The sequence below is a fragment of the Meles meles genome, chromosome 9 (assembly GCF_922984935.1).
Source record: "Meles meles chromosome 9, mMelMel3.1 paternal haplotype, whole genome shotgun sequence".
In the NCBI taxonomy this organism is placed as follows: Eukaryota; Metazoa; Chordata; class Mammalia; order Carnivora; family Mustelidae; genus Meles; species Meles meles.
The window spans coordinates 80,873,895-80,945,983 of NC_060074.1; positions in this window are offsets into that span (position 1 = coordinate 80,873,895).

The following is a 72,089-nucleotide window of genomic DNA, read 5'->3' on the forward strand; positions in this document are numbered from 1 at the left end:
CAAAGATTCTACTTGAGTTCTTCAATATTTCTTGCTCTCTACCTGGCAGCCTGCTCTCTGTTCACTTGCCTCACAAGTTAAACTCATTTTAGCACCTGTTATCTCTTTCCCTCCACCCAGCAAGACCACTTTATATTTGGGTTCAATTCCTCTATGCTGTAGTTTGGAGAATGATTTTACAAAGAAAAGTGTGGGTGAATATGGAACCTACTTCGTGTGCATGCCTTTCTTCAGGGATCACAACTCTTTATAAATTTAAGATAAAAGATTTCCTTGAAGAACTACAATTTTAAAATATCTCAAAGCTAAAGCAAAATTTCTCATTTACAAATTTTTTGTAAATATGTCTGTAAGAATACATTTAGTCTTATAAAATGAGTATATTTTTAGATCCTTTGTTTTTAACTGCAAAGAAGATTTGTAATTATGAGTTATTAAAAGTGTGGTGGCTAAATCTCTTGCTAGTCTTAATATATCTTATATTTTATTCATTAATTAAAACCTACATTAACCATTTCAATTATTCAACAAGCATTTATTAAATATACTGTGTGCATAAATTGTATAGTGTACCAGGAATTCAATAAAAAACCAGATCAATACATTTTTTCCTTGTGTAGCTTACATTTCATTTAAAAAAAAGACAGGAATTAAACAGATACTTATGATGAAAATTATGAAACTACATGATACTAGTTTGTAATTTTAAATGCTATTTTTAGGTTAAAGTATTGTCAATCTTTTATTTTCCCTCATGCTTAGCACAGTATTAGGTGATATAGTAGTCTTTTTACAATTATTTGACTGGACTGGATTGAATTCACACCTGCCCATTTGCTTTTCTTTTTCTTTTTTTTTTTTTTTTTAGATTTTATTTATTTATTAGAGAGAGAGAGAGAGCACAGGCAGAGGCAGAGGGCGAAGCAGGTTCCCTGATGAACAAGGAGCCTGATGTGGGACTCGATCCCAGGACGCTGGGATCATGACCTGAGCCGAAGGCAGCCGCTTAACCAACTGAGCCACCCAGGCATCCCCCATTTGCTTTTCTGACGCAAAGGGCTTGGGTGTATTTATAGACACCTGCCTTCAAGGTATATATGAGAATTTTGATTTTTTGAAGGTTTCATTTTTGAGTCAAAGTAATTCTCTTAACATATATTAAAAATTATTTTTACCTGTATTACCAATTGAAATTTCTGTAAAGCCAGATGAAATTATGAGGGAATATATGGTACTAAGCTTCAATTTTTTTCCATCCCAATAATCATAGAAAAAAAGATAAAATGGCATTTCATTGATCCCGCTAACATTTCACCTACCTTCCTTTCGCTACCCTGCTCCATATGAGATTAATATTCCCCAATCTCAGTCCCCTTTCATAGAGAGTAGGCTATGAATGATAAATAAATAGAATATGAAATTAAGAACTTTCCATTTATCATCATAGTCACATCATCATCATTTTATGTCATCTAGTGTACATTCAGATTTTACCTGTTTTTCCTTTTCCTTTTAAACTTTAACATGACAAGGACCATAAAGTCTATTAATTGTACATTATACATTAGCTTACATTTATTGATGGATTACTATGTTCTAAGAGAACTAGTCTAAGAACTTTCTTTATATGTATTCTATAATTTCATCTTCTGAGCATTCATATGTGCATGAAGGAACTGATATAGAAAGATATTAATTAACCTGCCAAGGACACAGAGGTAATGAGAAGTGAAACTAGGATGTGAATCCAGGCGGTATGATGAAGGAAAAGCTTGTATCTACTTTCTTTTCCTGCACTTATCTTTGAACACATGCTACTCCTTGAACACATAAAAGTGCTTTGATGTTGGGTTACTCTTGTCATGCCATATTATATAGACCTACTCTTGAGGACGTAAGTAGTTAGCTATAGAATTATAGCTGTGATATTGTGTTTAACACCAGGTTATGAAATATTTTTCATTAAGTAGAAGATCAGAAAATGAATCTGAGGGACACTTTTTTTTTTAACCACTGTATGCCTCAAAAATAATTAATTTTTGTAAAAAAAAAGTTCACTATCCCAGTGTCTCATTCTTTACTGGGGAAAAATGATTCATAAGGGTAGAAAATACAATGAAATTACACATATCTATGAAATAAAAGACCTTATGATAAAAGTTGTCACCAAATAAAGCTGAATAAACAAGCACAGCTGGGTATGTTTCTCTTCCACCTCCAATTTTATGAAAAACAACCACAAAAAGAATCCATTAGTGACTTTAGTTTCAGTTGTATCAGTTACACACTCTCTTCTAGTTTCTCAAAATACTTAAATTTTACCTTAATAGAAAGTACTTCCTTTTCCCCTATTCATTCTACACTATACTCTATTTCAGTAGGAACCTGAAATATGCTCTTTCCCAATAGCTATCTAAATAATTACTACATGTATGATTTTTTTCCCAAAATTGTTCTCAAATCATTAGCTAGAACCCTCCTTACAATTTTTAAACTTCCAAAAAACAATTAGTAACATTGCATATGTTTATGTGCCAACATCATGCTTATATGCTAAAATATATTGATATAATTTTCAAAATTCCATCCATATTAAAGGCATGAATATCTAAGTTAAACATTTGATAGTAAAATAAAGACATTTACCTTATTTATACTATAACATTATATTATAGCATTCAAGAGAAAAGACCGAACAATCAATCTTCACTTGTACTATTACCTGGATTTCCCTTACCTATAAGCCAAAATGTTGAAGTTATAAGAATGCTACAAAATTCAGCAATTTCTTTTCAAAACTTTCAGTTAAAAGGTATGTTTTCCTTCTGTGATGCCAAGCCATTATTTTGACTATTTTTAATGAAAAATGATTATATAATTCTATATAGTTATTTACGCCATAGTTGTTTCTTCTAGTAGAACATCGTTCTCATGAATGCATTTTATGTACATTGGTATCTAAAATCATACATCTTAGAAATTCTTAATGAATGACATTGAATATCATTAAGCATTGAGTAAGATAGATATTACAGCTCTGAATTACAAAGAGGTACGATTTCCTTGGAAACTAGGTCAGAAAGAGTGCAAGTACCTTATAACGACAAAATAGTCCTAATTTTTCCTTCCCATCACTTAGATCATTGCTATCAATCATTTTACTTCTTTTTAAGCATATATAAGTGTACCTATATATTCAAATACATGGTTATTATTATATCTTGACCAAATTATTATGTTAGATCAATTAAGAAAAAGAAAGAACAACTTTCACCTTCACTTAATCCTTTTCTGATACTCTTCCTTTCTTTACATAGATTCAAGTTTCTGACCTGTAGCATCTGTCATCTCTCTAAAGAATTTCTTTTAACATTTCTTGCAAGGCAGATTTACTGGTAACAAATTCCTTCAATTTCTATTTTCTGAGAAAGTATTCATTTTTTCTTCATTTATGAAGGATAAATTTACAGGGATTCAGAATTCTAGGTGGTAGGGTTTTTTTGTTCTTGTTTTTGTTTCCCTCTCTCAGTATTTTAAAATGTTCATTCTATTCTCTTGTTTGCATGGTTTCTAAAGAGAGTCAAATATAATTCCTACCTTTGCTCATCAGTGCAAAAGATTTTTTCCTTTTCTTTAATTGTATGAAGTGCAAAGATGACATGTCTAGGTACAATTGTGTGTGTGTGTGTGTGTGTGTGTGTGTGATTGTGCATGTGTATGTGTTTGTGTGTAGGTCCACATGTGAGTATTTAATCTGGCTTAGTATTCTCTGAGTTTTCTGGATCTATGGTTTGGTGTCTAACATTAATTTGGAGGAATTCTTTGTCATGACTGTTTTAAATATTGCTCCTGTTCCTTTCTCTTTCCTCCTTTTGATATCCCCACTACATATATGCTACACTTTTCTTTCTGTAGCCGTTGTCTATTTTTATGTTTTTATTTACATTAAGACATTATACAATTTTCAAAGCTAACAACAGACACTTTTGTTGTTGTCTCATAGTTCTTGAATATTCTATTCTGTATTTGCAGGGGGGTTTTTTTTTCTGTCCAATTTTGAAAATTTCTATTGTTTTCTCAAGTTCAAGTTTTCTTTCCTCAATCACATTCAGGTTACTGATGAGGCATCAAAGACATTCTTCAGGGGCACCTGGGTGGCTCAGCCGGTTAAGTGTCTGCCTTTGACTCAGGTCATAATTTCAGGGTCCTGAGATTGAGCCCTGCATCGTGGTCATACTCATGATGGCAGTGGTCCTGCTCCCTTTTTAGTGGGGAGCCTGCATCTTCCTCTTTCCTCTGCTGGTGCTCTGTCTCCTGCTCTCTCCCTCTCAAATAAATAAATAAAATCTTAGAAAAAAAAAAGAAGGACATTCTTTAATTCTATTTCAGTGTTTTTGATATCTAGCATTTTAAAAATATTTTCTTAGGATTTCTCTCTCTCTGCTTGCATTATCTATCTATTCTTGCATGTTGTATACTTTTTTCAATTGAAACCCTTAACACATTATTCATAGTTTTGTTTTGTTTTTTATTTCTTGACCTGATAATTCCAACATATGATATTCAATTCCGGTGGTTTTGCTACTTCTTCAGTCTCTTCAAACTGTGTTTCTTGCTTTTTAGTATGCCCTGATATATTCTTGATGAAAAGTAGACATGATGTACTGAGTAAGAGGAACTGTGGTAAATGGGCCTTTAGTAATATAGAGACGAAGTGTGGAGAGAGGGACACACAGTTGTAAGATTAGGTTTCGGTCCTTTGGTGAGCCTGTGCCCCAAGATCTAATTTCTGGTGAAGAGTCTCACCAGCCTGTGGATGACCACCTTTTTTATGTTTCCTCACATGGTCCTTGCATGCTTGCAGAGACAGCCTTCTTTGAAATATTTTTTTTTTTTTTAATAAGGACACTAATCCTGTTGGATCAGGATCCCACTGATATGACCTCTTTTAACCTTAATTACCACCTTGAAGGTCTCTTTTCCAATTACAGTCACACTGGGGATTAGGGCTTCAACTATGAACTTCAGGAGTACACAAACATTTAGTCCATAATATAAGGACTCCACAAATCTAATGGGATACCCATAATGCTGAACACTTAACAAATATCATAGCCTCCTCCTCTTCCAGACATGTTAGTCCCTGTTGCTCTCACAAAATTAGTGAACTGTGTACTTCTATTTCTACATCTCACCAAGAAATAGCAAGTTTCATAAAAAGTCTTCTGTCCAAAGTTAACAGCATATTTTTACCTTAACTTAAAGTCACTTAGGAAAATCCTGGAAATTTCAGGCAAAATATTGTCCTGGAAAAAAAAATAACTTTTGGCAAGATTTGTCTTTAAGCCACACCAGGTAAAGGATAGATTATTTCTCCTCTGTATGGTCTAGAAGAAAAAGATACATATGATTTACTCCAACTCTTATTTTGGCTCTGTCTTGTTTTTTTGTATAGCACAACATTTAAGTCCTACCAAAAGATAGGTAAAATCCTAATATTATAGTAATGCAATAGCAAAAGAGAAAAAAATGACCAGAATAAAATTGAAAAGGTTATAATCCCAATGAAATTTTAAATAAACTTTTGAGACCAGTTTTACTTTGTTTTTATTTGACTTAAATTTTAAATATGTAGGATTAGTTAATGCACAACACCAAATTTTATAGATTTGCAAAACTTCACTATAATTACCAGTACAAGAGTAAGGATGATAAAAGTGTAAAAAAAAAGAAGGAATTCATAAGGTAAATTACTTCTAAGACTGCAAATTAATCATGATTTTTCATGTACCGTTTATTTTTCACTATTTTGTGTGTGCAATGCTGATGAAGTATTTTAGGTCTGTAAATAAATGTGTTTTTTGTGTCCCTCTAGGTTTATATTGACCCATGCCAGTGACAAATTACAAATGCTACTAAGACCCAGCTGAAATTCATTGTATTTGTATGTGCTTTGCATAGCTCATATAAGTTCAGCACTGAGTAGACTCAAGATTACTTGGATATAATATTGCATAGTATATATTTTCTTACCCAAAATTCACCTAAAAAAGAATTCTTTCTAGGCAAGCAAAGTGAGTAGTAACCTATTTAAAGCTTATGAATCATGTCTACTATATTCTTGGCAAATTTATAACCCTATATATTCAGGATTTAGCAAAATCCTTATTTGATTCCAATGCACCCAATTTTTGGAACTATTGGCAATGTGCTCTCAATTATCTTTATTCCAAAAATTTGTAGCTTTTTTAAGAAAATAAATCCTGGTAACAGAGCATAACAAATTTAGATTTTTTAAAAAATTAAAGTTTAATGCTTAGAATCTTGATGTAAAACTACTTATTTGATGGTTTTTCTGTTTCTTTCCTTTTTAAAAAAAATTTGTTTATGCCAGAGCAAAACTAATACATTATTGTGAACTGTATTATCAAAGAACAATTTAGCCATCTGATTTTCTAGCAGATGGTAAATATTTAATAAGGGAATGCCCCATACAGTCTCTAGTTATTAAATATAGGTCATTAAATTTTTTCAATATTCTTCCTGCTTATTCTCAGTGTTAGTGTCTAGGCAGTGTGCTGTGACACAGAAAAAAATTTTAATACTATTATTTGCATGTAAAAATCAAGAAGATATATTCCAGAGTCAGATAATTTCATTAGCTAAACAAGATGTAAAATGCACAGTGACTTGACTTGGAAATTAGATTATTTTTCTTTGTATGTCAAAAACTTGTTCAAATATGACCCATTAGTTAAAATGAACATGGCTAAATTCCAAATTATTTTTTCTTTCTCTACTGTCAGCTAATCTGGAACATGCTGACAATGGAATGACCCATTTAGAATGTTCCATCCTGCGTAATAATAAATCATGGTGAGATCTTTCTTAAGGAAGAAAAGATGTATTTCAACATTTAAATCCCCAGCTAAGACATCATGGTTTATCGTAGTTTTAAGTCCCATTCTAATAAAGAATTGATAAGTGCTGATGAAGCAAGACTAGATTATACTCCTGACTGCAAGATCACCAGAAATAAGATTTTTCCCAAGCATAAACATCCATAGAAGAGAGATAGATTTCTGACTGTCTACTCTCAAAAGATTTAGTATATATGCAAATTGGATATTTTTACAATGTATTCAATGTTATTAAAATATTTTTAGCTACCAGGGCCACTATAGGTGTGATAAACAATGGCCAATAAAAATTATGATAGGGTAACACATCTGTTATTTCAAGTACAATGGGCAAAAATATGAGAGGAACATGAAGGGTGAAGGGATTAAATTAGGACTTGGCCTCACCAATGACCAGCCTTGGCTGCTTTGTGAAACATGGCACAAGAATGCTTCCTTAGGTAGAAAATGATAAATAAAACAAGACGACATTTTTGTGGTTTATTTCATTTATTCCACAGGTACTTTTTATTACCTTTATATTTTTGTTGAAATATATTTGACATATAACATTGCATAAATTTAAGTTGTACAACCTGCTGATTTGCTGCATTTATATATTGTGTGATTGCCATTATAGCAATAGTTAGTAGCCTATCATGTCACATAATTATCATTTCTTTGTTTAACAGTATTTTTTTTTTCCATTGGTTGTGACTGTCAGGAAGAACTTTAGTGTCTCTAGTTCAAATTTCTCTAGGAAAATGCTATAAAATTGCTTCATCATGTCCAAAAATAAGATTATTTTTTGCTTGAGAAATAATAATTTGTTTTATTCTACTGTACCTTGGTGCTTCTTATCTAGGAAAAACGTGTATCTTTAAAATTCTTTTAATGCCTCTACTTCAGAGTTATATTCCATGGGAGCTGGAGTTTTTTTCAGCATAACATGGGCAAAATCTAATTTTCTTGACTAGGATAGACCTGGAAACTGTCTTATCCTATCTTTTCCATTCTCATCTTGTAACCTGGCACTTCTGGGCATGTGTACACTATTCTCATTTCACTGTTAATCTAATAACCAATACTCAAGAAAACATGTATTCACTGAGAGTGATTACTTTTTAGATAATTATAATTTATTCTAAATAATTATATCTAATAATATAGAAATAATATTTTATGATTTTCATTAGTATTTCAGAAGTGCCATTTCAAGTGAATTAAATTGTCCTTTGAAAGTACAGACCTCCTTGACTTATGATGGGGTTGTGTCCCATTATAAGTTGAAAACATCCTAAATTGAAAATACTTTTAATATACCTAAACTACCAAACATCATAGCTTAGTCTCACCTATCTTAAAAATACTCAGAGCACTTACATGAAACTACACTTGGACAAAATCCTCTAACAGAAAGCGCTTTTTGTATTAAAGTGTTGAATATATTATGTAATGTGTTAAATATTCTACTGAGAGTGGACAGCAGGAGGGTTGTAGGGAGCAAAATGGGTTGTCAGTGTATTGTTTACTCTGGTGATCATATGGTTAACTGCCCAGGAACGCTAGAGGGTAGCATATCAAATCAGTGGCCTGGAAAAAGATAAAAATTCAAACTCAAAAGACAGTTTCTCCTGAATGCATATTGTTTCTGCACCTTGTAAAGTCAAAAAATTGTATGTTGAACCCTCGTAAGTCAGGGACCATCTGTAATGGTGTACTCATTTTAAACTCTTATAATGTTGCGTTATTTGAATATCACAGACTGATAATGAAACTATTTTTTTAGAACTTAGGAGTTGACATTGAAACTTACATTTTTCATGTTCTCATAAGTTTTATTTATGCTGAGTAGCAAATGAAGTTCAGAGTTAAAATGCTTTTGAATTGGTGGGAATTTTATAAGAATAACTCTCTAGAGAAGATCAATCTGAGTTTTGCATCTTTCGCCATTAAAAATGAAGTCCCCAATATCTTAACTTTTCCACATCACAACAGGTTAATTTGCAATTTTCTTTTTTCGTCTTCCCTTTTTTATGTTATGTAATATATAATGCAAATGTAGTATGTGAATAATAAATAAAATTTAACCTGCAGGTAACCCGTTTGAACAATTCAGCATCAACTCTCAAATCCTAGATCCTCATTGCATCAAGAAATTGAACTTTAGAACTTTCTTGTTCTGTTGAATTTTATTTAAAAAATGAATAATTGATTGGTAATTTCAATATTTATAATAAATTGAAAAGAGATGATATTACAAATAAAAGTGGGGTTAAACTGTCTAACAATTATGGTAGCATCCCAATGTCATTGGGATTGAATATGATTTGGGGACTGCTTGTGGAAAAAATGAAAGGAATATCTTTGAATGCCTGGTATTTGAATTTGTTTCCTAGGATCACCTACATTCTACCTTTTGTACATAAAAGCAATTGAAGGGGTGCCTCGGTGGCTCAGTTGGTTAAGTGTCCGCCTTCAGCTCAGGTCATGATCTCAGGGTCCTGGGATTAAGCCCCTCTTCAGCCGGGAGCCTGCTTCTCCCTCTCCCTCTACCCTTCCTCTCCCTTGTTCATGTTCGTGCTCTCTCTCCCTCTCAAATAAATAAATAAAATCTTTAAAAATAAAAAAAAATGAACACACCAGTCTATCATATGATTGGTTACTTAGATATGCAATATCCATAGTTCATCTTCCATATCCATTTTCTTTGTATCCTGAAGAAAAACCTCATCAATTTTAACTTATTTAAGGGACTCCATGTTTGCATTGCTCTCTGACATTTATATATTTAAATTAGATAAAAATAATCTTTTGTCAATTTTCTTAAAAATATTATATTTATCCAAATGATACTTGTAATAAGAAAAGGCGTTTAAAAAATTGAAAAAAAAGAAAAGGCATTTAAGTTTAAAATATGTCCAAATATGAAACATTTTGAATTTATGCCAAAGTTGGTGACATTGACCTCAAAGAGTTTTTATTTGGACCTGATAGATTTAGCAACTTCAAAAGGATAACATTTATATGTTCAAACTCAAGGCACAGTTTTTATTTTTCTAAGATCTATAAATAAAAATGAACAAGGCAACTTGCCAGAATATCATGTAAAGTAACAGTAAGTTTCAAATTGTTGAAACCCTGTTTTCTTGAAGCCGCAGTGGGCTTTATTTCAGTACATTCGAAGATGAGCGCTGGAAATGACAAAAAAGCAGAAATGCTGTAAGAAATATAAAGCAAAGTGTGGGGGAATTTATCATTTTTCTGTTTGAAAACTATATAAAAAGGTAATATTCACAGATTCAATGTATTTTGTTAATTATATTGAGGTAACAGAAAATGGAATGTAAATATTGTCTCGATCTCTATTTGGCTTATTAAGCTTTTGCATAGAAAAGTCCCGTTGTCATCTAAACAAATGTCAGAAAAATAAAGCACATATTTCTCACAAATATGTATTGGAAGACCAGAGAATTCATCTGTTTTCACATAATTTTAGTGTTCATCTATATGTATAATTTTTACACTGGAGTGTGTAAGATATTATATAGAATGATCGGAAGTGGTGAAGTGAACACAGGAAATAAGGAAAACCTATTAAAAAGGAATGTCTTAAGTTGTAAGTAAAGGGGAAAGAAGGGAAAAAATAAGAAAAGGAAAAACTTTTAATAAAGCTGTGTAAAAAAATTCATTTTGCAAAAAATTTACAAACAGAGAGAAAATATTGGAAATTAGGACTAGAAAGAAGCTTTAGAGAAAAAAAAAAGATCTCTAGCAAAATAATGCTGTTTAATGGTAAGGATTTCAAGCTTAAGGAGGTATATGACATAGAACTAATGAATTAGACCACTCATGTTAGTACAGACTTCAGTAAATGCGTTCTGTATAGAATTGTGTTTGATAAATGAGGAAATTAGAATTGACACAAAGAGCTAATGCTACATACATAAAGGAGAGAAGGTGGGCCTGGGTAGCTCAGTTGGTTAAGTATCCAACTCTTGATTTCAGCCTAGGTCATGATCTCAGGGTTGTAAGATTGAACCCTGCACGGGGCTCCAGTTCACACATGGAGCCTGACTAAGATGATCTCTTCCTTCCCACTCACCCCTTCCACTACCTCTCTAAAACAAACAAACAAACGAACAAACAAACAACAACAAAAAACCCAAACAAAACAAAACAAAAAAAAAACATAGAAAAATGCATTTGTAATTTTCTTACAGATTATTTAAAAATGAATTATAGTTTCTTGGGAAAATGTGCTTTTGTGGTTTAGCCCCTAAAAGATCCCAACAAGATTCCATAAGTAATTCAGGTATTAATATAATGATTTGAAACACTGTTGTAGTGGCTGCAGACTGATTTTCAAAGAAACTATCTGCTTTCCACTGTATAGGTGTGTTGGTGATTTCTTTAACTTATTCATCATGGTAGATATATGGGAAGTTTTTGTAAATAGTCTTGGATCTGACCAACTATCAGATCATGAGCTTAATTTGAAACAACTCAAAATCAATGGTTTTGTTAAATCAGTAAATGTGCTCAAACAAGAAAGAGCAATTCCTAAGGCAACTGATCAAAAACCAGGAAGATGGGATATCCATATACTTCATTTAAAGTGGTTATTGGATGCTATCTAGAATGTCAGCTAGCACTCAGTTATGACCTGGAATATATGGTTATAGTGAAGCTGGTAATCATGTGACCAATATATGCAAAAATTAATGAGTAAGTATTTTCATTGAAGGGTGAAGAAGAAATGCTTTTAAATTGGGGGAGAAATTAATATATTTACTATTCATTATAATCTGAGCATGAGAAAGATTCTTTGGCCCTTTGCGATGGTCAGATTCACTCACTGACAAGTAAATGTTAAACCTAAAAATACCAGATATATTATTATTTTTCACACATAAAATAGATTTGTTTAATTTCCAAGCACAAGCACTATAGTCCCTAATTATAAATAAAGATGTCAAGCTTAATACATATTCTGGCACAATTTAATTCTATAATGGATACCAAATTAAGGACAGTATCAAAAAGACACAGCTCTGACTAATCATCTGTTGAAACTTCGAGTTCAGTTCCCGCTTTCAAGTACAGGCACACCTCATTTAAAAAAAAAAAAAAAAATATTTATTTTTTTAGTTTCTTTTCAGTGTTCCAGAATTCATTGTTTATGCACCATACCCAGTGCTCCATGCAATACGTGCCCTCCGTAATACCCACCATCAGGTTCACCCAACCTCTCACGCCCCTCCCCTCCAAAACCCTCAGTAAGTTCCTCAAAGTCCAAAAACTCTCATGGTTCATCTCCCCCTCCAGGCACACCTCATTTTATTGCCCCCTTTGCTTAACTGCATTCTGCAGATGTTTTTAGAAATTGCAGGTTTGTGTCTACCCTGCATTAAAGAAAGTCTATTGGTACTGTTTTTCCAACAGCATTTGCTCACTCATGTCTTTGTGTCACATTTTGGTAATTCTCACAGTATTTCAAACCTTGTCATTATTATTATATTTGTTATGGTGATCTGCGCTCAGTGATCATGACTTGCTGAAACCTCAAGCGATGGTTAACATTTTCTAGCAATATAGAATTTTTAAAAGAATTTTTAAAGTATGTACATTTTTTAGACATAATGCTATAGCACACTTAATAGACTGTATTATGGTGTAAACATATTTTTATATGTGTGAGAAAACCAAAAAATTCATTGGGCTCTCTTTATTGCAACATTTACTTTTAATGTGGTGATCTGGAACTGAACAAGCAATATCTCTGAAGTGTGCCTGTTCTGCATCATTTATCATTTAGAAATTTTACTTGTTGCTTTTACAAGTATGTTTTTAAAAAAAAATTTTTTAAAGATTTTTATTTATTTATTTATTTGACAGAGAGAGATCACAAGAAGACAGAGAGGCAGGCAGAGAGAGAGAGAGGGAAGCAGGCTCCCTGCCGAGCAGAGAGCCCGATGCGGGACTCGATCCCAGGACCCCGAGATCATGACCTGAGCCGAAGGTAGCGGCTTAACCCACTGAGCCACCCAGGCGCCCCTGTTTTTAAAATTTTTTTAAGAGATTTTATTTATTTATTTATTTGACAGAGAGAGCGAGTGAGCAGACAAGCACAATGAGGGGGAGCTTCAGGCAGAGGGAGAGGGAGAAGCAGGCTCCCTACTGAGCAAGGAGCCAGATGTGGGGCTCTAACCCAGGACCCCGAGATAGTGACCTGAGCTGAAGGCAGATGTTTAACCAAATGAACCACCACCAAGCGCCCTCAAGTGTGTTTTGTTTTCAAGTGTGTTTTTTTTTACATTTCATTGTTTTTGGTACTTGAAAACATCATAAAATTTATCTTTATTTTTTAATAATTAAAATTGTTTCATAATATATGTCTTGTAGTTTCAAATCTGGAATCTTTGTGGGCTTATATTTCACTTTATTTTATTATTTCTCTCATTGTGGACTTTTGATCCTGCTTGTTCTCACATATGGTACACTTTTTTTTTTTTCTTTTTTGCACCTTCTTTTTTATGGGGCTTATCATCCACATACCATTCATCATTGTTGAAAATCTTGGCCTAGGATGAAAGTTTTCTTTCTTTCTTTCCTTCTTTTTTCTTTCTTCCTTCCTTTCTTCCTTCCTTTCTCCCTTCCTCCCTTCCTTCATTTTTTCTTTTTTAAATTTCCCAATTAGAGGATATTTCCCTTAGCCTTTACGATTGCCTGGGACTCTATGGTGTTACATATCATTAAATTCATACCGTTAGGTTTTTGCAGCCCCAGATGATCTGAGGCTCAAATATGCTTTATCCCTGTTCTTTGCACTCATGATATGCTCAGGATCAAGAGACTCTTCTTTAAAATCCCGTGGAAGATGTTGTTTTACAATAATGGCAGGGTTGTGGCACTTTGGTGCCCCAGATGAATGTGGGAGCATTGCCTCTTAACTTCCCCACCTTATTCAGACACTGTTGGACCTGATTTCTCTTCTAGCACTGTGTAAATCCAACAAAGCCTAAACCAATTTATTTGGATCATCACACTTTCAGAACATGTGTGGGTTCAGTCATATGGTACCCAAGGTAGCAATCAGAGTTCACTCTTTTGTCTTTAGTAGCTCATCAGCTTTATACTGTAATGTCAGGCCTTTGATATTTTTAAGGAAAATTTACAAATGCACTTTGCCCAGAATTTTTAGTAATTTCTGAAAATGGAAGTATAATGTATAGATAGACCTTTCTTAAATGTTATATATCTAATAAGGTAATTTCCTTTCTCAGTGTAGGAGCCTTCAACATTTTATACAGCATAGTGAAAACTGAACACTCTGCCTGACATAGGTAAAATTAAATAAGCTTAAATATCCACTACTTGAGTCACATTAGACAATAAAATATTTTTAATCTTTACTTCACATCTTAAACATGAAGTCTTAACTAGAATAAATTCCCCCACCCAATTTTTTTCTGCCTTACATTAGAATGTCCACTTAGCTCTATATTTGATTCTCTCATTTGTGCAGGTGTGGGTCTTTCTTCAATGGTCCTAATCACTCTTTAGTGAAGTCATCCTCTTTATCCATAGCTGCTAATTGGTTACTGGAAGATGTACAGATTTTTTTTTTACTCAAAGCCACAATTTAGAACATTAACTTTCTGATTCTATTTTCTATAACTCTACTATTCAAACAGTAGAGCTAAGACTTGTTAAATTCCTACTTCTATTTATTTTTTGATATTGATTATATATTTCTGTTGATATAGTCATCTACTGTTAGAGCCCAAATTAAATGTCACTTTCTACATGCACCTTGCACTAATGATTCAACTCTGAGTGATCTGATATTCCTCTGATGTGATACTTTCACTTATATATTTTAGTATCTAATATCTTTGTTTCCAAATATTTTTTTTCATTCCCAGTGTTGTGTAAACTCATGAAGTAGGAACGTGACCTATCTACCTTTATTCCTCACAGTAACTCACAGTAACTAAAACAATTTTCACATATATTAGCATGAACGTATATACAAATACACATATACAAATGTATTGATGGAAACAAGATATTTTTGTTTTGGGAATTTTTATTTTTTTAATTATTAATATCTACTTTTTTTTAGGAGAGAACAACCTTGTATGTTTGTGTAATAATTTTGTTTGATCCACATGGTACATAAGGGATTGCACATTCAGAAATCTTTCCCTAGGCTATGTAAGACCTGAGTATATCATTTTGGTAATTAATTTAATTATTTGTATTAGTATTAATATAATTATTTATATTGGGGAGTTATCTAAATTATAGAAAAAACCATAATCTGCAATTTTAAAAAATAGTTATCTAAAACAAATGGATAAAAATTTAAGAAATAAGTCTATAACACATCACCATAATTATAAAGGATTCTTTCTTTTTTTTTTTTTTTTTAATTTATTTGACAGACAGAGATCACAAGCAGGCAGAGAGGCAGGCAGAGAGAGTGAGGTGGATGCAGGCACCCTGCTGAGCAGAGAACACCATGCAGGGCTCCATCCCAGAACTCTGGGATCGTGACCTGAGCCAAAGGCAGAGGCTTTAACCCACTGAGCCACCCAGGCGCCCCGGAAATTCTATTTTCAATTGCAAATAATTTTTATTATAGACTAACCGCTATATTGGAGAAACAAGACTGATGAAATACAATCAGATATCAACCTAATGTCTATAGACTTGGTCAAAACCATCCTAGCTCAGGTCCCATTCTATTTACCTATTTATTTATTTACTCTTAAATGTTTTTTAAGAATTCCACTTAGTTGATACAATGTAATATTAGTTTCAGGTGTATAATATAGAGATTCAACACTTCCGTACAACACCTGGCGCTCATCACAAGTGCCCTCCGTAATCCGTATCATGTGTTTTACCCATCCCCCACTCCCTCGCCTCTGGTAACCATGAGTTTATTCTCTATAGTTAGGAGTCTATTTCTTGGTTTGTCTCTCTTTGTTTTTTCCCTTTCCTCATTTGTTTTATTTCTCATATTCCACATATGAGTGAAATAATATGGTATTTGTCTTTCTCTGACCAATTTAGTTCATGTAGCATAATATTCTCCAGCTCCATTCATTTCTTTGCAAATGGCAAGATTTTATTTAATATTCCATTATATTTATATTTTTCCTTGTGTGTATATACATATATGTGTATATACACACACCTATATATGGTGCATATACAATGTATATACACACATATAAATATATATACCTATATATGGTGTATACCATATATTTGTGTGTATGTATATATATACATATATACATATATATTAACCTTCTATCAGATATGTCATTTGCAAATATCTTCTTTCAGTAGGTTGCCTGTTTTGTTGATTATTTCCTTCATTGTGCAGTAACTTTATTTTGATGAATAGCAAATGCAAAAGAATGAAACTAGACCACTTTCTTACATCAAACACAAAAATAAATTCAAAATAGATGAATTAAAGACATAAGTGTGACATTTGAAACCATAAAAATCCTAAAGGAGAACATAGGCAGTAACCTCTTTGACACTGGCTGTAGGAACTTCTTTCTAGATATATCTCCTGAGGCAAGGGGGAAAAAAGAAAGGAAATTTTGAAAGGAATGACCAACTGATACTATATGGTTTGATCATAATCATATTTTGGGGAGCATCTGGGTGGCTCAGTCAGTTAAGCATCTGCCTTCCCCTAAGGTCATGATCCCAGGGTTCTGGGATGGAACCCAACATTGGGCTCCCTGCTCAGTGGAGAACCTGCTTCTCCCTCTCCCTCTGCTGTTTCCCCTGCTTGTGTATGCTCACTGTCCCTCTCTCTCTGTCAAATAAATAAGTAAAATCTTTAAAAGAAAATAAAGCTATTGTTGGTTTTGGCTAGAGTGCTTCTTTGTAAGCCTGACATCTGTCTCATCATTTCACCTTGCAGTTTGTTCAACATTTGGTTTAGGAAGAGCCATTTATTTTGAATTGCCAGCTTGGCTCATTAGACTGCTCTGTCAAATGTTTCCTAATCTATAGCTTTTCCAGGTTCCTCAAACATGTGTATGTATATGTGTTTTATTTCCTTATACTTTATGAACCTGGACATTTTATGGTATCTATTTCATGAAAACACTCAAAGATGAAATTAATTTGTGTTTTTTCTTTTTTGGAAGTATGAAGATGAATTCAGATAAGTCTTGAATCCCCTTCACTTCTACTCATATATGGACCCATTTATTAATATTATTCATATTCAATCTTCAAAAACCCAATAATCCATAAAATTGTAAAATGTATTACATAACTGTTTTTATTCTATAGAATTCTCACATCAAATAAAGATTTAGTAGAGTCCATTCTGCTCTATCAAGTAAAACTTTAAAGGGGGCAGAAATGTGGCATTTTTTATAAAGTTATCACTGATAATTTTCCTTGTTATTAAACCCACTTATTAAATTATTTATTTCTAATGTTATATTTTTTATTTCTAGACTTTCCATTCTTCTTTTTTTGTAGTTTTCCTTTGTCTACTAAAATATCTCATTTGCCAAAACATGCTGTCCGCCTTTTGCTCTAGTCATTTTATCACAGTTAAGATCTTTCTCCAAAAATCTTAACCACTTCAGAGAATTCTTATACTGACATTTTTCATCTTTTGACCGCATTTCTCATTTTCTTGCTCTTTCACATGTCCGTTAATCTATAATTCCATGCTAGGTATTTTATATAAAAGAATGATGAAAGATGAAGTGATGCTATATTTTTATACAAGAGTGGCATGTCCCTTTTGCTGTTAGGTCATTAGAGTGGAAACCATGGCCATCTGATCTTTGGTTCATTTGGGTCAGGTCTTCATTACAATTCTATTTTGATTCTGTTTATCACTGCCCATAAATGTTTTCAGGGCAAACTTGGGATTTTTTCATGAGTTCTATGGGTAGGAGAGGGTTTTTTTGTTTTTGTTTTTGTTTTTGTTTTTGTTTTTTCCCCCTGTAACATAGCTCATCTATTCTTTTGATTGTTTGAATCTTTGGGAAAGTCTCTTATTTTGCAGTCCTAGTTAGTTCTCTGTGTAGTAATATACTTTATAATTTCCAGATCATCTTGAAAGGTTTTCTCTTAGCTTTCTTGCCTACCAAGGCATTTTGTTGGTGAGGTATCAAGTTTCCTGCCTCAATCTTCAGTAAGTGGAAGTTTAGAGTAACTTTTATTGCTCCCCTGCTCCCAGTATTTGAATGGGCTTTGCCTTCCCACACTTTCTCAGTCTCTCTTCCTCTCTCTCATTAGTTTATTTAAAGAACATTGTGTCCTAAACTCTGTGATGAGTTTATAAAAATGACTATTATTTGAAGTTTACTTAGCCTTTAGATGGATTTTTGCCTTTATGGAATGTGTCTTTTATTGTCTGGCAGCTTTGGCATTTACTATTTATTTTCCTTTTCAGCAATTTGACTATGTTATGTGTAAGAAGTTTTTTTCTTTTATTTACCCATGCTCTGAGCTTAGTGACTTTTCTGCATCATTGAATTTATGTCTTTTGAAAAAAATCTTGGACTGTGCCTTTCAAATATTTTCTCTGTCTCATTCTTTCTCTCCTTTTCTTCTTAGAATAAAATTATATCCATGTTAGAATTGTTGGCATTGTTTCTCAAGCTATAAGTATTTTTCTAAGATTATTTTTCTCTTTGTGTTATGACTTAGATTGTTTATATTGACCTCTCTTCCAATACACTGTTTTATTGTGTTCAATTTTGGTTAAGCCCATAGATGAATTCATTTTGGTTATTGTGGTTTTTTTTTTTTTTCAGTTCTCCTGTTTAAACTGAGTAATTTCAGAAGCTTTTATTTCTTTGCTGAAATTCCCTTATGTTTTTAAATCTTGTCTCTATTTCCCTCCAGAATTCTTAGCACTTATCAAAGCTATTTTAGAGAACTCATATGCTATTTCCAAGCCCACTGTAAGGGCTGATCCCTTTGTAGATTTATGTCTATTGACTGGCGTGTTATTTTGATTCTAGGCCACATGTTTTTGTTATTTATTTGTTTTTCTATTTTGTGTGCCTACTAATTTTTTAAAATTATATTTCTACAATTGTGTGGGGGTGAGGAAAAGAAGGTACTAAAGATAGCAATATTTGCTGCCAGAAGAATGCATACCCACTCCTTCATCTACCTGTATGCTGGAAGAGAATACTGAGCTGAGAATTATAGTTGAGCTTAAGAGAATTATAGTTGAGCTGGATGGAGCCTTGTAGAATTGGGTATAGAAAAGTTCCTTAGAATTATTTCACCACTAACTCCAAATATATTGAGGAATATTAAGACTTTCTGTTCAACTGGTAAGTCTCTCAAGAACTCTTTAAGCATTTATAGCCCATCTTTTAGAATTTTTAATCATTCTACACTTAAGAGCTCAGTAGCCAGTCTTTTGTCCCACTTGGAAGTTTTCTTTGCTCTATAGCTCACCATCACTCCCAAGTTTTCCCTACTACACTGCTGACCTGACCTAGACTTTGGTCACTCCTTTGGATTCAGTGTTAGCCCCATGCAGTTTGGGGACATAAAAATTAGAACTATAAAATTTCTAGAATGAAACATACAAGACAAATATAGCAGAACATTTTGAGACATTGAATAGGCAAAATTTCTTAGAACATAAACATTGAAAAATGTGTAGTAGAATTTAACTTTATCAAAATAAAATGCATCTGTTCTTTGAACAACGTATTTAAGAAAATGAAAATTAAATCTCAAAATGTTAGAAAATATTGTGTGTTTGATTTGATGCATACTTGTCAATGTGAAATATTATATTGGTTATATCAATATATAATCATTTTGACATATATGTATATTAAAGATCTTGTATCAAAAACATAAAGTGAGCTAGGGGCACCTGGATGGCTCAGTGGGTTAAGGCCTCTGCCTTCAGCTCAGGTCATGGTCCCAGGGTCCTGGGATCGAGCCCCGCATCGGACTCTCTGCTCAGCAGGGAGCCTGCTTCCCTTCCTCTCTCTCTCTGTCTGCCTCTCTGCCTACTTGTGATCTCTGTCAAATAAATAAAATCTTTAAAAAAAAAAAAAAAACGTAAAGTGAGCTAAAGCAGTCAATGATAAGAAAAAATTTCAATCAAAAATTGGGAAATTTTTGAAATGACATTTCACAAGAGAAAATATGTGAATGACCAATTACTATGTAAAAAGATACTCAACATAATAAGGCTTCAGAAAGTGCAAATTAAAATCCATGAAATATCACTTGACACTCACTTGAAAGACCAAAAAAAAAAAAAAAAAAAAAGACAATGCTAAATTTTGGCTAGGGTGTGGCATAACTACAACAATCAGACATTGCTGATTGAAATGTAACATCGTACTACTATACTGGAAAACAATTTGAATTTCTTACGCAGGTAAATACCAACATGTGGATAGGACTGAACTATTCAAGTCATAGGGATTTGCTCAAGGTAATTATGTCTATACACAGAAAAAAATCCATGTGTTCTAAATATATCTTGAACTTTTTTACTCTTGTATGCATTGCATTCTACTTTGAAAATATTGCCCCAGTAAACTCTTTCTGAAATGTTAATTCTTTGCGGGTATAGCAAATATCTCTTCTTCTTAAGCAATCCCAGGTTTAATGTTAAATGTCATCTACTTCCTGTACTCCCATAGTCCCTGAGATATATCCAACAATATTGCTGTTATTTTACTAATAAGAAGCTCTGAAATCATGGATGGGACATATCAAATGGAAGAATGCATGGTTTTGTGGCCAGATAGAGATTTATCCATTTGAGGAGAGCTCTTCAAATGCCAGTATCTCAGGGCCTTCTTAGGTATGCAAAGAATATTCCTTCAAAATATTACCTTTTTGCTATTAGTTTGAGTTCATTTCTCAGAACAAGAAGTATAAAATCTACTATGTATACTTTCATCCCTACTTTCTATTGTTACTGGCAACTATAAATGTAAAAAGCCCCAGTTACAAATTCTGCATAAAATTAAACTCCATTTATATAATAGAGTGGAAAAGGGGGTTCATTTGAAAAATTGAACCCATTCATGTTTTATTTTCAGATTCATACATGCTCTTACTTCTCACTATTAAGTATGAAACTATAGAATAGCTAGCTAGATAGATAGCATTAGCTATAACCCCAATCATAAAATACATAGAAACATACAAACAAATACAAATAAACCAACAAAGTAAAAAGTGGGATAAGAAGACTTTTTTAAAAATCAGAAACAGTTTAAACAGTAAAAGAAAACTTCAACAATCAAATATGTATAGCTTTTTGTATGTCAGTCATACTTTAATAGTTTTGAAAATAAAAATGAAGAAATTGAAAAATAAAGTAATGCCCATATTTCCAAAATAAAAAAAAATTAACAAAATACTTAGAATGAAAATAGGCTGTATCGCATTCATGAAACAATAGAGGTGGATGTTGTTTTAAAAGAATTAATTTAAAAACTGTAAAAAAGTAATAAGAAACCCTCAAGAAACACTCATTAATATGACCAGTAGAAATTATGGCAATAAAAAATAATTTTAGATAAATTTTAAGAAAATTACAGGACCAGCTCTGGAGATACTGGAAAAGAAAACTAAAAAAAGGAAAATATCTGGGGCACTGAGGTGGTTCAGTCAGCTAAGCATCTGCCTTCAACTCAGGTCATGATCCCTGGGTCCTGGGATCAAGTCCCATGTCGGGTTCCTGTTCAGTGGAGAACCTACTTCTCCCTCTCTTCCCCTCTCTTGCTCTCTCTCACTATTTCTGTCACTATCTCTGTCTCTCTCTCTCAAGTAAATAAAAAAAAATTTTTTAGAAAAGGAAAATATTAAAGAAATAATAAAATAAAGCTTTGTAGAACTGAGAGACATTAAACTTTAAAAGGCCCACTGAGTTCTCAGAATTATGGCTGGATGAAATATCTCACCAAGATACAACATGGAATTTCAAATCATAAGCAGAAAAAGTCCAATGATTTTTTTGTGTGTGGTGATGGGTGGGATGTTCTCATACAAGAGATAAAAATCAGAGTGGCATCAGATTTCTAAAAATAAATATGAATGCTGGAAGACAATGTTCTTTTTAAATTTCTAAGAAAAATTAGTTCTATAACATAACTCAATACTCAATTGGATTATCAATTATTTTTGAGAAGAGAATAAAAATATTTTCAGACATAAAAAGGCAATAGAAAATATATTTCCCATGTTTTCTTTGGGAAGACCATATAAATATATTGTTGCGTGGAGAACATCAATATTCCCATAACCGCCACCACCAATAACAACAACCAAAATACAGGGGAAGAAAAAAGAAACCAGGAAATTCTGGAACCATCCTAAGTAAAAACTAAATTATCATCTGAGTAGCATTCTCAAAAAGCTACTAGACTTGGAGGAACAAAAATGACTTAAAAGAAAAATAGTTATAAAGAAGGAAGAGGGTTGGGGCGCCTGGGTGGCTCAGTGGGTTAAGGCCTCTGCCTTCGGCTCCGGTCATGGTCCCGGGGTCCTGGGATCGAGCCCCACATCGGGCTCTCTGCTTGGCAGGGAGCCTGCTTCCTCCTCTCTCTCTATGCCTGCCTCTCTCCCTACTTGTGATCCATCTGTCAAATAAATAAATAAAATCTTTAAAAAAAAAAAAAAAGAAGGAAGAGGGTTAAAAAAAAAAAAAGCTAAAGTTATGTGGTTACCAGCACATGGAAACAAGAAAAATTAATAATGAGAAATCTGCTGTACAATATTGTACTTACAGATAATACTGCATTGTACACTTAAAAATCTTTTAAGAGATGACTTCATGCTAAGTGTTCTTACCAAAAACAAAATAAAATTTAAAGAAAGGAAAAGAATGAATGGGAAACAATAGCAATGTGGAATTTTTACCACTGGACAATGTTTAGCATGATACTGACTAATAAATTTGAAGTCAAAGTGGTGTAAGTTCTCATTATTAATTGCAAATTTGTGGTAAAACTATTGATACAGGATATTGTGATGGATTTTACTTCTTGTCCTAGTCTTGGTGATTGAGACTCAAACTGAGACTAAAACTAGGAACAGAGTGGTCACAAGTAACAAATGTTTTAGGTGCAGGTACCATCTCCAGGATTTGGTTGGAATAAATTAATCCAATACCAAGAAACATCAGTACGGCTGTTCATCTATGAAAACATAAGGCTCAAGGAAAAGTGGATTCTATAGTCTGGAATTATTCATCAAGGAAGGGGTGCAGCTTTGTTTTGTATCCAAGAAGAGGGAGTGGGTTTTTTCTCCCCCAAACTAAGTAATATAGTGCTGGTGTAAAGATGCTCAATCCTAATTGTCACAAAGGAAAATGAATAGATAATATCTAAAGTTGAGAAAATATTGTGAAGCATGAAATTTAAAACTGGTGAGAGAACTAATTGCAGAAAGCATAAAAAGATGTGTTTGCCTGGTATTGGGAGTACAGGATTGAAGGTTAGGACTGGTGGGAAGCAGCAGGTCAGTATTCTTGTTTTTCATTTACATCATTCAATAATACTTACCTACATGTATGCATTAATTCAACAAAATATGTGTGTGCATGTGTGTGTTTAAAGGAGATATATTTATGAAAGGTATATATATTTATGAATATATAATGTATTTATGAAAGAAAATGATCCACTGACTAATGAAGCAGGGTCTTAAAGGAAAGCTCATCGAGAAAAATTTTCTAAAGTAAGGTGACATAGATGGGCTTTAAAAGCTACAACTTCTAATCCCAAGCTTTGTAATTACAGAAAATAGGCTTTCTTAATACACCCACATTTGATCTGACTGTAGAGGAATATTTCTGGATATTAGAGCCATAAAACAAAATAATATGTAAAATATCACATTTTCTTATTAAAAAATAAGAATATAATCATTTACTGTACTTGCTCAAGTAAAAATACATATCTAAATGCAATATTTAGTTTTGAAATAATTTTATACCCACAAAATTTAAAAATGCAGTCAAATGGCATATTTGAGGAAAAGTCCACAGGGAGCAACCTGTGGATATATGAGACCTAAACATTCAATTGTCAACATTAGTCAAACAAGAAAGAAAAAGATGAACATAACACTCTTAAACTGTTGTCCCCACTTCCATTAATCCAGTAACACATGGATGCAGCTTTTCCACTACATTAAAATTTAGTTTCTGATTCGTAATTTTCCCACTTTTTCATCATTCTAAACAATGCCAATTTAAATTATATGATAGTGGCAATGTAAGTACCTGATTGCCTAAATGATGAAACACCATTCCTTGCCAAAAATGATAAAGCAGCACAGACTCAATATCAGTTATGAAAGGTCCTTTAGTTCCTAGGTTATGATTTTTTTCTTAGCTAAAAAATAACACCAATTAAGTTCAGGATAGATTGAAATCTTTTTGGAATAATTTTGAAAATTATGTACAGCCTGAAAATATAAAAGATGCAATTCTCGTTGTCATTTTAAAATATTAATTTTTTTATCTTAAGATTTTTATATTCTTACATAATGGCATTTATGAATACTTAGAATCTCTAAAAAAAACTGACAATTGCACTATCTGCAAAAATGTTATAGATTATATTCATAGAAAAACAAACGTGTTTTATCACTGAATATTTGATGTATATCAAATAGCAAACCATCATCTGATGAAGTTCAGATATATCAAGATGGAATATTTTGGTTCACATTGAGCACCAATAGAGACTAGTTATATGCTTTGTGACAACAGTGAATAGAATCTAGTTTCGATTGTTACATTTTGAAGTCATACTTTTAGCTCAATTTCAATATTTTAAGGTAAGTAATATTGAATTACTTATGTTATGGTAAGATTACAAATTAATATTTTGAAAAAGGAAGAGAAGAAATTAGTTACTATTTACCTCATGTGATAATGGGCAAATTGACATGTCCTGAAAATACAACAAAGTTTATTTATATAAATATGTGGTTCCGTTCTTTTAGATATTTATTATTTAGAGAAATTTGTAGTTTAGGAAGCTATTTTCTGTAGGTATAAACCTTTAAAATCCTTATCTTAAAGATTGGAATAAAAGTGTATCTCGCTATCTATTTATATTTCACAAATGTCAGTGAAAATACAATAAAAATGTTTTAATGTAGTAACATATGGAAAAAATCAATGCTGCATTTTCTGCCAAGATTTAATGTAAAAAAACAAATCCTTTAAAGTTACCTAAAACACTTGCCAATTTTGCATATATCAGAGCCTCCAGCAATACACTATAATATATAGATTTATCTGGTTTTTAAAAAACTTAAGCTTTTTGTACCCAGGTTTCCAGTTATAAAAATGATACATTTGTTATTTGAAAAGCAATATATGAAAAATATATTACTGAGGAGTTTCCAGTTTCGGGTAAGATGATGTAAGTGTACCCCTTTCTTCCCCACAGGACAACACAACAATGAAATCTTGACAGAATGCATGGCCCAGCTGTTTGAGAACTCTGAAACGTACACAGCAATAGGCTTACTGAAATACACCACCATAAATCAAAGTGCCTCTACACCAGTGATGAGTTTACCATTTTTGTATCATTTGATGTCTCCTGGCCTGAGTTTAACCTAGCTGAGAACCTCAGAGTGGGCACTGTGGGACAGAAATGGCAACAACAAGTGAAACAGTCCAGGAAAAACTGTTTCAGTTCTAGCTGGAGAAGTGAAAAGTGAATTATAAAGAGGAAATATAGAGAGAGGAAATAACATTTTTTTTCTCTTTTCTATCTTTCTCTCACACTCTAGACTCTAAGTAACCCTGCAGAAGTGGTGGTAGTTGTTGTCACCACAGGTGCAAGGCTGGTAGCCTGCAGGAGCCAACAGTCTAAGAATGGGAAATTTTCTCTCTCATCTGTCTGAGCTATGGAAGCAGAGGGTGGGGCCAAAGCCCAACTATCTACTCTCTCTACTTCTATATCCTCTCACCTGTTGGTCCTGGATGGTTCAACAGCAAAAGTGGTCGCTTTCTCTCTTTAATAAGGCAATGGGGAAGGGGGACACAAAGGAACAGACAAATGTTGAGAGATTTTAGAAAGATTGGAAAATCAACCCTATAAAGTAGTGGATTATTTATGGGCTCACCTGTGGCTTCTGCATGTAAGAATATAATCCTAATTAGCATGTAAAAGGCTTTAAGAACCGAAATACAGACATTTGCCCAAGTCCTTCAATAATGCCTATGTGACGTAGTTGACACAGGACTGTATAGCACTACAAAAAAATTTGAAAAATGGACGGATTTTGGAACCACAGTATAGAGAATGCAAGTTAGTCCTTACAGCTTGAATGTAATCAGGTTAATTTCATACTAAAACATAAATTTCACATTTTTCCTAGAATTTAAACAAGACCCAATGTCTCCAGCTATTAAATTCAAAATCTCCAAGGTTGTCCAAATTTACTCAACATTATTCCAAAAATTGCTCAGAAATCAAAATTCTTCAAAATTAATCCAAAATTGTACCGTGTACAAGGAACCATAATAATGTCAACTAGCTTAGAAAACTAATTCAAAAGATGACAGAGATGTTGGAAGTAATGGTAATAAAAACTATAATCAAACACTTTTGAAACAAATGTTAAAATGTAAAATATAGAGAATCTATATGGTATAAAGAACAAACAAATGGTAACTTTGGAAATGAAAAACTCACTGACCAAACTCAGTATCAGCATGGAGATGAGGGAAGTTAGTGAACTTCAATATAGATCAATAGCATTTATTCCATCTGAACATTCTGGGTGAGAGAGGGGAAAAAATTAAAGAAAATGATGAATAAAGCTTCAGGAACCTGTGGGACAACATAAAAAAGGTTATAAATTTAGAGTTCCATAAGAAAAGGATAAAAACTATGATGCTAGGGGTACCTGGGTGATTCGGTCAGTTAAGCGTCTGCCTTTGGCTCACGTCATGGTCCCAGGGTCCTGGGATTGAGCCCTGCATCATCACATCATTGTGCTCCTTGCTCAACAAGGAACCTGATTCTCCTTCCCTCTGCCTGCCACTCCCCCTGCTTGTGCCCTCTCTCTTGCTATCTCTCTCTATTTCTCTTTCTGTGTCACATACATAAATAAAATCTTTTTTAAAAAAAAAGATATGATGCTAAAATGTATTTGAAGAAATGACGGATTGAAAATCTTATATTTGATGAAAGATGTAAACCTACAGATTGAAGTAAATCTACACAAAGCTGAATGAACCCCAAACAGAACAAATACAAAGAAATGTGTGTCCAGAAATATAATGATCAATACTATTGAAAATTAAAAACAAAATTCTAGAAAGCAGCCAGAGAAAAATGGCTCATTATCTATAGGGGATCAATAACTTGAATGACTGCAGATTTCTCATATCAAACCATGGGGGCCAGAAGAAAGAGACACAGAAATTTATTTTATTTGTATTTATTTATTTTTTTAGTTGGGAAAGAAAAGAGCTGTCAAGCCAGAATTCTGTATTGAGTAAAAATATTCTTCAGGATAATGGCAAAATATTCTCAGATAAAGGAAGGCTAAAAATAGTATGTAAAGTGCTCTAAAATAATTGTTAAATGAATTTCTATGTGCTTTGGTGAATTGTGTAAGACTGATGATTCACAGACCTGCACCTCTGAAACAAATAATACATCATATGTCAATAAGAATAAATAAATAAATAAAAATAAAGTGAGAAGCACTGGGTTAGGGGAAAAAAGAATAAGGTTGCTGATTGCGTGAAATTATGTATTAAAATTCATAGAATTAGATAACAAAAGAAAAACAGAGTCCATTTTACTACATCATAATTTCAAAAATTAACCAAATCTTTTTATTTTTAAGATTTTATTTTTTTATTTGACAAAGAAAGAACATGAACAGGGCATAGGGGCAGAGGGAGAAGCAGACTCCCACAGAGCAGGGAGCCCAACACAGGGCTAGATCCTTGACCCTGAGATTATGACCTAAACTGAAGGCAGATGATCCCAGGACCTTGAGATCATGACCCAAGCTGAAGGCAGATCCTTAACTAAGTGAGCCACCTAGCTGTCCCAAAACAAAATCTTTTTAAAAGCATATTTAGGATGTGGATGATTAAAACGCTAATGTATTTTTGATAACCAAAATTAAAGATAGAGCAATTTGAAAAGTCAATAATCTACCATTTGTTGCATAATTTCAAAATAAAAATCAATCACATTAATCACAATAAAAAATCAATTACTTTTTTTTGATAGAAAAGATTTTTCTTTTCCTTATAACTACCAAGATAATTAAATATGTCATTTCAACTCTTCATTGTTGATCACATGCATTTTCCCATTTCACATTATCCCTCAAATAACTAGAACTCTGAATAAAGCAAGAATGCCATTTTTAATCTCTTGTTCTACACTAAAAGAGTCTATGCCCATTGACCAAATTTTCATATGTGGCTGTACAAAATATTGCAATTCAATGCAGTTTGTCTCTAAACAAATGGATCATATTAATGTATAATCTGATGTTATTACAGGAAACTTGAATTTTAATGAACCCTATTTGATTTGGATGAGTCAAGACAGGCATAACACAATTGAGTCAATTAGCAAGAATTTTGCAATCAATGTTGATTAAGAAAATGGGATGATGGTATGTGCATATTTGGAGGCATTCCCTGGCTTGAACATTAATATAACGAAGTAAACATTGGCATTTTAAAGAGAGCACATTGCTCTGAAATGAAAGGATACATATTTTGATACATGTAAATATTAATTTGTATACTTTGTATTATACATGACTGATATCCGTTCAGAGTATATCTAAGAATGACAAATTGTTCTGCTTTTATGTTCTAGTAAAAATAACCATTAAATCTGCTATAGCTAAACATGTAATGAAATAAATCTAGGATATGGCACATAATTATTGTGATTGGATTTTTGTCCTATACATCACTGGTGGAAATATATTTTTGCTTTAGAGTTTTGGTGTTTTTATAATGTAATTTGCACATTATATATGGGTACTGTTGTTACTACAGGCGTTATTTTTCTTGTGCAGAAACCAATGCACTTAACTGCCTTAGGTTTACAGATAAAATATGTACACAAGTTTTCTATCCACTCTGCATGGCATCAACAGTTTTTCTCTTTAATATGTTTACCTTTACTTTATAGGTTTATCAGGGGTAATTATATTTTTGCCTTCATTAGTGTGTTTTTAAATTATGATTTAGTTAGCCCATTATCCTGTCATGTGTATTTTTTGTTAATGATTTTGAGACATTATATGATTTCATATGGCATACACTTAAAAGTTGCATGTGAATTTTCTTTGATAATAAAGACTTCAATGTAAAATCATGGTGTTTAAAATTAGATCTCATGCCATATAAAACAGCTATTATTTATATTAATTTATATTAAACAAAGGTTTAATAAATTGAAATATGTCAGGATTATGATACTGAGAAAATGATTTAAAAATTAAGTGTGTAAAATAAAAAAATAGAATAATAAGCTGTTTTGGGGGATAATGAAATTCTATTACATAAATTTTGTATCTGCCAAATATCAAATCTGTTCTTGAGTAATTGTTCTTGATCTAATTCTATTTTTATATGTAATTTAGAGTTCATCAACCAAAGTAACTGAAAATCCATTAACATATTCTTTCTACTTATCATTTGAAATCGTATTTGCTTCAAATTTGCTAACAAATTATTATTTGAAATCATATTTGCTAACAAATATTATGAAGAATCATGAACATAATTTTGAATATTATTATGTGCATTCTCCCCCATTAACTTCCAGAGATATGCCAGTATTATCTTTCTTGCATAAAATTGAAATAATGATCATATTATATATATAGTGATAATTTTCTTTCATTTATTTGTCCATTCAATGAAAAATTGTAGTTCATCCTATGTTACATTTAAATCATTTTTTTTAAGATTTTCTTTATTTATTTGACAGAGAGAGAGAGAGAGAGCACAAGTACACAGGGTGGCAGGCAGAAGGAGAGAGAGAAGCAGGCTTTCTGGTGAGCAGGGAGCCCAATGCAGGGTTCCATCCCAGGACCCTGGAATCATGACCTGAACTGAAGGCAATCACTTAACCAACTGAGCCACCCAGGTGCCCCTAAATAATTATTTTTGTAAAATAATTCAATCAAGGGATAAATACATCTTTAGTATTTTGGGGGTGGGGTGGGGCTGGGACTTATTCTTAGAAAATTCTCCCTAAATTATTAATTTTTCATATGAGTTTTCTGCAAAACTATCATTTGTTTAAAGATACTGAGAGCTCATAAGAAGACATTTGCTCATCTCTGTGATAGGCAGTGGATTTTAAGAAAGAAGCAAACACTATTTCTGATACAGAGTAGAACATAGTCTCTATGTAATCTGCAACATGCTGAATATAACAAAAAGTGAAGTACAGTGCTACTATGGAAACACACAAGGAAATTTGATATAAGAATTCACTGAAGGCTATCCGGAAGAATATCTTTTCTCTTAAAGATTAGATATAGCTAGGTCTTATTTTCTTATCCTGCCAATAAATCTGACAATCCTTATATAATAACTGATTTACAGCATTTTTATTTAAGGTGATTGCTGATATATTTGGAATAAAATAGGTCATTATGATAGTCATGTGTTTCATTTGTTCTTTCCTTCTTTTTACCTTTTTTTTCTATCTTCCTTGCATTTACCAGAGCAGGTTTTGTTGTTCTCTTTTACCTACACAATTATTCTTACCTTTCAAAAAAATTTTTAGAGGTTTCTCTAATTTATTACATAGTGCTTAAATAATCTATTTGCCTTCAAAGAATATTACACCACTTCACATGTAGTGTGGAGGTCTTGTAACAATAAAATTTTAATTCCTCCCATACCTTGTCATATATTTTACTTATAAAGACACAATAATTGTTAATGTTTTGCTTTTTTTTTTAAAGACTTGATTTTATTTGAGAGAGAGGGAGTATGAGAAGAAGGGAAGGCAAAGGGAAAAGCAGACTCCCCACTGAGCAGGGAACCCCATATGGGGCTCAATCCAGGACCCTGAGATCATGACCTGATGCAAAGGAGGATGCTTAACAATGAGTCAGCCAGGTGCCCTAATGTTTTGCTTTAATCATTTGATTATCTTTTGGAGAAATTAAGCACCATGATGATTTCATCTTCATTTATTCCATTCAAATATTCTTTGGTTCTTTGTTTTGAACTAGTTTTCTGTGGCCTACATCCCTCCTTCTACCTGAAGATTTTCTTGTATCATTTCTTATAGGGTATGTCTGCCGACAATTTCCTCAGTTCATAGTCATCTGAGTAAGTGTATATTTCTGTTTTTCTTTTAAAGGATATTTTTATAGAATATCCTTCAAAATTCTGATGGTCTTTTTTCTTTTTCTACATTTGAACAATTTTCTTCCTTCCTGTCTTCTTCCTTATGTGGTTTCTGCACAAAGCTTGCTGAATTCTTGTCTTTGTTCTTTTGTATTTAAGAAGTCTATTTCTGTGGTTACTTCTTTTTATCCCTCTGGTTACTTTCAGTATTTTCTCTGTTTCTCTGTTTTTTTTTTTTTTTTAGCAATTTAAATGTGATACATATATGGGTTTTTTTCTTTGCTATTTATCCTGTCTTTTATTTTCCAAGTTTTTTGAATATGTGATTTTATATCTGTCATTAATATTGGAAAAAAATTGCGATTATTTCCCCAAATATTTCTTGTGCTCCATTCTCTCTTTCTTCTTATGTGATACTGATTATACACATGTGTCACATAATTTGACATTGTCCTATGTCTGTTGAATGCTGTGTTCTGTTTTCCTCTTACACTTTTTTTTTTTTTTGCATTTCAGTTTGCACAATGTCCATTAACCTACTTTCACATTTGTTGATTTATTTTCCTCAGTTCTTTCAAGTCTACTGATGGTCCTGTTGAAGGATTTTTCATTTCTATCATTGTACTTTGATTTTTAGCATTCTGTTTTCTTATTTCTTGTCATTGCCATTTTACTGCTGAATTTTCTATTTGGTTGTCTAACTTTAATTTATCATAGTTATTTAAAATTTCTTCTCTAATTGTTTCAATACCTCTGTCAAATCTGCTTCTGGCCATGATGATTATTTTGTCTTCAGAAATGTTTATTCTTACCTTTCCATGTACCTCATAAACTTTTTACTCAAACCAGAAGTGTTGTAGAAGATAGATGACATAGAGGTGAGTAAGTTTATATTTGAAAATGAGCACAATTTTCCTTCTGCTAGGTCTTTAGTGTGAGATTTTACATTTATATCTACTCAGGAATTTGACTTGGTATGATTGTCTTATTGTAATGTTCTCAATGTACTTGAAGATTGAAGTTCTTCTAGTAATTCTTGTGATTAGAGTATGGGCTATTTGCAATTTTCACTATATCATTTATTTAGTTATTTTCACTCTTGACTTTATATTTCCCCTTTATTTTGGTCCCCAGGGAGAATTTGTCACTTGCAACTCTGCTGGTTGTATTTCACTGTTACTTTTACTCACTGCTTGTTTGAGAAATGGTGTGGCAGAGGGAGGTGGCAGCAGAGTGTTCTCTGATGAGAACTCCAATTTTAATTAGGCACTGTAAAACCTGGTATCAGTGGTATTGCCCACAAATTTCTGTCCTTCACCTGAAGGTAATGGTTGGCATATCATGTATTACCATTCTGGATCCAAAAACCATGGTTTTCATTTTGTTTTGTTTGTGTATGTCTGTCTGGTTTGTTTTATTTACTTCTTCCCATCTCTCTACTATATTGCTTCTCTATCTTTGTCATAAGCTCACTAATTTTGTTGCCCTTTCCTCTGTAGATTAAGAATTGCATTCATGGGGTGCCTGGGTGGCTCATTGGTTAAGTATCTGACTTCTGATTTCAGCTCATGATCTCAGGGTCCTGGGATTAAGCCCCCTGTGGAGTTTTGGCTCAAGCAAATGGCTAGTGAAATATTTGTAGGAAAAGCCTGTGAGATACTGCAAAGTCTCCATCCTATGTCCGTGGCTTCCACCAATCTTCACACTTTCATCCTGACATCTATCTGATCTTTGGAAATTTGGTAAAGATGACTGGCTTTTCCTACCAATTAATATGTCACGAATGGCATCTATTTGAGGTAAGCACATGTGTGAACAGCGTTTCTACTTGCAAGAAGCTGTCTCTCTCCAAATTTTGAATTAGCTTTTTGAATTAAGTCAGTTCACTAGTAGTGTCAAGAAATGTCATTAAATTGCAGTTTGCTCACTTTTTTCTGGATGTGAGAGTGAGAGCAATGTTCTTTTTAGTTCTCTACACCTCTAAGCTAAAACAAAGTATGCATATTGTAAGAGATATATTTTCCAGTGTAATCACATCTAACTGGATATCACCTTTTTAAGAAAACTATTTGAAGTGATAAAAAGGCCATAACAATTGTTCAGTAATCTATATAAATAATTACACTAGATAGAGAGGTTGCCTGCTTTCCACTCATATTACACATACAACTTTTCAGCCCAATCCCCAATTTATTGTGCTCAGTGGGTTTGTATACAACAAAATGCAATTCTCCATTTATCAGAAAATATATAATATGGTTTAGTAATTACAATGAATAATGGAACATTTCAGCCACCTACATGTGCTTATATCACATATTCTGTCTTAGGGAAGTGTGTTTTATATAGAGATTACATTTTATTGATGTATCTCAAAACTATTTTTTAAAAGATTTTATTTATTTATATTTATGACAGAGAGAGAAACAGCAAGAGCAGAAACACAAGCAGGGGGAATAGGAGAGAGAATGCAGGCTTCCTACTGGGCAGGGAGCCCAATGTGACGAATAATCCCAGGACCCCGGGATCATGACCTGAGCCAAAGGTCATCAAGTCATCAAGACCCTTAATGACTGAGCCACCCAGTATCTTGAAACTTTTAATCAAACTACATTTCATACTGAAAAAGTCAACAAATGAACCATAATTTACAGCTAGATTGTTTTTTATTGAAATCCATGTCATTTATTAATGTAGCAAATATCAGATTGACATTTTTAGAAGTATAATGAAGAGATGACAAATTACTTAAGGCTCTTATTAGATTGAATGTGATACCATATAAAAATATGGTATAAATTAGGATTATTTATTTTTTGATTTTAGTTAATATGTTTCTATACTTAGAATAAATCACTAGGGCTTCAAAATAAGTTGCAATCAGTTAATTGTTCCTGATTATATATATATAGTCCTAGGAAAATTTTATTTTTTACTAAGATATTTATTTATTTATAATTATTATCCTTAATTTATTTTTTGAAGATTTTATTTATTTATTTGTCAGAGATAGAGAGAGAGCATGTTCAAGCAGGAAAACCACGTCTTGCTCAAGGAGCCTGATGTGGGACTCAATCCCAGGACTCTGGAATCATAACCTGAGACAAACAGAGACACTTAACCAAAATGAGCCAGCCAGTCATCCCTATTATCCTTAATGTAACACTAAGATATAAAGGAATTTAGAATCAATGAGGTGATAAAAAATGTTTTTAATTTAATGTTTAATAATTATTTCTAGCAGCCAACAAACTGGACAAGCTAGAAGAAATAGATAAATTCCTAGAATCATATAACCTACCCAAACTGAAGCAGAAAGAGATAGAAAATTTGAATAGATAGGTTAAGGCAAGGAGATGAATTAGTAATCAAAAAACTCCCAAAGAACAAAGTCCAAGACTAGATGGCTTCATAGATGAATTTTACCAAACATTTAAAGAAGAGTTAATTCTCATTCTATTCTTCTCAAACAATTCCAAAAAATAGAAGAGGGGAAAAAAGCCTTTCAAATTCATTCTATGAGGCCAGCATTATTTTGATACCAAAACCAGATAAAGACACAATAGAAATGGAGAACTATAGGCCAATATGTTTGATAGATGTAGATGCAAAAATCCTCATCAAAATACTAGCAAAGAGAATCCAACAACACATTTTAAAAAAATCTTTTACCACGATCAAGTGGAATTTATGCTCAGTATGCAAAGGTGGTTCCATATTGACAAATCAATCCATGTGATACATCACATCAATAAGAGAAAAGATTAAATAAATAAATAAGAGAAAGGATAAAAAAACATATGATAATTTCAGTAGATGCAGGAAAAGTGACAAAGTACAATATCCATTTATGATAAAAACCTTCAACAAAGTAGATTTAGAGGGAACATACCTCAACATAATAAATGTCACATATAAAAAGGCCACAGCAAACATCATACTCAATTAGGAAAAACAGAGATCTTTCCTGCTAAAGTCAGGTACAAGATAAGAAGGTGCATTCTCACTCCTTTCATAATACTGGAAGTCTTAGCTATAGCAATCAAATGACAACAACAACAAAAAAACTAAAGGTATCCAAATTAGTAAGAAAGAAGTAAAACTTTCACATTTGCAGATGACATGATACTACACTTCAAAAATCCTAAAAACTCCACCAAAACATTCCTAGAACTGATAAAGAGTCAGTAAAGTCACAGGATACAAAATTAATTTAAAGAAATCCATTGCACTTCTATACACTAATTATGAAGCAGTAGAAAGGGAAATTACGAAAATAATCCCGGGAGTGCCTGGGTGGCTCAGTAGGTTAAAGCCTCTGCCTTCGGCTCAGGTCATGATCCCAGGATCCTGGGATCGAGCCCCACGTTGGGCTCTCTGCTCAGCCGGGAGCCTGCTTCCCTTCCTCCCTCTGCCTGCCTCTCTGTCTACTTGCAATCTGTCTGTCAAATAAATAAATAAAATTAAAAAAAAAAAGAAATTAATCTCGTTTATAATTACACCAAAAATAATAAGACACCTAGGAATAAACCTAACCAAAGAAGTGAAAGACCTATAGTCTGAAAATTATAAAACACTGATAAAAGAAATTGAAGACCACACAAAGAAGTGGAAAAACATGTCAAATTCATGGATTGAAAGAACAAATATTGTTAAAATGTCTATACTACCTAAAGCAATCTATACATTTAGTGTAATCCTTATCAAAATACCAACAATATGTTTCAAATAACTAGACCAAACGATCCTAGAATTTATATGCAACCACAAAAGACTCCAAATTGCCAAAGCAATTTTGACCAAGAAAAGCAAAGCTGGAGGCACCACAATTCTGGTCTTCAAGTTATATTACAAAGTTGTAATGATCAAAATAGTATGATACTGGCACAAAAATAGACACAGAGATCAATGGAGCAGAATACAAAACCCAGAAATGAACCCACAGTATGGTCAATTAATCTTTGTCAAAGCAGGAAAGAATATCCAAGGATCGGGGCGGGGGGGAGTCTCTTCAACAAACAGTGTTGGGAAAACTGGAGAGCAACATGCAAAAGAATGAAACTAGGCCACTTTCTTACACCATACACAAAAATAAATTCACAATGGATGAAAAACCTACATGTGAGATACAAAATAATTAAAATCCTAGAGGGGAATACAAGCAGTCACCTCTTTGACATCAGCTATAGCAACTTCTTTCTAAATATGTCTTCTGAGGCAAGGGAAGCAGAAGCAAACACAAGCTATTGGGACTACATCAAAATAAAAGCTTCTACACAGCAAAGGAATCAACAAAATTAAAAAGCAACCTACTGAATAGGAGAAGATAATTACAAATGACATATCTTATAAAGGGTTAGTATCCAAAGTATATAAAGAACTTATAAAGCAGAACATCGAAAAAACAAATAATCCAATTATAATGTGGGCAGGAGAAATGAATGGATATTTCTCCAAAGAAGACATCCAGATGGCCAACAGACAAATGAAAAGATGTTCAGCATCACTCACCAACAGGGAGTGATGCAAATCAAAACCACAATGAGATATCACCTCACACGTATCGGAATGGCTAGAATCAAAAACATAAGTAAGTGTTAGTGAGGATGTGGAGAAAAAGGAACTTTCTTACACTGTTAATGGGAATGCAAACTAGTATAGCCATGCTGGAGTATGGAGTTTCTTTGAAAGGTTCAAAGTAGAACTACTCTATGATTCAGTAATCACAGTACTGGGTATTTACCCCAAAACACAAAACGCTAATAAAGGGATACATGCACCCCTATGTTTAAAGCAGCGTTATTTACAATAGACAAACTATAATAGCCAGAGTGTCCATCAATAGATGAATGGATACAGAAGATGTGGTGTACACACACACACACACACACACACACACAGAGGGCACGCGCACACGAGAGGAATATTATGCAGCCATAAAAAAGATGAAATCTTGTCATTTGTAACAATATTGGTGGAGCTAAGGGAGTATACTAAGTGAAATAAGCCACTCAAAGAAAGCCAAATACCAAATTATTTCACTCATATGTAGAATTTAAGAAAGAAAACAAATGAGCAAGGGAAAAAATAGAGACAAAGAAACAAACTGATTTTACTCATTTATTTGAGAGAGAAAGAGTGTGAGAGGGCAAGCATGAGCAGAGGGAAGGGAAGAAGACAGGAGAAGCAGATTCCCTACTACGTAGTGATCCTGATGTGGGGCTTGGTCCCAGGACCCTGAGATCATGACCCGAGCAAGAGCAGATACTTAACCAACTGAGCCACCCAGGCACCCCTCAGACTCTTTACTATAGAGAACAAACATGGGAGAGGTAGTTGGGGGGATGGATAAAATAGTTAATGTGGATGAAGGAACGCGCTTGTCCTGATGGGCACTAGGTGATGTATGAAATTACTGAATCATTATATTGTACACCTGAAACTAATACAACACTGTATATTAACTATACTGGGATTAAAAAAAAAAAACTTCATGCCATATTAGGAAAAAATAATAATTATTAGCAAAACTAATAGTCATCATGCTAGCATTCTTTCCTTGAAAAACAATACCTTTACATGTAAAGATTTGACAGAACTGCATAATGGCTAATTGTGCAGGTTCTAAACTCTAAAGTATTATAACTAGCATTCAGTAACTGCCCAAACTTGAGCAAGTTTCTTATTAAATATCCTGTGTCTCAGTTTATCTTTCAAATGAGGATAATGATAGCATCTACTCATAGGTTGTGGTATTGATTAATAATTTAATCTATATGAAGCACTTACAGAAGTCTTCAATGGAAAACCATTATAGGATTTTATTGTCAAATTTTTCAACTCCTTGTATATGTACATATTTTTTAAGATTTTATTCATTTAGTTGTGTGAGAGAGAGAGAGAACAAACAGGGGGAGTGGCAAGCAGAGGGAGAAGCAGGATCCCAGCCAACCAAGGAGACCATTACGTGACTTGATCCCAGGACCCTGGTATTACGACCTGAGCTGAACATTCAACCGACTGAGCCACCCAGGTGTCCCAACTCCTTAGTATATTTGATACACTATGTAAAAGTGTTCAGCAACAAGGACTGGTAAATATTTTGTTCAGAATTAAGTGTTAGTGATTGAATTCAAGCTCAAGTTCTTAGGAATTCAAAGTTAATCTTTCAATATACCATGTAGCAATGAGTGAAACGACTGATCTTGCACATCACTACCTTTTATAATTTTCTTGCTTCCTTAACTACTACCAGTGTCCTATCTATGGCAGGCAGTGTGGCTTTGCCCCATAACTTTCCAATAACTTTCCAGTGACTATGAACTTCCTCTCTAACCATACAATGTAAATTATATAGGCAGTTTTTAGTCTATGAAAAAAATCACTCTCATGCCTATACCTATATTACTTTATGAATTTTCTAAGTATGAATCCTCATAAAAATTATGCAAGTAATTATTTTGGTCCTTGTTAGTCTCTATGGTATCAGATCACTCTAAACACTCATTTAATATATATTTGTTGTTTTAACAAAAGTTCATTGAATAATCACAGTGTATCAAGAGCTGAGGTACATATTGCTTATGGGAAGAAACTATTCGATGAAAGAAAGATTGATGCATTGAGATATGGTTTTTAATTTTGTAGAATTGAATCAATGGAAGTGTTATTTTATTTATTTATTTTTTTTCTCATTTTATTTATTTTTTCAGCATAACAGTATTCATTCTTTTTGCACAACACCCAGTGCTCCATGCAAAACGTGCCCTCTCCATTACCCACCACCTGTTCCCCCAACCTCCCACCCCTGACCCTTCAAAACCCTCAGGTTGCCCCAACCTCCCACCCCTGACCCTTCAAAACCCTCAGGTTGTTTTATTTTTTTAAAGGTTTATTTATTTATTTTGAGAGAAAGAGAGAACACGGTGGGAAGGATCAGAGGGAGAGCGAGAGAAAGAGAGAATCTCAAGCAGACTCCCCACTGAGCTTGGAACACAACTAGGGCTTGATCTTACAACCCTGAGGTCATGACCTGAGCCAAAATCAAGAGTTGGATGCTTAACTAACTGAGTCACAGAGGTGCCCTGGACACTTTAAAGTAGAGAAAAGTATAGGAAAAAAAATATTAAGCTCAAATACACAAACAAATGCCAATGGCAAATATTTAATCCTCTTTTCTTCTTCATATTTTTAATTGATTACCAATGTACTGGAAGTTTCCTAGACCCAAGAAATAGTTATAAATTTCTGCATTATTTTCAATACTTAAAATTTTATATGTAATTTAAATTATTTATCTACTAAACTTTTTTTACCTTTATGCTTTTGACACCTATCTTGATTGATGTCCATGATGTCCACCCTTTGTTGATATGTGAGCCTTGATATCTGCACCAATTTCTAAATTTCTATCTTGACTCCTTGAGATCTTATACTCAGCATCCATCTCCCCTTTATTCAACTTGGGCCCAGTCTGTGTGTTAAGGATTTTATCTATTTGTTCATTAATTCATCTCTGTTATGGATTTTAAATTTAAAAGCAACATACTTATTAGTTCAATATATTTGGATTGATTTGCATATGGAAGAGGGATTCTCTAATCATTCTATCTTACTGTTTAGATTTGGGCATCATTTGAAAATATTTATTGTGGCACTGTCAGGGATATTGAATATAAAATGTATTTTTTTTAACATGAGAGGTGAAAATGTATCTATGATAATGTAAATTGTCTACATATATTATCATTTGCAAATAAATCAATTTCATATCCCTGAAAAATAAATATTGTATTAACAAAAATCTCTATCAGGGAAATGAGAGGTGTTCTTAGGAAAAAACTCAAACTCTGGAAATGAAAGAAATAAGGCTTTCTTATATGTGTGCATATTATACATCAGAATGGAATGTTACCTTTCTGTGTAATTTACACATAGTAGAAAATTTTAACCTCTTAAATGAGAATACTCAAAAATAAAAAGCATGAGGGCTTCCACTAATGTTTTATATTAGATTTAGTGATAAAATTTTTAGCATTTTTATCAAAATATATTAAAAAAAACTAAAACTTTGATAACAGGATATTCACATCTTTTAGAAATTGCAACTACGTAAGATAAAACAATGCTAATTTTGTAATTCCAGAAATTTCTATGTTATATGAATGACTCATAATGTAGAAAGGTGATGGGGCTTGTATTTGAACTTGAAATGGGGTAAGCAGATATCTGGGAATCCATATTTTTAAGTTGGGCTGTATATAAACATATTAAGTCATTATATTATACATGCATATGTTAATTATAAAATTGAAGTATGTATTGCCCATGAAATATCTATTAATAAAAACAAGAAAGGGAAAGCATTTTATTAACAACTTGTATTTTTACCAGCACTTAAAAGAGGACAAATTTTGTTGTAGCTCACCTAATTGTAATTTTATTACTTTTTAAAAAAAAATTTTTAGGGATTTTTTTTTGAAGGAATTTTATTTATTTTTTTGACAGAGAGAGAACACAAGTAGGCAGAGCAGCTGGCAGAGAGAGAGGGAGAAGCAGGCTCTCTGCTGAGTAGGGAGCCCAGTGCGGGTCTCCATCCCAGGACACTGGGATCATGACCCGAACCAAAGGCAGCTGTTTAACTGACTGAGCCCCTATAATTCTATTTCACATTTTTTTTTGTTAACAAGAAGTTTGAATAACCTCCCTCTTTCCTTCCTTACTTTCTTTCTTAGAAATACAATGTACTTGCAGTTCAACTCATGTGATTATATAGGGAAGTTATTTACTCTTTGGGCTATATTCTACAGATAAAGTCATTACCTGTGAGCTTGATAACCTAGTTGTAGAATAAATTGTACCATTACAAAATTTAAGTATCAGTCAAATGTACTAAATAAATATCAAATTCTTAATTCTGTTTCTTGTTTTGAAACTGTTCTCAAGAGTATCAAGCAGGAATTTATTCTAGTAGATATTAACCACAAATCCTACACTATAACATTAGGAAGATACCAAAATATTATGCAATTTGTATAAATATAAATAAGTACACAACTGAAATGAGAGCTAATCTCATGGCTAGTTGCCTTTTCTTTATGATAGCTTTTAATATCTCTATCATTACATCATTGTGTTCTTTTTATATATATTTTTTTAAAATAAAAATTGTGTATACTTCAGGTGTGCAAAATGATGATTTGATATATGTAGTGAAATGATTACAGTCAAGCTAATTAACATATCTACTGAGTTCCCATTTTTGTGTGTGATGAATGTACCTGAAATATATTTCTAAACCTATGTTGATGTTCAATACAGTATTCTTATCATTAGTTTATTTTATTGACTCATATTATTAATTATGCTTTAAAATAATAACGGACAACTATAATTTTGATAAAGAAAGACAGGTAAAAATAAAAACACGGGTCTATATCACAGTACAAATTGTATTATTTCACCATTCTGTAAACTCTATGGCAATATATTTTCTAAGAATTGCTACTAGATGTTTACTAATTATTAGCATAGAAAATGGCTATAATTTTTCAAGTTGTAATTAGTTATGGTGACTGATTCAGATCAAGCACTGGGCCGTCAGCTGTCTTAGATTATGAATGCAAGACATTACTTGCTCTCTTCCAGTCAAGGCAATTCATTAGTTATGCTGTTTGAGAGCAGCTGTACCCTTTGAGATGTGATTTATTCAGATTCCCTCACTATTACTGCAGAAGCATGGGGAGATAAGTGATTTGATGAGGCTATGTATTTACTGTCAAATGCCATTATGTTTTGAATGTGCAGCAGCAATGATAGGAAGTTTGTGGTTTTAAAAGCAAAGGATTAAGTCAAATGAAGAAAAGCACACAAAATCTAAATGTAAAAAATTATATCTCCTATACGTAGACATGCATTTTTTTAAGGATTTATAGAAATCATTAAACTTTCACTTTGCCATTTTTGTTTATTAATTGTGAAGGATACACTATTTAAAATGTAAGGATAGAAAACACAAAGGTTGAAAATATGAACTGTCAAATCCTTGTCCACTGAAAATAATTATAATTATCCTATGTTCACTGCCATAATCAATTTATGCATATATATTTCTCAAAAATAACAGAGGAATTTGACTTAAAATAAACTATGAATCCAGACAACTTGATTTTACAGTTGTGTGGTATAAGATAAATAAATCAAATTTTTACTTAACAGTGTTTCTCCAATATCCATCTATTAGGTCATCAAACAAAAATATTATCAGAAAATTTATATTGGGGCACCTGGCTGGCTCAGTAGATTAAGCCGCTGCCCTCGGCTCAGGTCATGATCTTGGGGTCCTGGATTGAGCCCTTCATCGGGCTCTCTGCTCAGCGGGGAGCCTGCTTTCCCCCCTCTCTCTGCCTGCCTCTCTACCTACTTGTGATCTCTCTCTGTCAAATAAATAAATAAAATCTTAAAAAAAAAAAGAAAATTTATACAATTCCAGTGGATAGAAACCTTGAGAGAGAATATTTTAAATATTTCATCATTGTAATCCCTTCCTATCAATCTAGATTTCTAAAAATGTGCATATACATACACAAGTAAATACATGTAGAACTTCTCTAATGTGAAGGAGCTTCTGACGCCACATTCTGCTTCCCCTTTCTCAGCCTCTCCCACCTAGGAGGCCTGGCCACGTTTACTGACAAAGTCTCTGTTAAACTTGTGTTTTAAATCCCTGATGTCGCCCTGTATATATGTAATAGAGGTGGAAAACTACATTCAGATTACAAAGTTACATGGTACATGAAACAGCCAGGGCCTGAATCCAAGTCTTCTGAGCATTTGCCCGGTGCTAATGGAATTCTACCAGGGTCCTTCATGGAGGAAAATAAGAAAATGTTCCAAAGATGGTATTTCCCGAGTCTCTTATTAAGGTATGCAACCTGAGGGTTCAAGTTATGGCTATAAGCATACAATATAGCAGATCTATATAGAATATTTACAATAGTATATTTACCCTATAGTTACTAAACTTATGCACAAATGGTTTCCCCCAAATAGCTAAGATTTTTTTTTTCTTTTTTCCAGTAAGATAGCCATCTGTCAGTTTCAAGTGACCTGGAGATTAATAAGCAAATGATAGTGCCTGAAGGGCAGAAGAAACAGGAAGGGAGACACAGACATACACACACACACACACACACACACAGGCTTAGGATGGGGCTTAGAATTTGGTAAACCACAACTACAATCACTGAAATAAAAAAATCTAAAGCAAACTTTTACAAACATTAATTATATATTCTTCTATGTTCAAAGTGCTGAGCTAAGACCTCTGAATGCAGCATAGTCCTCAAGGCATAGTTTCTGGAGGAGAAAACATAACATAAGTATTTACAATACAGTAAATTAAAAACAACAACTTGATAAGAGATACAAACAAAAGATAATAAATTCAGCCTGAGGTTAGAGTATTTGAACTAGGCCGTGAAGAGGGAATAAACAGTCAATAAAGAGAATCAGGGTGAGGAGACAATGAAATGGTCCAGGCAAAAGAACACTTTTACAACTAAAAACCTATCATTTTAGAAGTAGTAATCATGATAATAGCTAAAATTTAAACCCTTGCTCTGTGCCAGGCACATACTTAACTTACATTTTTAGTTATTTTTGAATGTCTGTTAACATATTATGTATTGACTAATCCATAACACTTTTATTAACTCATTTAACCTCTCAACAACCTACAGGTTTGGTGTTAAGTGTTACACCATGTTATATGTAAGGAAACTGACCCAAAGGGTAATTAAATGATTTTTCCAGGATCCACACAGCTAAGCAAATGGCAGAGCTTGTATTCACATCTTGTCAATCTTATTTCAGAGCTAACAGTTTTAAGAGCATATTACTCTGCCTCCTTTAGGGGAATACATAAAACCATGACTGTTACTAAACATATATTATCTATACTTTTCATCATTAAACAGAGAAAACTTTAAAACACAGAATGAAGATTCTTGAGTCATAGTCAACTCATGTAGCTATGTACAATTAAAAGCTCACGTATTTCAAACAAATCTTATGAAAAGAATTGAGTAAAATATGTTACAGTTGCATTGCTTTCCATTGTTATTAACTTAAAATTGACTTACAGGTATAAGGCATATTATGAAAACCTCATGGTAATCACAAAGTAAAAACCTCTAATACTTACACAAATGATAAAGAGAAAAGAATCAAAGCACACCACTATAAAAATCAACAATTCACACAATAAAACACCCAGAAGGAAAGAAAAGAACAAGAAAATCATAAAGCAATAAAAAAAATGATGTTACTCTGTTCTTACCTATCAAAGAATTCAGTGGTGGCTGTCAAGGGCCGGGGGGAAGGGGGAATAGAGAGATGTAGGTCAAAGAATATAAACTTTTGGTTAAAAGATGAATAAATTCTGCAGATTTAATGTACAGCATGATGACTATAGCTGAAAACATGGTATTGTACACTTGGAAGTTGTGAGAATAAATCTTAAAATTTCTCACAACACACAAAAAAATACTTAAAGAGCTGACTTATGTGAGGTGAAAGATGTGTTAATTATCTTGATCTTGGTAATCATTCCTCAATGTATATGTATATCAAATCAATCATGTTATACACTTTAAATTTATACAATTATATTTCTCAATTATTTCTCAATAAAGTTGGGGGGAAGGCAAAAACCTAATCTGCTCTTATATTTAAAATGAACTGTTTTGCAATTCTTCTCACATACAATTAGAGGGTCTTTAATCATTGCTCCCATAAAATTTGTAAACTTGTTTAAAATTTTTAAGAAAACTAGTGGAGAATGAGTCTTTGTTAAACAAATTTTTTTTTTTTTTTTGAGCAGATAGCTTCGGGGAAACTAACTTCTCTGTTGAAAGACCTTACAAACACATATAAAGAAAATAAACTTGAAAATTAGCAGTAACAACTCATAGAAAGCAACTCAATGCCTTTAGTGACAGGCAATCAAATTTCCCCCATCTGTAGACTAGATATTAACACTATGTAAGAATATTAATTATATGTTACTCAATTTAGGAATGCTGGTAAATGAGAGCTTAAGTTGATGATTCTATTTCTTTCATGATGGCTCTAAATTCTAGAAGAGAAAAAAATGATAAAATGAGAGACAAAATTTTTTTTTTTCACCATTTGTCCACTTAACTCTGAAAAGAGCTTTGGGACAATTCTCAGATAACACAAAGCATAAAAGAGGGGGTCCTGGATGGCTCAGTCAGTTAAGTGTTAGTCTCACGATTTCAGCTCAGGTCATGATCTCAAGGTCATGGGATGGAGCCCCTCAACCAGCTGCAACCTCAGCAGGGAGTCTACTTGAGATTCTCCCCTTCTCGCTCTGCTTCTCCCCCTGCTCACATGTTCTCTCTCTCTCAAATAAATAAACCTTTTAACAATTATGAGAGCCTTTGTTGGATATAGGGATAGAAGATATTTTCTCTAAACTGTATCCAGCATCCTTACCTTTCTTCTTGACATATTTTAACAAGCAGAAGTTCTTTTTTTTTTTAAGATTTTATTTATAACAAGTAGAAGTCCTTAATTTCAGTTAAATTCAGGTTGTGTGTCTGTGTCTGTCTGTGTTTGTGTGTGTCTGTGTGGCTGTGTGTGTGTTCTTTGTGTCCTATCTAAAAAATCTTTGCCTATCAAGATGAGGACATTTGCCTAGCCTGGATTCCAGGCACTATATGGTTTTGTACTTGTATTTAGATTTATGACTTATCTGGAATAAGTTCTTGGATGTATTTACTCTTTTTCAAAAGAATACTTATACTTTTTCAAAAAAAGGATACCCAGTCAGGGCAGTACATTTTTTTGGAAAAGAAACTCTTTCCCACAGTACTGAAGTACACAAGGGATTTTGTGATTAATCAAGTGACTGAGTATATGTGGTCTCTTATTGGCCAATCTATTTTGTTCCTTAAATTTATTTTTCTATTCTTGTGATAATACCATCTTTTAAAAATTTCCAACAACATAAAATAAATTGTGATTATTCCTAATATGTTCTTCTCCAAAGTTTATAATTTTCTGCATTGAAATGTTATATAACATTTGCAAATTTATTTCTAAGTTTTTGGCATTTTTTATGTTATTTTAAGCTAAGTAAAAATTTATTTATTGTTGCTGTATATAAGTATAATTAAATTTATTTAATGATATATTTGATCTGACAAATTTGGTGAATTATCTTGTTGATTCTATTTTTAAATTTTAGACCGTTTTTATGTATATAATCTTGTCATCTGCAAATAATGACAATTTTACTTCCTGCTTTACATTGATTATTTTTTCTTCCTTATGGTACTGGAGAGTGTCTATAGGAAAATATTGAAAGTAATTGGTGATACTGGGAATCCTTGTCTTGTTTTAGGACTCAGGGAATGATTCTTTTATTTTTTCACAATTAATTGTGATGTTTGTGTATTTTTTTTAAGATGTCCTTATCAGAGTAAGAAAGTCTGCATCCTTCCATTCCTAAATCGCTCATAATATTACTTTGTTTCATTCTATCACATGTGTTGGTTATATCAAATACTATTTATACATTAATTACAATGATTACAATTTTAAAATACAGAATTAGATTGACTGTGTTTTGAATTGTTAAATTTTGCACTATTGGAAAACCTCTCTTGATAGTTATACGGGATAATTTTAATATATTCCCCTATTAATTGTTCTTGTATTTTTTGGGGGGGGGATTTACATTTGTCTCTTGTGAGAGAGGTTGAACTGGAATTTTACTTTCCTATAATGTCCTCCTTGGGTTTGTTGTCAAGTTTATTCTAGCTGTATATGATAAATTTAGAAGCACCCCCTCTTTTTCTATCCTTTTGATAATTTGGGTAAGGTTTGTAACTTGTTTTCAGAAAAACTAATCAATGAAAATATCTGGGTCCAGGGTTTACTCCCTGGGTGAGTTTTAAACAGTTTCTATGTTTTTAAGTAGATGCAGCATTACTCATTACCAGTACCTTCTTATATGATCATACTCAGCTTGTTGTTTTTCCTTTTTCTCTCTCTTTTCATTTCTGTCTTGATATTCTCTACCAATGTATCTTCCAGTTCAGTATGAGATAACCAACAATTTTATAGTTCTAAGTGTTTTTGTTTGGTTCTTCTGAAAATACTTTCTAGTTCTCTTAAGAAACATTTCTGTTTTATGTTTTTTCTTAAAAAAAATATATATATACATATATATTTGGGTTACTTTAAAGTCTTTGTAAGTCACTCCCAGCAATAAGAGGATTGTTTATTTGTTCTAATTTTTCCTTGATTTTAGATCATGTATTATAGTTGATTGGCGGACATTGTGAATGAAAATACAAAGTATCTGAACCATGTTCTCATCCTCCTAAAGGATTTATTTTCCTTCTGCCAAGCAGTTGAAGAGCAAGGATTGATCCCTTTGTCTATCAGAGATTGAGCGGATTCCATGGTTTTTCCAGGTCTTGTGAAACCTATTCTTTACCTGGTTTGCAATGTTTCTAGACTATTAGGGCACACCTTAGGAAACAGCTGAAACAAGAGTGAAAAGCTAGTAAGGAAGTCCAATTAACCTCAGTTTAGTTTCCTTCCCTCTGTGTTCTTGGAGTCATAAGGTCTAACTATCTTTTTTTACTCCTTGATGGTGTTAAACACCTTTTTAAATTTTTTTTATTGTTTGTTTTGTGAACCCAGCTTTTAGTGATTTTCCTGGTGAAAACTGACTCTATTAGTGGCAGGTGGTACATTTTTAAAAATCATTCTTAAGTATTTAAGACAAGTGTTTATGAAAAGTTCCCATATATTTCTCAAACTGAAAATACATATTTCACTTGAAAATATAATAAAAATGGGAAACATATTTAAAAGTTAAAAATGGAAAACTTGGGACACCTGGGTGGCTCAGTTGATTAAGCATCAGACTCTTGGTTTTGGCTCAGGTCATGATCTCAGGCTCCTGAGATCAGGTCTCACAGCAGGCTCCAAGCTCAGCAGGGAGTCTGCTTAGGATTCTCTCCCTCTCCCTCTGTCCCTTCCCCTGCTCTCAATCTCTCTCTCTCTCTCTCTCTCACACACACACACATATAAATATATAAAAACTTTAAAAAATGGAAATCTTAGCCTTTGATGCAGCAAGAGTTTTTGACCAAAAGCACTGAGTTTAGAGTCAAAGGATGAAGATAACTAGCTCTGTGTAACTTTAGACAAGTTACCATTTATAAAATAGGTATAAATCTTAATCTTCTCATCTATAAAATAGGAATAAAAATAGTAGCAACTTCAGATAATCAAACATAACGCATCTTATAGATCACTTAACATACATCATTTATTTTTGCATAGTTTTTGGCAGCTATTACTCATTTGATAAACCCGTATTATTATGATGAATATATAATGAAAAAAGTTTAAAAGTGAAATCAACTAAAAAATGTCTATTATATTACTATTTAAAATATGTTTATGGTTCAATTTGACTAAACATAAAACTACATAAATGGATTTTTTAATATAGTAAAATATGAATCACATTTTTAAGAAATTACATCTCTACGTTATGTCCCATCTAAATCAGAACTTCTAGCTTCTCTCTTTTGGGTCTAAAAGATAACAATTACATATATTTTATACAATATATATTAGACTACTTACCAAAAGTTTACACAAATCAAATTTTCTTTTTTTTTACCAGAATGCCCCTCTCAACTTTATTCATGATAATGTAGAAGCAAACAAATGAGCAAAAAGAATAAAAATAGAAATTAAATTTTTATCTCTCTATAAATTGAATTATCTTATCAAACTCATTGACCTATTCACTTTCATGTTATTTATTTATATTTGTAAATGTTTTTAGAAACAAAATTAAATTCTTTTCTTTAAGTTACTTTATTTTAAATTTTTTATTTACTAATTAAATTTTAAAACATTTATAGATATAGTTTTAAGATATGAGGTTATTTGTCAGCATTTCTACAAGAAAGCTTTTAGAAATCATTCATGTAAAACAAAGAATTTAAATATAAAACAATCAAGTTTTTATGCTAAAATAATTATATTTAAGAATTAAGTCTCCAAGTAGAGTACATAGTGTATATTATTTATAATGAGTAATGTGTATCATTATTGCTAAATACCACTTTTACATTACTGGAGACCATTACATGGCAATCATTTCATTTTTTTAAAACATACATTATTTTCATTGTAATTAAATTTGAAAAACAGCATAGGATACTCAGGGAAACCAAGAAAAAATATCTTCTTGATAGCATATTTTGAGTGTTTTCTATGTCTGTTCTGGATATTGTTTTTGGAGCTCTATGTAGATTGATTCATTTTATCCTCACAACAACCTATGGGTTAAGTGATGCAATTATTATAATCATATGGATTAGATGCTACCATGTAGGTACAAAGAGTTTAAATTTAAGTACCCTAACCAAGACCTATGGGTAACAAGTTGAAAAGTCAGAATCTAATTCTGTCTTTGTCATGAAATAGTCATATAACTATCCTTTAATATTGCCTTTATCAAGAAGATAAAGGAGACATAAAAGAGAGAAATAAGGAGCAAGTGATCAGGTAAGATATCAGTATTGACAAAGTAAGGAGCAGGGAATTGCCAATGATAACATCATAAATTAATTCACAAATCATATTTAACAGAAAATAAGTGGGGAATTCCACATAGAAAATAGTCAATGAATGTGAATGTTCTATCATTTATGAGCAAAATTTTTAAAATATTTATTTACTTGAGAGATTGGGGGGGCAGCAGGAGAGAGAGAAAAACCCAAGCTGATAGCCTGCTGAGCATGGATCCTGACACCTGGCTCCATTCCATGACCCATGAGACCATGACCCAAGCCAAAATCAGGCTTTTAAAAGTTGAGCTTTTAACCTACTGAGCAACCTAGGCACCCCAAGCAAGATTTTTAACTTGTACTTGAACCTCTTAATAAATTGATTTTTTATATCATGTTCTAGTGGTTTTTTAATTATTTTTTATTTTTTAAAAGATTTTATTTATTTATTTGATAGGCAGAGATCACAAGTAGGCAGAGAGTCAGGCAGAGACAGTGGGGAAGCAGGCTCCCACTGAGCAGAGAGCCTGATGCAGGGCTGGATCCCAGGACCCTGAGATCCCAGCCTGAGCCAAAGGTAGAGGCTTTACCCGCTGAGCCACCCAGACGCCCCTCTAGTGTGTGTGTGTGTGTGTGTGTGTGTGTGTGTGTGTGTGTAAGATTTTATATTATTTATTTGAGAGAGAGAGTGAGAGAAAGCATGAGAGGCAAGAAGGTCAGAGGGAGAAACAGACTCCCCATGGAGCTGGGAGCCCGAAGCGGGACTTGATCCCAGGACTCCAGGATCATGACCTGAGCTGAAGACAGTTGCTTAAACAACTGAGCCACCCAGGCCCCCCTATCATGTTCTAGTTTGTGTAATTAAGATAGTCATTTTTGCAATTAGTACAATATGGAAGTAAAATGTGCAAAATACTTTCAAGAGTATTGAAAATACCAGTACATAGTAACCACTCAATAAATGTTAGCTAGAATCACTATTATAATTTCCTAGGTTATCTTAACTACCTACAACAATGTAGTACAACACAAACAAAAATGGCATTTCTCTGGCACCTGATTTTGAGAACCCTTGTTTTCCCAAGTACCTTCTGATGCTGGATGCTCCATCTAAAACTCACCCATGGTCTGTGTTGAGCTTATAATCACTGTAGAGAGATTTTCTATAGACCAAGGGCCAGTGACTTACATTTCTTGCCACCACTGCCATGGTTGTTTTCTCTCTATGAGAGAAACTACTTTCCATTCTGTTAATGGATCAAAGATGTTACAGATGTTGCACTGAATCCTTTTGTTCTGGGCTGTGTGTCTAACCATTCCCATAGGAGTTCTCCCTTCTATTCTTTTTTTTTCTTAAGATTTTATTTATTTGACAGACAGAGAGAGACATCACAAGTAAGTAGAGAGGCAGGCAGAGAGAGAAGGGAAAGCAGCCTCCCTGCTGAGCAAGAGCCTGATGTGGGGCTCGATCCCAGGACCAAAATATCATGACTTAAGCCAAAGGCAGAGGCTCAACCCACTGAGCCATCCAGTCGCCCCAGAGTTCTCCCTTTTATAGGTTGTCATCAACGCCACAATATTTGTTAAGTGCAAGTTAGTTGAGGTATCCACATAAACAACAAAAAAAATTGGCTGTATTAATTATAATAAAACAGGAACAGTAAGATTGAATTTAGTGGAAGTATATTAGAAAGATTACAGAATCAAAAGAAACCTGGAGGGGTGCCTGGGTCACTCAGTGGGTTAAGCCTCCGCTTTCGGCTCAGGTCATGATCTCAGGGTCCTGGGATCAAGCCCCACATCGGGCTCTCTGCTCAGTGGGGAGCCTGCTTCCCCCTCTCTCTCTCTGCCTGCCTCTCTGCCTATTTGTGATCTCTGTCAAATAAATAAATAAAATCTTAAAAATAAATAAATAAATAAAGCTAGCTGGAGAAGCATCCTTTATAAAGCAGTTAATAGAAAACACAACCATTATAAACCACAGGAATAATTTGTTAGGATGGCCTGCTGCCACCTCTGCACATTCATTGTGCTATTGCTGGACAATGAACTTCACTCCTCTGAGTTATAGCTGGCATTACTGATTTCTTTAAGTCACTTGCCCTAAATTGACCAAAGTTCCAACTGGCCAAACTATTAAAAATGCCCATGTCTTAACTTTTAGAAAGAAAGGGGAAGGAATGTTATAGTTCACTTCACTTTCATCCCCTATCTTTCACAAAAACGTCACATGGAGAAGCCATCAAAATACCTAAGGGGGGAAAAATAGTATTTATCTAAAGAACTGAACATACCATGTTGTATTATAGGTGTGCAATACAGTGATTCAACACTTCCATACACTGGTCAGTGCTCATCGTGCTAAGTGCACTCTCAATCCCCCTCACCTATTTCAATCATCTTCTCACCCATCAGTAGTAACCACCATTGGTTCTCTATATTTAAGAATCTGTTCTTGCTTGTCTCTTTCTTTTTCCTTTGTTTTATTTCTTAAATTCCACATAAAAATGAAATTATATGGAGTTTATCTTTCTCCGACTGACTTATTTCACCTAATATTTTACCCTCTAGATTCATCTATGTTGTTGCAGATGACAAGTTTACATCTTTTTATGGTAATATTCCATTGTATATACTTACCACATCTCTTTTATCCATTCATCTATGGATGGGATTTAAAAAAAAATAAAATGGGGGCGTCTGTATAGCTCAGTCTTTAAGAGTCTGCCTTCAGCTCAGGTCACGATCCCAGGGTCCTGGGACTGAGTCCCACATCAGGCTCCTGGCTCAGCGGAAAGCCCTTTCTTCCACTGCAAGTCCCCCTGCCTGTGTTCATTTCCTTGCTGTCTCTCTCTCTCTCTCTCTCTCTCTCTGTGTGTCAAATAAATAAATATTTTTAAATAAAATAAATAAAAAATAAATAGTAGAACATATCTTTAGAGGGATATTAAGTGACAGCAAATATAATGAAGAAAATCAAGGATACTAGCTCATATCTAACTGTGTACTCTAGTGTACTCAAGATACTCATTCTAAAAGCCTTTCTTTTATCTTTCTTTAACTCCTTTCATTGTTATTTTTCTAATTGACTCTTCCATTTAAAATGTTTATGCTGATATTTATTGAATACTCAATAAAAGCTGGATAATATTCTAAGTAATTTGAATGTATTAATCTCAGAAAATTTTCAATTGCTATTATCTTTATTTAAAGATTGGGAAACTGAGCCATAGAGAACTCCCATAGTTTAGCCAAAATTACTTATTTGGTAAGAAGTAGAGCTGGACTTGATTCCAGAAACCATGAATCATTAACTATACTCACAAACACATGTGTGTAGATGTATAGATAGAGGAAGAGAGACAGAGATAGATTGAAAGAGAACCAAACATAACTCTGTTTGTGATATTGTCAGGTTATAAAGTGCTTTTGAACTGAACAGACAGTTCAATATCGTTGAAGCCAAATTTGCTTTTCAAAATACCAAAACCAATTCTTTGAAGTGACCACTATGGAAAAGTAGACAGGGCATTTCTGCTTGTCCCAGCACTTTGATGTTCAGTTGTCTCACCTGAAAAATTTGTAATCTAAAACAAACAAACAAACAAACCAAAAAAATGGCAGCTTGACATCTTTTGAGTTTTACAGCCCTGAAATAGTTCACAAAATCAATTAGATTAGGGGAAATTGTTGTTACGGGATATCATTGATGAATGGATTTTATACTGAACTGATTGGTTTATCTGACTTTTTGCTCCAGATGATTCATAGGTTGGCTGCTCACATTAGGTATTTTAGAGTAGAGAGACGTGTCATTGGAGATCATTTTTGTGAAAGCAGAAATGATGGACACTTGGCAAACAGTTTAGATTTGCTTTTGTTCTTGTCACTGAAATTTTCTTTGATATCAAGTTTTTTTAAAAAATGGATGCAGTTGTTTCATTATGGTATTATTCAATGTGTCTAGAGATCTATGAATAGAGTGACTGACCAATATTCAGGTTCCATGACAATAACAAACTCATATCTAATGTGTAAAGCCTATCATTCAAAAAACTAAAAAAATAAGTTTGCTTAAATCAGGTTGTCTTACTGTTTCAAAAAACAAGGAATCAGCTTGGTAGATAGAATTTTGAAATATGAAAACCATAGAGAAAAGTGGTGAGATGATATAAGTCTAAACTATCATTATATATATTTTTATAAAATGTTATTAGGTAGAAATACATTAAAATGTTGATTATTTAATTAAAAAAACTTTTTTTAAGATTTTATTTATTTATTTGACAGAGAGAGAGATCACAAGTAGGCAGAGAGGCAGGCCGAGAGGGGGAAGCAGGCTCCCCACTGAGCATAGAGCCCGATGCAGGGCTCAATCCCCAGACCCTGAGATCATGACCTGGGCTGAAGGCAGAGGCTTAACCCACTGAGTCACCCAGGCACCCCAGATGATTTTAAAAAAATTTTTTTTATTATTTCATTTTTTTTTATAAACATATAATGTATTTTTATCCCCAGGGTTACAGGTCTGTGAATCACCAGGTTTACACACTTCACAGCACTCACCATAGCACAGACCCTCCCCAGTGTCCATAACCCCTCTCCCCCTATCCCAACCCCACCTCCCCCCAGCAACCCCCAGTTTGTTTTGTGAGATTAAGAGTCGCTTATGGTTTGTCTCCCTCCCAATCCCATCTTGTTTCATTTATTCTTCTCCTATCCCCCTAACCCCCCATGTTGCATCTCCACGTCCTCATATCAGGGAGATCATATGATAGTTGTCTTTCTCCGATTGACTTATTTCACTAAGCATGATACCCTCTAGTTCATCCATGTCCTCGCAAATGGCAAGATTTCATTTCTTTTGATGGCTGCATAGTATTCCATTGTGTATATATATATACCACGTCTTCTTTATCCATTCATCTGTTGATGGACATCTAGGTTCTTTCCATAGTTTGGCTATTGTAGACATTGCTGCTATAAACATTCGGGTGCACGTGCCCTTTCAGATCACTACGTTTGTATCTTTAGGGTAAATATCCAGTAGTGCAATTGCTGGGTCATAGGATAGTTCTATTTTCAACATTTTGAGGAACCTCCATGCTGTTTTCTAGAGTGGTTGCACTAGCTTGCATTCCCACCAACAGTGTAGGAGGGTTCCCCTTTCTCCGCATCCTCGCCAGCATCTCTCATTTCCTGACTTGTTAATTTTAGTCATTCTGACTGGTGTGAGGTGATATCTCACTGTGGTTTTGATTTGCATTTCCCTGATGCCGAGTGATGTGGAGCACTTTTTCATGTGTCTGTTGGCCATCTGGATGTCTTGATCCCAAAACCAGACAAGGATCCCACCAAAAAAGAGAACTACAGACCAATATCCTTGATGAACACAGATGCAAAAATTCTCACCAAAATACTAGCCAGTAGGATCAACAGTACATTAAAAGGATTATTCACCATGACCAAGTGGGATTTATTCCAGGGATACAGCATTGGTTCAACATCCGCAAATCAATCTATGTGATACAACACATTAATAAAAGAAAGAACAAGAACCATATGATACTCTCAATAGACGCTGAAAAAGCATTTGACAAAGTACAGCATCCCTTCCTGATCAAAACTCTTCAAAGTGTAGGGATAGAGGGCACATACCTCAATATTATCAAAGCCATCTATGAAAAACCCACTGCAAATATCATTCTCAATGGAGAAAAACTGAAAGCTTTTCCATTAAGGTCAGGAACATGGCAGGGATGTCCATTATCACCACTGCTATTCAACATAGTACTAGAAGTCCTAGCCTCAGCAATCAGACAACAAAAAGAAATTAAAGGCATCCAAACTGGCAAAGGAGAAGTCAAACTATCACTCTTCGCAGATGATATGATACTATATGTGTATCCACTCCACTCCAAAACTGCTAGAACTTGTACAGGAATTCAGTAAAGTGTCAGGATATAAAATCAATGCACAGAAATCAGTTACATTTCTGTACACCAACAACAAGACAGAAGAAAGAGAAATTAAGGAGTCAATCCCATTTATAATATTTAAAAAATTTTTAATGATACCTGATTTCTGCTAGAAATAGTGAGACTAACATTCTAGAAATTAACATTTTCTTCATAAGGAAAATCTTTGTAAATTATTGTATGCTAAATTAATAATTAATTAATAGATCTACTTAAAGATTTAATTGTAAGTTCCCAGATGATATTGTTAGTACATAATTAAGAAGATACTACTACGTAATGTTAACTTTTAATCTAACAAGATGTCCATGCCACTTATATGACTTGTCTGATCCATTAAATCTAAGCTTCACTATTTTCAAGAGCTACAAACAAAAATTTACTTATATAATACTTGGATAAATAATTTATCTCCTGTTAGATATTTAAATTTTTTTAAACATTGCATATATTCTGAATATATCACTGAGGTATTTGTTGTTACTATTAACGGGTTTGATTATAGCAGTATTAGATATTATTATGTGTGTGGGAAGTTGTTATATGTATTAATGCCATATTTCCTTTATTAAGTACTAATTGAATGGTGTGCCTATTAATGTATTAAAGTCTAACAAGCTTGTTTATGTCAGGTCTGAATAACAAATAAATGTCTATAACCAGATGTTTATGCTTTATTCTTTTTCTAAAGGCTATCATACCTTATTTTTTTAAGATTTTATTTATTTATTTGACAGATAGACACCATGAGAGAGGGAACACAAGCAGAGGGAGCGGAAGAGGGAGAAGCAGACTCTCCACTGAGCAGGGAGCCCAATGCGGGGCTCAACCCCAGGACCCTGAGACCATGACCTGAGCCAAAGCAGACACTTAACTGACTGAGCCCCCAGGCACCCCTGTGGTGATCATACTTTAAATAGAAAAGGAAATGTTTAAATAAAAGTTTGTCTGCAATTACATAACATTATGATGAAAGGAATCAAATCTATAAATAATTATACTTAGTTGCTGATTTATACCTTTAAACCAGGCCATTATAATTTCTTTATTAATATTTTATAAATTTAATATAAAAATACCCATTTATCTGGGTATATATGTAAATATTTTCTAATATTAATGTATATATGTAAATATTTATGTCTGTGTATATGTATATATGTAAATATATATGTAAATATTTTTATAATATTATCATATTGACTCTACTGAAATAAAAATAAGTCACTGGGATTAAGCAGACATATTCTAGTATGAACTGTCTAATGATAGAATACCTGTTAATATAACTCATCACAACCATAGTTTAAATAATACAAAAAAATACAATACAACCTGAAAACTGAGTCCCAAAATCATTCCACATCAATTCTTCAATTCTTCATTAATTTTTTTTCAGAAACTTAAGTGTATTTATTCAAGATATAAAACCTATTTTTAAAAATAATCCCCAAATATCCGTTGTTTAAGATAAAAAGAATTCTTTCTTACTCAGTGTGGTCGATGCAGTTAGTGTTGAGGGTGCAGAAGGACCAAGCAAGACCTCTCTCCACAAAGTCACTGGAGGAATCAGTCTTTTATTCAGTGGGTTCTCTCCAGGCCTCTTTGGATTTTTTGCATTTAGATGACATTCAGGGATGGGAATGACATTCAGGGAAGGGGAGAGCTCTAGGCTCTAGGCCAAATACAAAATGTGCTTATGTGATGGGTAGTTACATAGCCCCATCTAACACAAAAGATCTGGGAAATGTAGTCCAGCAGTTCATCAAACCAAAAAGGATGTGGACATTAAAAAACAGTTTAGCTACTTTCTAGTGCATGGAATTACAGGATGATTATTTTGATATAGTTAGAGTTATATAAATCATTAGCATATATCTCACACTAGAGACATTCTCAGTAAAGCAAAAAGGAAAAAAAAGTTTTTTATCACAGTTATTTGACTTTTTAAAAAAAAACTTTAGGAAATTTTTAAGCAACTGAGAGGAAAAAAATAGCAATAAAATTATCATCATTTATTCATGATAGGATTATTTGGAAATCTCCTGGAAAACACCAAGAAACTAATAAAAGTAATTTTAAAATGAAGTAAATTCATCAATTAAAAATATGTATTTACATAGCAATATTTTTCCTACAAACTTAGTCCTTTAATAATCCAACTCAGAAGAGATACAAAATAGAAAATCTACTCTTTCAGTTTAATAAAAATACAGTAAATAAGTGGAAAACATGTCTTATTTCTGGATTAGAAGCCTCATTTGTGAAGTCTCACTTGATAAGACAACAATCTTTTTGTAAATGTTTTACATGTATTAAACAAAACCCAAAAGCAATGAAAACATGGAGGTGGGGTGGTGGGAATCTGACAATACAAGTGTAAAAATCATCTGGAAACAAATTAAGCAAATGTGAGAAAGGACAGTCATGATGAAACTTTTACTCTGTAAATATAAAACTAATGGAAAAAATCGCCAAACTGTGGAAAGAGCTGAGATGTTCATCGACTGATGAATAGATAAAGATGTGGTAAATATATACAATAAAATATTATTCAGCCATCAGAAAGAATGAATACTTGCCATTTACTTTGATGTGGATGGAGCTGGAGGGTATTATGCTGAACAAAAGAAGTCAATCAGAGAAAGACAATTATCATAAAGTTTCATTCATATGTGGAATATAAGAAGCAGCGTGGAGGATCATAGGAGAAGGGAGAAAGCTGAATGGGAGTCATCAAAAAAGGGAGGAAAACCATGAAAGACTCTTAACTATAGGAAACAAACTGAGGCTTGCAGGAGTGGAGGTGGGTGGGAAGATGGGGTAATTGGCTAATGGACATTAAGGAAAGCATGTGATGCGGTGCCTAGGTGGCTCAGTGGGTTAAGCCTCTGCCTTCAGCTTAAGTCATAATCCCTAGGTCCTGGGATCAAGTCCCACATCAGGCTCTCTGCTCAGCGAGGAACCTGCTTCTCCCTCTTTCTCTGCCTGCCTCTCTGCCTACTTGTGATATCTGTCTGTCAAATAAATGAATAAAATCTTAAAAAAAAAGGGAAGGCATGTGATGTGATAAGCACTGGGTGCTCTTTTGCATCTGAATTATTGAACACTACATCTGAAACTAATGAGGTACTATATGTTGGCTAACTAAATCTAAATAAAAATAAATAATAAAACTAATGGAAAAATATACAAAAATATTTATGTCACCTTATGGAATAGAATTTCTCAAAATGTTAAAAGAAGAAATTATAAACAAAAGAATAGTTGTGACTATTTTTTGTTATTTTGCTGTTATATATAAAATGTATGTATATGTAAAATTGTCATTTAAAATTAGAATAACAAAACGTGTGGAATTGTATTTAAATTTTATTCATATCTATAAAGATATTTATACATATATGTTTTACAAATCAAAATGAAATATGAAGACAATTAAAATTAGACAACAGATAATAATGTCTTTTAGCTGTTCATACATTTGCCATGGAAGGAAATAATTTTCCTTTTTGAGAGATCTAAATGTAATCTATTTCTATTGATCACTGAAGTCCTTGTATTCTTTCTATTCTTACATCTGTGATAATTTACAGTATCTGAGAGTGACATTTTAATAGAAAGCATCAAATTTTATCCATAGTGTAATACAGTTCTAACTTACACAGTTTTAGAGATTTAGAACACAAGAATTTTTGCTGTTCAATATTTCTAAAAGTATTCAAAAGATATCCTCTATATATCACATAATTTTTCAAAACCTTTAATGTTGGCCATGATTGCAACAGGGTTATTTTGAGTTGTTCAAGTTCAGCATTTTCATACCCTCTTTCTCTCTTTTTTAGACAACACACGTAATTTGGATTTTAAATACCACAAGGAAAAAATTATGAAAACTAGAACGGACTAATATATACAGAAATGTATTGTTAATTTTATCTACAAACAGGCCACTCCATCTGTTCAAACATAATGCTCAAAACCAAGGACTATGTTCCAAACCAAAGAGCATGATATTTGACAGATGGAGAGGTCTATAAGCCTGTCTGGAGCATGGAATACTACAGAGTTTGTAGCAGAGTCCAATTTTCCACACTGAATGAAATCTAATAGAAATTTCTCCCCAATAAACATCAAAATCAGCACCAATTTTACAAATTGCTATGCACCATAGACCAACTCATCTCATCTATTTTGTTTCTCATACACAAGAAACCCATATCTACTTTCTGAGTTAATTTTTAATTTTCATGGTTGTTCTCTTACATAAATAAGTACAAATGCCAAACATATTTCATATAAAGTAAAAGTCACTAATGAGTCAAACACAAGATGACTTACTCTTTAGCATAAAAATATGCGAGTGCTATTTTTAGAAAAATTAATAATTTAAGGATCCTATTATACTATATAAGATTTGGAAAATGCTTTGATCAGTTTCTTCAACTTACAGAAGTAAACAAGAAAACAAGAAGCACAGGATATTTGTCTTCCCTAAAAGCATGCAACTGGTGAAAAGCTATATAAGATTTCTCTGTTTTTATTCTAAAATCCAGCATACTGACATATACTGAAGAACATGAGAGATTGCCTCACAACCACTAAAATTTTGGGGCAATTAAAGCAGAAAACAACTTGGCAGGAAATGTCTATGTCATAGGTATTGCTAGGAACCGGGAATACCATTTCTACTTACATAAATCAATCATAGGCTTATCAAGAGTGTGAGAACATACAGTGAGAAATGTGTAAATAAAATATATTGATACACAGTTGAATCTTGAACAACATGGAGGTTAAGGGTACCAATCTCTCACACAGTTGAAAATCCACATAAAGTTTTTGACTCTCGCAAAACTTAAACACTAATGGTTCACTGTTGACTGAAGCCTTATCAATAATATAAAGTGTGAACTGACACACACTTTATATGTTAAATATATTTTATACTGTATTTTTAAGGTAAGCTGGAGGAAAGGAAATGTTATTAAGAAAATCATAAGGGGGCACCTGGGTGGCTCAGTGGGTTAAATCCTCGCCTTTGGCTCAGATCACGATCTCAGGGTTCTGGGATCGAGCCCTGCATCGGGCTTCCTGCTCAGCAGTGAGCCTGCTTCCACCTCTCTCTTTCTCCCAGCCTCTCTGTGATCTCTATCTGTCAAATAAATAAATAAATTCTTTTAAAAAAATAAAGAAAATCATAAGGAAAATGCAATTACAGTACTATATTATGAAAAATAATCCATGTACAAAAGGACCTACCCAGTTCAAACCCATGCTGTTTAAGGGTCAACCGTACATTGATTTGTGTCACAATAGGTATTAGTACCTGAAACTAGAACATATTTTAATAGCTGATCTCAACATTTTAAAATTCAGAGCTATTTACGACTTTGCATCTCAGAAAACTTGGCATCATTTAAACTATACTTCTAGCTTTACTTAGTTCCAAACCTGGGTAGGTATGATTATACTCTCACACCTGTGGTGGTTCTTGGAGCAGGCAAGACTCTATTATAACAATCTCAGAAGGCATTTCAGGTTTCACAGGGATTTCTACTGGGAAACTCTAAAAGGAACTCACTTCTTTCTTCTGCTCCCTTTTTTGAAAAGGAGCAGAATTTGCCACCCCAAAATATGCCTCTCTGTCATCAGGATTAGCTTTAGCTGGTTCTTTTTTTTTGTTTTTGTATTTTTTTAACTGCAGACACAGGAAAAATTCTGAAGACCAGGAGGAGTTACCCTTCTGCTGAGAAAATTATATTTGTAACAGAACTCTCCAATTGTCATGGTCTCTCTCTTTGTATCAGGAAGATGAGGATGAGCAAAATATCTAGGAATTTATTAATAGAGAAGGCATGAACTTCAATCTACACAACCATACTTTGTTTACTCTTCTTTGCCTGATAACCTCCCATAACTGGCTCTCCCATAACTAACATTTTTCATCTGTAGTCTGGAGATGGTATTTAAGATGTTGGCTTGGGCCATTTTGAGAAGTTACTTAGTCTTCCTGGGTATCTTCCAAGAAGAAACCTAGAATGGTATATATGGAGGTACATGTGTTATTAAATTTGTGTTTGTTTTTCTCCTGTAATCTATTTTTATTACAAAGGAGTTTCAGCCAATAACATGGAAAGGTAGAGAGAAAATTATTTTTGCTTTCCTACAAAACTGCTTGTTCTGAAAATATTTCCTTTCCCTCCATCTGAAAGAAATTGAATATTCAAGCAACTTGACCATAAATTTAAAGATTGAAGTACTTATCCTTCACTCGTTGGGTATAAAAATTTTTATAATAATATGCAAAATTCAGATAAAATCAATATTTCATAGCCATGCTTGAGCTATCCCATCTACTTTTTCTCCAGTCATGAAATAAATTATTCTAGATTTTCACATAAGATAGTCCATCACGGAATGGCTGTATTATTATTTTGATAGGCATTTATTTGGCCATGACATTCCCACATAAAATATTTCTCTCTCAAATTTATGTGGTTCTATTAAGTACTATTTTGTGTTATCACAAACTTCGTAATGACACACTCTCAAATTTTCATTCTGAGCTTAATTCCCAATTATATGAATTTTTACTGGAGCTATATCTCTCTACACCAATAAAAATTAATTGAGAGAGTATTTTCAGTGCCCAAGTAGCTCTTCAGATACTTCTTTGAATATCAGTATAAATTCTTTTTCTTGTTTTAGCTCCTGAATGATAACATGTCCTCACATCCTTTATTCTCACATTCTTCTATTTCCTTCTATTTTTAACCTAATATATATCTGGCAATTGCTATGTACATGTTTATGTTGAACTTCAGTTTGAGAAAATAAAGCAGAGTCAGGAAGAGAAGGTAAACTTCTCTGGCCAGGAAAAAAAGTTTGTTTGGTTTTTTTTCATCCATACAACCAGATTGTCCCTATGCTGATCTCTCCCAGAATTTTAGGCTCATATATATAGGTTCCTACCTAACTCATCTGCTCGCAAATCTATCAGTCACCCCAAATTTAAGATTAGGTTTAGGTGGTGCAATATAGTAGGTATTTGAGAAATATGAGAAAATAGTAACTTCAAAAACAATGAAATTGAGTAGGTATTGGTAAGATCAACAGATGTTCTTAACAAAAGAAAAGGAGAGGTTGAGAACAATTAACAGGCCATTGAAAATTAAGTGTGAAAGCCAGTGTGGTGTCACTGGTAAGGGGCGGGGGAGTCTTCATCTCTTAATTTGGGAGGTGCTGAGAACACTAAATTGAGAACACTCAGCTAAATAATAACATTAATTACAACCACCATGCCAGATGTTTTAGTCTTACTACAGTAAGTCTTTTCCAAATGAAAGAGTTAAAGATGTGCTTTTATAAGGAATAGGCATGTATTACGGGTCTGGGTTTTTTGTTGTTGTTGTTGTTGTTGTTTTGCTTGGTTTGGTTTGGTTTGGTTTTTTGTTTTTTTTCCTGTCTACAAGGAAGCGCTAGCATACAACATGGCTTATGAAATATCACAGGATCCAACACAACATTAAGCGAGATCATGGGATCCCTTTTAGAAGAGGAAAAGTACAAAAGTGTGCTCATGAGTTATAGATTCACAGATTGCAGCCCATGTTCCACTAACTAGGACCTGCTAGCTGGAAGGAGAAATCTTAGTCTGTTGAAAACACAGCTAGAGCACAAGCTTGAAGATACTTCAAAAGGATGGTACAGATAGGCCACTTTCTACTATATATAAAGTATATATCTCAAATCAAAGACTTTTACAAGGAATGACATCCTCACAAATCTTGACTATACTTATTATCACTCCCAGTGACTTTCTTCGGGAATCTGTGCTTCCCGTCACTGTATCTCTGTGTTCCGTGTCATTAGAGGCCTTAGTCATCAAAACCAGAGCACTCCTTCCAGCAGACACAGTAAGAACCCTAGTGAGCTACGGCCTATGTGTACTGTTGGGGCACCTTGCCCTCCTTATAGCTGAGGACCAAAAGGTTAAAAAATAATAATAATAAGCACTATCTTGGAAGGAGTAATGGAACCTATAAGAACGTGTAAGGGCTGCTTCCACAACGGAGGCAAAGAAAAAATAAGTTTTGAAGCCGGGTGATCTGCTTCATTGTCTCTTGGAACTTATACCCTTGAGCAGTTGGGAGCATAAATGAACAGGCAGAGCATCCCTGGCCTTTGCAAAGCATGTTGCCTGGGGACTCAGATCACTCAGGGATAAGAGTCTAAATAAGGCTAGTAGAGGTGGTAGCTGAGGGAAAAGGAACCTAGAACAAACAGAAGAGAGAGATAATGAGTGTCAGTTATGCCCCCAAGACCAACGGTAGCAGGTACAGTTCTTCCCAGTAATCCTCTTCTAAGGTTCTCCCACAAAGACAGGTCCACCAGAATCCTGAGACAGTACAAAAGAGCCTCTCTACAAATGTATAGAAAGAAGCTGAAATCCAAGAGTCACAGAGGTTAGCACTGATGGACATGAAGCTCTGACACCCAGATCTCCTCTTTAGGAAGGGATTGGCTCCCCAGCTGAGCATACTGTCAACAGAAAGGTCCCTAGGATTGCCTCTGCTGCCGAGTGGCCTCACTCAAGGACACATTTATCTTAGAGGAGCTCAAAATCCAGTGACTAAGGAAGGTGAGGGGGCTATAAAACTCTTGCCGTTTTGGCCAAACAGGAAAACAGGAAAACTCTAGGTTGTATTTAGCTCCAGAACCATTTCTAGTCAGCAGCTTTTCCCACTGTGCCATCTTGCTTTTTCACCCTTCCTTTTATATTTGTCAAGCCCAAGAACACTCTCCCGTGAACATCTCACACACTAAACTCTGTTTCACAGTATCTTTGTGAGATAACTCACAATAATAATAATAATAATAATAAATATTATAATATATATATAATATATATAATAACATATATTATTATATATATAATATATAATAATATATAATATATATAATATATTATGTTATATATATATTATATAATATATATATAATATATATAATATATAATATATATATAACATAATATATAATATATATTATATATTAATATATAATATAAATATATTATATATATAATAATATATATACACATATATATACATATACATACATAACACATAATATATATAATATATTTATATTATATATTATATATTATGTATTATATATTATATTATTATATGAAATATATTATATTATAATATATATAATATATAATACAATATAATATATATATTATATATATAATATATATATTATATATATTATATATTATATATATTATAATATAATATATTTCATATAATAATATTTCGTATGATATTATAAATATTTCGTATAATAATATAATTATAATAATATATATTATATTATATATATTATATATATAATATATATTATAATAATATAATAATATAATTATAATATATATAATATAATAATATAATAATAATAATAATACGAAACTCTGTATTAATCCTAGCAGTGAGGTAGATTTGTTGTTATTTATGTTTCAGGGAGTCAATAATTATATTCTATTCTAACAGAAAATAGAGCTCTTGGGTTTCCATGTTTCTTGATACACTATTTTTGCATGCCTAACATTAGAATTGATTCATCACACTTTTGCAAGCTACGTCTGTTTTGAGGTCTTAGCCTGCTCTGTTTTCAATATTTAACTTGGCTTAGAATTCTGACTGCTTAATTTAGCTTTTTCTAGCTTAACATGGTGCTTGTTTCTTTTTGTCAATACCAAGCCTAAGAGAAACAGATAGAAATAGGATAATAATATCTAGAGGGAATGCTCAACTTCAACAACAGTTTGGGAACATCTGTAATATGATTGGATGCCCCCCAAATAATTTTGACAGTAATTCAAGTAAAAAAAAAGAAAATTCTCCAGTAAACATTGAATTTCTACTACAAACATTTCTATACATCTGAAACTAGGTGTGGATAATTCTTAGTGAGAAAGGAAATAAATATTGAGATTTTTTGGAGATATTTTTAACATTGTAATTTCTGATTCATTTGGGAATGGGTAAAAACTCAGGCCTCTGTCCACCCTCAGCTTATAATTAAGAACTCTGTTTAGTTTTACTGAAAACATAGAGATATAGTTCAACTGTTTTATTAAGAATTCAGTTTAATGTGTCCTGAATGTACCAATGTTGCTATGGTTACTCTATTTTTTTTTCTGAATTTTTGAACAGTGCATCCCTCATTAGTAATTCAGTATCAACCTCTTCTACTCTGTTTTAAGAGCCTGATTTAAGATTTGCTTAACTGGATTATTCTACATAGTAGATTGATTCTAGCCTGAAAGTTTTTACCTTACAATTTTATATTTATTTCCAATACATGCTTGAAATCCTTATCAATAATGCCATCTATGTCTATTTTACAAGCATATAATGGTAAAAAAAGAAAAATATTTTTTAGAATGCCTTGAAAATGTACATTATTTTAAATAGGTTATTAATAATATTTGTATTATGGAAAAAAATAAGTAATAAATATTTAAAAATATTTGAATGCAACCAAATAATTATTATTCAACATAGAAAGTTACATCTTAATAGCTTACCTATTCTGCACTAATTTATACTGACGTTTTTTGAAATAGAATTGATCCCGTGCAACACATATGTATTCATTAGTCGGGGTTCTCCAGAGAAACAGAACTGATAGAATGTATGTATTAGTAAATATATACGTATGATGTATGTATTAACAAGTATATAAATACACACAACTTGTTGGGTCTATCTACTTATTTACTAGATAAATGGGTTTAAAATTAAGGAATTGGCTCATGTGACTGTGGAGGCTGACATATCCAAAATCTGGCCAATATGAAAGCTGGAGATGTAGAAGAGTTGATACTGAAGCATGAGTCTAAAGGCAATCAGCTGGTAGAAATTCCTCTTCCTCTAGAAAGCCAGTCTTTTTCTCAAGGCCTTCAACTGATTGAATGAGGCCCACCCATAGATGGAAATTATTTTCTTTACTAATATTGCTCAAAGAATGTAAAATTAACCTTAATGGCTACATCCAGACAAGTTTGATTAAGTATCTGGATCATATGACCTAAATAAATTGACACATAAAATTAACGATACATACACATATATATACCGTGTACCTATTTTGTCTAGGCTTACATTTTAAATCAGATAGGAAGAAGAATTTTACTTATAAAATGTCAGTTTCAGTAGCACAATGCATTTTATTCATATTAATTTTATAAATGTAAAGGAAAACTGATTTGACATTTTTCATATGTTACACATATTTCAGCCTAGATGTAAATATGTGTCTAGTTGTAATCTGATCTCCCTTTTTATAATCTCAGTGATGCAGTAAGCTAGAAGTAAAAGAATCTAAATTCCAGTCTTATTAATATACAATAACTATTGGTATCAGTTTTATTGTTTGGAACAAGACTGGTCACTCACAATACCACAAATAGCAATAAATATTAAAATTACTTATGCCTATGAAAAGCTACACTTTCCTGAGATCTTACTCATAGATTCTGATTTTTGTGAGTTTAGAGTAGAGCCCTGAATCTTGATTAATAAGATTACATTACTGTGCTTTGCTGAATAAGAATCACTGAAACACAGCATGCTGTAGAAAGAAAATAAGCACTTGCCTTTAGAATTAATAATAATTTGGGGGCACCTGGGTGGCTCAGTTGGTTAAGCAGCTGCCACCAGCTCAGGTCAAGATTCCACGGTCCTAGGATCAAGCCCCATTTCGGGCTCCCTGCTCAGCAGAGAGCCTGCTTCTCTCTCTCCCTCTGGTTGCTGCTCTGCTTACTTGTGGGCTCTCTCTCTCTCTGTCAAATAAATAAATCTTAAAAAAAATTAATAATAATCTGGAAATAAAACACTCAGGACTCATTTGGCAAGCTAATAAATCAGAATTTAAAATGATATAGATACAGCTAATGTAGGATAGATAGATGGGGCCTCAGGGAATGTAAAGTTATTCCAGCCAGCCAAATAGGAAGTATATATGAAAGTGTGGTCAACTAGACAAGAAGTTGGTAAATAAAACAGAAAATCTGTGTTCAAACAAATTAGCAGTGGTATTTATGAATGTATTGGAGAAGCATAAATTCTAGGCATATCATTGGTTAACAAAATGATTTCAAAAGAAAGCATGAGTCTTGAGGGAAGGGCTTCTGACCTTGAGAGGCTTCTGAACTCAAGAAATCAGATAGAGATGGAGTAAAATTTGGGACAGATGAGGGGCAGTGAGCAGTTTGCTTAGCTGAGTACTTATCGGGAAGAAAAAAAGGCCCATATATTTTTTTGATATTTTTTCCCTCTAATGTCCCATTATCTATTTCTTTAATGATATTGTTATTTGGTTGTTGGTTTGCACAATTTATGTAAAGTAAAATTCACCTTGTTAGGAATACTGCTTTATGAATTTTGACAAACTGAAAGTGAGTTTCACCATCATCATGATTAAGACAGAATAATTCCATCACTCCTAAAAATTCCCTCATAACTTTGTAGCCATTCCCTTACACCACCCATACTTTTGGGAAACTGTTGGCCTGATATCTGTCCCTTTATTGTCTATAATTATTGTTTCAGTGTCACTTAAATGGAATCCTTCAGTACATGGTCTTTCCAGGTGAGTTGCTTCATTCATAATGTTTCTGAGATTCATTCTTTTTAAAAAAATATTCTATTTTTTTATTTAACATAGAGATAGAGAGCACAAGCAGGGGGTGCAGCAGGCAGAGGGAGAGGGAGAAGCAGGCTCCCTGCTGAGTGAGGAGCCTGATGTGGGCTTGATTCCAGGATCTGGCATCAAGATCTGAGCTGCAGGCTCAGGCTTAACCAACTGAGCCACCCAGGTGCCCCTCTGAGATTCATTCTTACTGTTGCATGCATTTCTAATTCATCCCCTCACTGAGTTACATTCCATTATACGTATGAATGAAAATTTTTAAACCATTCACCACTTGATGAACATTTTGATTGTTTCTAGCTTTTGGTGATTATGAATAAATCTTGCTATAAATAGTCACATACAGGTGTTATTTGAACATATCTTCGTTTTCTTTGGTAAATATTGAAGAGTAGGAGTGTTAGGCCACGTGGTAAGCCTGTTACCCTAATATGAAATTGCCTTACTCTCTTCTAAAATGGATGTATCATTGAATATACGATATACGGCATTTCCAATTGTTTCACATTCCTGCTAACATTCAGTGTTGTTGGCTCTTTTATTTTAAATAGGCCAATAAGTGTGTAGTAGTATCTTTCTTTGATTTTAATTTACATTTCCCAGTTTGTGGCATCTCTTTTCCTTGTCTTCACAGTATATGTTTGAAAGAATAGAAAATTTTGATTTTAATGAAGTACAGTTTGTCAATATTTTACTTTTGTTGTTGTTGTGTCTTATATTACAAACCTTTGCCTAAACCAAAGTCACAGTTATTTTCCTATGTTTTTTCTTGAAATATTATAATTTTGGCTATGATCTATTTTGAGCTCCTTTTTGTATGTGATACAATCAAAGGTAGATATGCCCTTTTTTTTGCATATCTAGTTTGCCCTATCTATTTTCAGTTACTAAAAGGACTATCTATTCCTTTTGTTTTGGTTTAGTTTGAGTATAGTTGACACACAATGTTACATTAGTTTCAAGTGTACAACATAGTGATTCAACATCTCTATACATAATGCTATGCTCACCACAAATGTAGCTACCATCTGTCATACAGTACTATTACAATAGTCATTGAATATATTCCCTATGGTGTACCTTTTATTCCCATCACATTCATTTCATAACTGAAAGCCCATATCTCCCATCCCTTCATCCGCTCTGTTCATCTCCCCTGCCTTTCATCCACTCAGTTCATCCTCCCTCCACTTTTACAACCATAGATATGTTCTCTGTATTTATAGGTCTGATTCTGCCTTTTGTTTGTTTGTTTATTCAATTGTTCCATTTTATAAATTCCACATATGGGTGAAATCATATGTGGAATTTATCTTTCTCAAGACTATCTCTTTTTAATATAATTTCCTTGACAATTTTATTAAGAATCAAATGACCATATATCTCTGTGTGTCTATTTCTGAATTTCTATTCTGTTTAATAGATCTATATGTTTATACTTTTGGCAGCACTGCACTATCTTGATCCTTGGAGTTTTATAATCATTCTTAAAATTAGACAATGTAAATTTGATCTTCCTTTCCAAAATTATTTTTGTTTTTCTATATCTTCTGTTTTCTATATAAATTTTAGAATCAGCTTTTTAATTTCTACATGAAAATGTTTGCTGGAGTATGGTTGAGATTACCTTGCATCTATAGATCATTTCAAGGGTGATCTGTATCATTTGATATTTTGCCTACTTTAATTATTCAACCATAAACATGTATCTCTCCATAAGTTTTGGTCTTACTTGACTTCTGTCACCAAATATTTTATGGTTTCCAGTGTAAAAATCTTCAAAATATTTTGGCAGAACAGACAATAAATACTTAAAGTTACTTGGTATTATTTTAAGTAGCTCTGTTTAAAATTCCAATTTCCAATTGTTGATTGCCATTACATAGAAATACAATTGATTTTTATTTATTCACCTTGCATCCTGTAACAGCACTAAACATAATTATTAGGTCTGGTGGCTCATTTAAGATCTGAGATTTTCTGCTTACACAATGAAGTCACCTGCAAATAGAGACATTTTATTTCTTCCTTTCAAAATGAATAAGTTTTATTTAATTTTTTCCCCTGATTTTACTGGCAAGAATCTCCAGTCAGTACAACTTTAAAAAGGTATAGTAAAAGCAGACATCCTAGATTTGTTTCTGGTCCTAGAGGGACACATTCAATCTTTGAGCATTTAATATCATATTAACCATAGTTTTTTATGAGACACTTTTTTAGAAATTATTTTTATGAACATATAATGTATTATTTGCCCCAGGAGTACAGGTCTGTGAATCATCAGGCTTCCACATTTCACAGCACTCACCATAACCCATACCCTCCCCAATGTCCATAACCCAACCACCCTCAAGTTGAGGAAATTATCCTTTCATTAGCTTATGCAGATAATTTTATGACCTGTGGATACTGAACTTTGCCAAATGCATCACTGCATCTACCAACAGGAATCTATATTGTTTTATTATTATAGTCATTTAGGCTACATTAATTACATTAAGTACATTATACTACATTAATTATGGGGAGCTGAACAAATCTCCTAACATAATTCTACTCTGATATGATTTATTTGAGAGACAGAGAGAAAAAAGAGACAGAAGAATGATAATGATGATGGCAATTATTTTTTCTATATCCATGAGGTCTGTAGTTTTATTTTCTTGTAACGTTTGTTTGTGGTTTTGGTATCTGTATAATGCAGGACTCTTAAAATGAGTTGGAAATGTTTGTGGAATTAACATTATTTATTCTGCTTGGTAGATTTCTCTAGTGAGGCCATCTGGGCAAGGGGCTTAGATTTGTTGGAAAGTTTTAAACTATGAATTCAATATCTTTAGTAAATACAGTACTATTTAGAGTATCTATTTCTTCTTAGTTTTTCTCTTTCAGGGAATGTATCCATTTCACATAACATATCAAGTTGACTGGTATAAAATTGTTCATAATATCCCCCTATAATTCTGCTAATGTCTGTATCATCTGTTGTGATTCCCCCTTCTTTCATTCCTGTATTGGCAAATTTGTCTTCTTTTTTCCCTTATCCGTGGCACTAGAAGTTCATACATTTACATTCTATTTTTTCCAAGATCAGGCCTTTGATTTTATAGATTTTCTCTGATGTTTTTCTGCTTACAACTTGATTTATTCCTGCTTATAACTGTTCCTGTCTGTTATTCTCTTTCTTTATCTTAAACGCAGTTAAGTTTGGACTCATATTTCTAGTTTCATAGGTGTGATTTTTTTGCATGTGGCAAATGTTTCATATAATTTCATTTTTGTTTTTTGTTTTTTTTCTCCAAGCTTTTACTTAAATTTTAGTTAATACACAGTGTAATACTAGACTCAGGAGAACTTAGTGATTCATCATTTAATGTACAACACTGGTGTTCATCACGAGTTCCCTCTCTAATCCTCATCACCCATTTAACCTATACCCCTGTTTATCTCACTCTGGGTAACT